General features: G+C 41.8%; 2 protein-coding genes across 2 annotated transcripts in view; both read right to left on the bottom strand.

Moving 5' to 3' along the window:
• Positions 1–3,086, bottom strand: part of MAL2 (mal, T cell differentiation protein 2) — a 14,082-nt gene extending 10,996 nt beyond the window's left edge. Inside the window, exon 1 of the mRNA XM_032777216.2 lies at positions 2,856–3,086. Within this exon, the coding sequence (XP_032633107.1) occupies positions 2,856–2,987 (132 nt within the window). The 5' untranslated portion in view covers positions 2,988–3,086. The remainder of the gene's footprint in view (positions 1–2,855) is intronic.
• A 23,620-nt stretch (positions 3,087–26,706) lies between these two features.
• On the bottom strand, positions 26,707–53,149 carry COLEC10 (collectin subfamily member 10). The gene is made up of 6 exons (XM_032777238.1): positions 52,921–53,149; positions 38,426–38,497; positions 35,899–35,970; positions 31,253–31,306; positions 30,041–30,136; positions 26,707–28,584 (listed from the first exon to the last, which is right to left on the bottom strand). Exons 1-6 carry the CDS (start codon positions 53,066–53,068, stop codon positions 28,196–28,198), a joined length of 831 nt encoding a protein of 276 aa, XP_032633129.1. The 5' UTR covers positions 53,069–53,149; the 3' UTR covers positions 26,707–28,195.
• Between the last annotated feature and the right edge of the window lie 18,940 nt (positions 53,150–72,089).

The raw sequence follows: 72,089 nt of genomic DNA, 5'->3' as shown, positions 1-72,089 counted from the left end.
CATTTATCCTAAAATAGAAATAAATAAATCTGTATCTGTTGCAACTGGTATGCCAAGGATGTAAATGAGATTGAAATCTAAATCTTATACCCATAGATATTAGCTCCCAGCAGATACAGATATGAGCTCCCAGCAGATACAGCTCCCAGCAGATACAGATATGAGATAATTATAAATGTATATACAGGACTTATTGTTTATACCCAAAAGCGTAAAAAAGCAACAAACAAAAGTAAAATATAAAAAACTAGCAGAACTATGGTAGTCTGCTGTGTCATGAAAGTCAGGTAAATGAAGCAATGAAGAGTCCTGTGGCACCTTATAGACTAACAGAAGTATTGGAGCACAAGCTTTTGTGGGTGAATAACCACTTCATCAGACGCATATGGTGGGAATTTCCAGAAGCAGGTATAAATATGCAGGCAAGAATCAGTCTAGAGATAATGAGGTTAGTTCAATCAGGGAGGATGAGGCCCTCTGCTAGCAGTTGAGGTGTGAACATCAAGGGAGGAGAAACTGCTTTTGTAGTTGACTAGCCATTCACAGTCTTTGTTTAATCCTGAGCTGATGGTGCCAAATTTGCAGATGAACTGAAGCTCAGCAGTTTCTCTTTGGAGTCTGGTCCTGAAGTTTTTTTGCTGCAGGATGGCTATTTTTAAATCTGCTATTGTGTGTCCAGGGAGGTTGAAGTGTTCTACAGGTTTTTGTATATTGCCATTCCTAAAAATTAATAACCTCCCTGAACATACAATAGCAGATGTAAAGGTAGCCATCCTGCAGCAAAAAAACTATAAGATCTATATAATTATGAGCAGAATTTAGTCCTACAAAGTTGCAGCACACTGATCTTCTCAATTCATGACTTCAATCAAACACAGATCTCTGTAAGAGTGATACTTGCTTCCTGAAATGTGTTCCTTTAATACAGAAAGCCTTAACTTGATTGAAATAGAACTGATCTGTTAACTGCACACTGCTCAAAATTTACATTGAGTTACCCTTTCCAATTCAACCCTCTCAGAGTATAAAATTGGAGATAAAATTTTCAGACTGCAAGAACTACAACTTCAAAATAATGCCTGCCCAGTTTCTTCTGAATTTAGGACCTCAGACTCAATTTTCAGAAGTTGCCTTAATTTGGAGGAAGTAGGTCTCCTTTGGTATAAAATGCAACTATCTGTGGATAAAATGAGGCTGATGATGTAACAAGTGCATTGGCAGCCTGCATTCAGCATTCCCATGGATTAGTATGATCAGCCTTCAAGTTATTGGTATTTTCAAGGGCTTTTCTTCAGGTTTTAGTTGTTGTGAAGAAGCAGACTTTCTCCAACTTTTATAGCACTGGAGGCTCAGAACATTATTCAGAGAACAGACATTTAATGGGTAGTAACAAGCACAATCTTTTCTGCAAAATCCCACCGCTGAGACTGATAGCGTGGTTACTAATTTAAACATCCACTGTGCTCCTAGGCAGGCCCAATATCAGAGAAAGACCTGAGAACATCAGCACCTGTTAACGTAAGCTGGCAAATCCATCAGGCAGTTAATTTTTGGTCATTGCTGATCTGGGCTCCAGTCCTGCAACTGGATCCTTGGATCAGTGTGGAGGCTATTTTGAAAAAAGTCAGGGCCTCGTGTGGAGGGGAAGGCATGTCTATAGGGATTCATTTGAAAGACTGGGGCCCAGGTAAGTATTCAAATCTGTGACTGTAAGAAGAAAGACATTCTGGGTGAAACCCTAGACTGATTGAAATCAATGGGAGTTTGCCATTAACTTCAATGAGGCCAGCATTTCACCTCTAACCTGTTAGTAATCATAATGCTGATCCTGCAAACTCTTACCCTTGTCCTAATGCTGAGGTCATGAGTAGTCCCAATGGGACTGGGCATGCCAGTAAGGTTAAGCATGCATGCATGCTAGAGTTTGAGGGATCCTAAAAACATATACACTGTATATTTTTACTTCCTTGGACTTCTGAATCTGATCTAAAGGTGTGGAGGATCAAGATTGTCTTGATTAAAATAAAGCAGTGTAAAATACATACACAGTGTTCTGTGGCTGCTGCCCGGTAATTAAAACGGAACAGGAGCCAAGATACAGCTATGAAAAAAACGGATCTGCGTGGGGATCAGGAGAACAAACACCTCTGGTGTTGTATGATGGACAGGATCCCCCTTCCCGGGGAAGCTTTGAGGTCGGAAAACGGGATTAGGCAAAATGGAGGCATCTTACACACATTCATTCCCCCAACTGACTGTCCTTCCCCCCACCCCACCCCACCCCTAACCCGCCCCTTGCATAATGTCCAATGCTCCAGTTCCCCCGGCGTCTCCTTTGGGGAATAGCTCCTGGCAGGAGAATGCAGAGTCTGCTCTTGCTCTCCGGTTTCCTGCTCCAGGAGCAGAACCTCACGATGCTGCCACCACCGTTCCCACCTACAAAATGGCAGGTTAGCAGCGTGGGGGGCCGGTGGCAGGGCTACGGTGCCGTCTGTTCGCAGCAGCCTGGGCTCCCGCACACGGGGAACGTGCAGGTGTGCACCCCCCTCCCCGCCGCCGGTTGTGGGTGCAGGACACTGGCCCTGCTGCTCTGGGAATGTCACAGCGAAGACCAGGCGCCCCGCGCTCGGCGCAACAAGTGCTGGGCGGCGGCGGCGGCAGAATTTGAGGATATGTTGGGAGAAGGGGATTTGCTGCTGCGGGAGGAGGAACTGGGATTCAAGGCAGGAGCGAGTGAAAGGAAAGGGAGCGGGGCTAGAGGGGGCGGTGCTGGGGGCAGGAGAAGAGGCGAGCGGGGAGCCCGTGTCCAGCAGCAGCGTTGCCCTCCCCGAGCAGCCCCCGGCCGGGTCACTCACGATCTCCAGGCAGATGAAGGCTCCCGAGTAGGTGCGCAGGATGTCCAAGCCTACGGGCAGCGTGATCCTGGGCGCGGGGAAGTAGGCAGTGGGGTTGGGGGGCGGCGGCATGGAGCCCCCCCTGGCCGACATGCTGCCGCGGAACGAGCCTGGCCCTGACGTGGCCGCAGGTTGTGGGGAGGCTGCGCCCAGAGCAGGTGCAGGAAGCGTGTGTGCAGCACCCAAGCGCTGGGCCAGCCCCTGCGCCGGGCGCCGCCCCGTCCCCAGCCCGGGGGCTGCTGCACGCGCCGCCCGCGCCTGGGAGCGGCAGGCCCGGTTCGCTCTCTGCTCCGTGGGCTTCAGACAGCGTCAGCCCCCTGCCCCAGGCGGTGAGCCCAGACTCGGCCCCGGGGTGTTCCCAACTCAGGGTCAGGGGTCTCTGCCTGCGCCTGACCCCCCAGGCCCTCCGGCCCTTTTCATCAGGCCCCTGTTCTGCGAGCCCTCCTGGTCCCCTCCTTCCACAATCTGAGCCGCTGCCTGCCTTGCAGCAGGTTTGCTTCCAAACCCTGCCAAGGGAACCACTATATCAGCTCGTGCACCACACGGTTCACTTCCTCGCACTAGTGTGCCCCTGTGACCTGTCCTGATACCAAGTGGCAGGACTATCTACCACCTGTGGAGGGGGAGGAACCCCCAGTGGGCCATCTTCTATTCCACCCTGGTCCCACAGATAGCAGTTGGTGGCTCCTCCATGGAGCCTTGAGCATGGGCATGTACTCTTGTAGCCCCTGGCCGCAGGGTGTTCCTGAGACTGCTGAATTGGAATTAATTTCCAAAATGGACACCATTAAATTAGGCTTGAATAAAGACTGGGAGTGGATGAGTCATTACAAAAAGTAAAACTATTTCCCCATGTTTATTCCCCCCTCCCCACTGTTTCTCACAACTTCTTGTCAACTGCTGCAAATGGATCATTTTGATTACCACTACTAAAAGTTTTTTTCTCTCCTGCTGGCAGGGCCGGCTCCAGGCCCCAGCGTGCCAAGCGCGTGCTTGAGGCGGCATGCCGCAGAGGGTCAGCTGGTCCCGCAGGATCGGCGAGCGGCAGAGTGCCCCCCGCGGCGTGCTGCCGTGCTTGGGGTGGCGAAATGGCTAGAGCTGGCCCTGCCTGCTGGTAATAGCTCACCTTAACTGATCACTCTGGTTAGAGTGTGTATGGTAACACCCATTGTTTCATGTTGTCTGTGTGTATATATATCTTCCTACTGTATTTTCCACTGCATGCATCCAATGAAGTGGGCTGTAGCCCACAAAAGCTTATGCTCAAATAAATTTGTTAGTCTTTAAGGTGCCACAAGTACTCCAGTCCCTAGACTGTTCCCAACCCAGGGCCAGACACCCCCACCCCCTGTAGCCCAGTTGGCCAGAGACACCCCCATAGCCCACTGGCCCCTGGGATGTTCCCAACCTGCACTTAGGGCTAGAGCCCCTCCTGCAGGCCCCCAGTTCCTGGAGTTTTTGCAATCTGAACCCAGGACCAGATTCCTCCTGCAGTCAGACCACCAAAATCATGAGATTGGTTTATAATCATGAGATTTTAAAAATAATTTGGGATTCTTTTTATTTGCCTTCTCATTACAGAGACTTTAGGGTTCATGGTTTCAAACTTTATCTGTGCAACCACAAAACTATACCTTTACATAATCAACCAGCCAAAACTGAGATTCTAATACAGTCACTTGACTCCAGGAGTTGGAGTTGTAAGAAAAACATCAAATATCACAAGGTTTATGAAGAAATTATGAGACTTCAACATTAAACGCAGGGACTTCCTTCAGATTTGTTTATAACATGCAGCGGGTTTCCCCTCCAAAGTACAGTAAGAAATTGCATATATACTTTAGTAACATCCAAGTTTAGAAAAGGGTAGCAGGACAAAAGACTATCACTTAAGTTCCAGTAGGGGAAAATGTTATTAATGAGAGACCAAACTTATAGTCCGAAATACATCTGGAAACGTGCATTCATCATACCGCTTATAATAAACTTTATCATGTCATTTAATTTAGTAAAAGATATCTTCACAGACAAAAGATAAAATAATCATAAAATATTTGTTTTTGTTTGCTGTCTCCATTCAGGATTTTGAGATTAGGATGGATACTCTGTAGAGATATCTGGGGCATTGCCCCCACTCAGAAAATAGATTGGAGTAAAATGAAATAAACTTCATCCCACATCTGTGCACCATTCTCAGCTTTTTTTTTTTAAACAATTACTTTTTCAGACGAAGGATTCATGCCAAGGTAGCTGCTCTGCTTCCTCAGACTACATGATTCACTAATTATACCTCAATTTTTGGGTGACTATGTTGAGGTACCTTGTATTTGATTTTCAGAAGTGCTAAGTATTACAACCTGCCTCGTTACCTTTCTGTGTGGACACAAGTCTGTTGTAAGAGGGCCCAGCCACTGGGTCCGACATGGTTCTAAACCAGTTGCTCTCAATCCTTCCAGACTAATGTACCCCTTTCAGGAGTCTGATTTGTCTTGTGTACCCTGAAGTCACATCTCACTTAAAAACTACTTGCTTACAAAATCAGACATAAAAATACAAAAGTCTCACAGTACCGTATTACTGAAAAATTGCTGACTTTCTCATTTTTACCATATAATTATAAAATAAATCAATTGGAATATAAATATTGTACTTTCATTTCGGTGTATAGTATATGGAGCAGTATATTGGTTATATGAAATTTCAGTTTGTACTGACTTTGCTAGTGGTTTTTGGAAGCTGTTATAAAACTAAGCAAATATCCGTGGAAGACCTCTTCATCGCCCTTGGATACGTGTGTCCCTGGTTGAGAACTATAGTTCTAAACCAGCTGGATCTGGCCTGAGGCTAGTCACTGTTTCTAATTCTGGGTCTACAGAGCACATTCCCAAGCTCAGATCACTTATCTGAGTCCTTCGCTGAGACATGAGGCTCCACAATTCGGCAGCCCTAGAGCACCAAACCAGTTCCTGAGACCTCTTGAGCCCTCAAGTTGCTTTCATACAGACCCTCAAGTATCTCACTTGTGGGTGCTCTGCCCTTCTAGTTTAACTCCTTCAGGGACTGTGTCGCAAGAAAGCACCTGTAGGTTTAGCAAAGGAATTTTATAACCACACTCCCTTAATTCTTAAAAGCACTCAAGAGTTATAGATCTTTGACAAATAAAAAAAGTCCTGAAATGCCCCCTTTCTTAGTTTGTTTTCACTAGGAGTTGGAGGGCTGTCAGCGTCTCAGGCTGGACAGATTCCCCCTGTCCTTTTCTCTCCTGCATGCCCTATTTCCATTCATAGGTGCCGACTCCGGGGCTGGAACACCCACGGGGAAAAATTAGTGGGTGCTCTGCACCCAGCAGCACCCAGCCTCCCGTTCCCCTGCCCCATCTCCTCCTGTCCCCACCAGGCATGCCACGTCCCGCGCCTCTGCCTATCTCCCAGCATTTCCCACTTCCTGCTCCCTCCCCCAGCCACCACCAGACATCTGTTCACATGCTCTGGAAGGAGGAGGAGGGGGAAGAGGCGGGACTGGGTGGAGATTTGGGGAAGGGGTTGGAATGAGGGCAGGGAAGGGGTGGGAAGAGGCAAGGCAGGGCCTTATGGAAGGGGTGGAGTGAGGACAAGGCTTGGGGCAGGGTGGCGGGTCGAGCACTCACAGAAAAGAGAGGAAGTCTGCACCTATACTTCCAATGGCGATGATCAGCCCCCTGCAGAGTTGCACCCCCTTTTAAATAATCTCTGTCTCTCTCTTTGCCATGTTCTCCCCTGGGATGTTCCAGACCCTTCCCCCACCTATGGGTTCCAGTGCAGAAAGTCAATTGTTCCATGGGATAGGGAGTAGAAAGAGAATTGGAGCCAATGGCCATCGATTGCTCTATTGATGGCTTCTCAGGCCATTTCTACACTACAAAATTATGTTGACCTACAGCCGCTGCAGTTATGAAATCACTTGTGTGTGTGTACACCTGGTTCCTTGTGTCGACGGTACGTGTTTTCACCAAGAGCATTTATATCAATTGTAGTGTCAGCGTGTGGCATTGTAGGACAGCTCCTGAAAGCCAGTAAAATCAATGTAGGCAATGCAGTGTCTACAGTGACTCTGCATCGATCTAATTACATCGACCGTGACTCTGCGCCACTCGGGGAGGTGGCGTTACTACATCATCCAGAACCAAATGTAAGTGAAGACACTTCCACAGCTTGGTTGATGCAAGGCAGCTTTCATCAACCTAACTGTGTAGTTTTAGACGAGATCATCCTTCTGTGTGGTATCAAGCAACTTTCCTGAGCAGGCACTGTCTGCAGTGTTACATGATAAAATGCCTTAGACAAGTTTAGATGTGTTCATTAAGCCACACAAAATTGAGTCCAAAGTCTGGTACAGAATATCCCACCCTTTCACAGAGAGACCCAGAATTTCCATTGAATGTAGGTACCTCATAATTGGGGCATATACAATTTGTGACACTTGTGAAACTACGGTTTTAAATGACTATTTTGTGTCAGGTTTTATTTTCTCTCCGTTACCATCATAATGGTCATTCTTTGGCTATAATTTTTCTTCGAAAGTTAAGTCCTGGTGAGTCATTGGTTTACGAGTATGCCATAGTCCAATAGATTATGTCACTTGAGCAATGCTATCCATGGGGAGAAGTATGTGTTGGTGAATTTCTTCCTGATCAGCGTATGCTGTGAACCATGTGATTTAATTATCATTATCTTATCCTGCATAAGTAGAAATGTTAGTGATTTGGTCATAAAATTATCCAGTTCTTTTATTACTGAGCCACAGAATTGGCCTTTGACCTCCAGCAGCAGCAAATTCTACAGGCTGATTGTGTGTTATGTGATGTCATTTTTCCTTTCACTTGTTCTAAATATAACGTTAATTTCAACCTGCACATTCCTTTAAGCCATGGTGTCATAAATAGATAGGTAAGGTAAGGGTTAATCTTCTTTTACTGTAAAGGGGTTACATAAGGAACCAAACACCTGACCAGAGGACCAATCAGGAAACAGGATTTTCAAAAGGAAGGGTGGGAACCTCTGCAGGTTTTTGGCTTTTTTCTGGGTCTTTTTGTTTTCCTCGGCTGTGAGAAAACAAGCTTTTCTTCTAACTCCCTCTTCTTTCAAATCTTCTCCTAAACATCTGTGAGTACAAAAAGGAAACAAAGTAATTCGGCTGTGATGAGCTTTGTGTTGTATTTACAGGTGTGTTGATTTGCTGGACTGGTTTAAACGGGGCTATCTTTTAAATCAGACTGTTTATTCATATTTTCTTATAAGCAAGAGCCTGTATTGAGTTTCTTAATGCAAGATTATTGTTTTGTATTTTCTTTCTTTTTATATAAAGTTCTTTTTTAAAACCTGGCTGAGGTTTTTGGGGTTTCTCTGGTGAGGCTACAGGAAGGGGGGTTGGAAAATCTCTTTATATTAGCTTTACTAGATTTGAATGCATCGCCTCAGGGGGAGGGTGATTTCCCTCTTTGTTTTGCCTTCAAGGAGTTAAGTACTGCATCGCCCAGGCTCATCCAGGGAAAAGGGAGGGGGAAGAGGGGGAGCAGATAACGAGGAGACAAGGGGGAAGAGCTTGTTTTCCCGTTGAGATAGGGAGACCCAGGGGTTCTGGGTCTTGGGGGTCCCCCAGGGAAAGGTTGGGGTGACTCGGGGTAACTAGGAACCCCAATAGTCCTAGTTGGTGGCAGCGAGATAGATCCAAGCTGGGTATAAGCTTGGGGAAGGTTCACAGTAAACACTCAGATGCTGAACTCTAAGTCCAGATTTGAGACAGACGTTTAGTACACATAGTCATAATTAGCAAAGCTCTTCTGAAATCACAGTTGTTTTCTGTACTAATGCCCAGATTTCGCCTTTGGATGCACATGCAGAAGATGTGATTGAGCCCAAATCAGAGTTAGGGGAGGATTTAGCTTAAATCCTAGCTGTTTAAATGGAAATTGGGAATTTATCTTGAAACATCCCAGTCTGGCCATGTAGTATTACATTATTGCTTGTGATAATTTACATACACACAGAGTTTGATGTGTCTTGATTCCTGCTTAAAAGTTTGTTAAATTCTTTAGTAGGTTAGTGCAATAAAATAGTTTAAAATTGAAAATTTAGTTTCAGTGACTTAGGCAGATGTTTATGTTGGACATCTTGGTTACTAGTGTTTTCAGGTCAACAACCACCTCTTGGCATCTTCTTAGGATGAACTGATGCTGCTATTTCATCTGGCTGGCTACAGAATCAGCAAGATGACAGGAGTGTATTGATAACTGTACTTAGCAAGGTCTATCTCTTCAACCATTGTTTTAAAAAAATTATGCAAACAAGCTCTAAACTGCTAGATAGCTATTGCCCTCACTATTCATGTATCTTATATTTCAGTATGGTAAAAAGCTCCAGATTGTCATTGAAGTTGGAAATTAGTTGCTGTAGTTTTTAAGGTGACAAAGTTATTCATAAGGAGTGTGAGTGTGAAGCACCAATTCATACCCATGATTTTCTCTACATCACAATGGCAATGGTTAGTGGTGTGATGGCATTGATAGAATGACACTTTGGTTTTTAAAAGTAGATTAATTGATTTAAAATTATCCCATATATTGTTGTCAAGAAAGAGGGAATCCTTTGAATTTTCCATTTTTCTGCTTATTTAAGTTCTTTTAGAACATACGTTAGGCGATGCTAAATAGATTATTTGGATGTAATAAGCATCAATGTTTGAATTAATTAATCATCAGTTATCTAGATTCCCAGTATAACTGTGTAGTATGTCCTTTTGTCTTTGACTAGTTATTTACTGATACGTGCACTGAATGTATGTAAAGAGTTGAAATATTTGAGCTTCTGTCTGCAGTAGTTTTCCCAAAATGTGATAGACCCATCATACCAACATGTGGTGCCTCATACCTGTGAACAAGTGTGTCACAATGCCATCTGGAAGCTGGCCACCGCTGAATGCAGCCGGTCAGCAGCAAACAAATTTGGCATGGGGAGATAAACTGTTGGGACCATTGTCTTGCAAGTGTATGATGCCATGGAAAGGCTACCATCGCACCAGTTTATAAGCTTGGTAATGCTCAGGAGGTTATTGATGGCTTCGTAAGCACAGGATTTTCCAAACTGTACTGGGGCAACTGAAGCAACCTATATGCGTATTATTCCCCCCTCCCCTCCCACGTCCCTGCCATCAGGACTCAGAATTCATAAACAGAAAAGGGTATTCCTATGGAGTTTCAAGGGCTTGGCGACCACCATGCCAAGTTTATGGATATAAATGTTGGGTGGTCTGGAAGGGTCTAGGATTCTAGAATATTTTGGAACTCAGAATATTTAAGTTAATGGACTGTTTGCCCCTGGGAATGCTATGGACATTAATAGTGTGAACATTGCTCTGGTGATCCTGGGAGACCCAGCTTATCCTCTGCTTCCCTGGCTAATGAAGCCATTCACAGACTGCTTGGCCAGAGATAAAGAACTGTGATCAACTCCTTATTAATTAAATTTTAAAAGTTTTTATTATTAAACAATTATGTAACAAACAGAAATGAACAATCAACTGAAACAAAAATGAAAACAGCCTTTAAGTATGAAACAATATATTAAAAAGCAATGATCTCTAGCTCTACAAAGAATGCTTTCATTTAACCAGCGGGGAAAATGTAGCCCCTCTCCAGAGGCCTGGCTCAAGCCTGCTCCCTGGTGCTTGCTAGTTGGAGTGGCTTCTGCCCTCTCCTTGGATGGGTCAGTCCTAGGATCTTTATTTTGGCACCTGGTGCCTCCACCCCAGGTGACTCCTCTGTGGTTGGCACACAAAGGAAAATAATGACTACTCTTTTCACAAGGAATAAACCCAGTATTCTAACAACAAAATACATTCCTACAAGCCCCAACAAATGAAATACTACACTCAGAAACTAAAATATAACATAGGAGACTTTATTGAGGATTGGGATTTTTATCTGTGCAGTTTATGCTACGTGGCTTTGCCTTTGTGCCTTGGAGGCTGGGGGTGGGAATTATGTTTCCAGTCTGGCTTTGGAGTTTTTCTATTCCTTGGAGGTACTTTTATGGTGTTGGAAGGGTTAGCAAAATGAATCTGGGGGTGAGATGGCTAGTAATCCCCTCTCCAACTGTTTTAGGCTGTCCTGACTCTGGATGACATCACACTGAACCGGGTGTCTAGGAGGCAGAGAATGGCCTACTCAAAAAAGGCAAGGGGCAGACCAGTGAGATATGCTGGGAAATTATTCACCAAGATGGTCTCGCTAGAAGTTCTGCAGGAGTGGAAAGGAGTTGTGAGTTATTCCAGGGATGGGGATGACCATGCAGCTATTCCTCACAATCTCAGAACAAATACGGAACAATTTCTCAGTCTTAGATTTTACTTTATCTCCCCTGTGGACATGCTGAAAATTCAGAGAAAAATAGTTGCCTGAAGCATTCTTATTACAGTCTGTAAGAATGCATGTTACAGGAGAGTTGTACTCTTCATAGCTTTGCAAGCTTTTACCTCCTCTAAAGTGAGAACACTAACCAAATTTCTTTCCCTGGAACCTATGTCTGAATAACCCTTTATATGCAGTGTTGTTCTAGCTGTGTTGGTCCCAGAATATTAGAGGGACAAGGAAAGTGAGATAATATCTTTTACTGGACCAACTTCTGCTGGTAAGCTTTCGAGCTTAATCAGAGCTCTTCTTCGTGTCAATAAACCTTTGCATTTCACATAAAAGAATGTTTTTCTAATTTGAATCTGTCTTGGGAGGGGGTAGGGTAGAGGGCACAGGTGCGCTATGCTGCCACTCCCTTTTTGGAGTGGTAAAAATTGGGTTTTTTGCAAGTGAGGGTGGCCTTTGCCAAGCAAGACAATTGAGAGAAGGAGAAAGGAAAATGTGTATATGGGTGTGTGCCTTTCATAGGCTGGGCTTGAAAACAGTAAGTATTCATGGCTTTAGCATGAGATGGAGGCTAATTCCAAAATGGTGACTATTCCAGCTGGGTAAAGGTGTGGAAGCTGAATGGACAGTACAGGCTGATGGGAGGAGGGGACCTCAGACTTGGAAAGGCTTCTACCCACATCTGGCCTACAACAGGTATGGCCAAGGGCACCCAGAACAGAAGCTAGCATGGCAGTGTAGCATAATATAATAATAATACATTAAGACTTAAACAATAATTACAAAAATTATAAAAAATTTACATGCTGAGGTTCCCTCCATAGGATCAGCCTCCTCAGTCCTGGTCTGGATAGCTGCCTGGGAGTTGAATTTGGTTGCTGCAGGGCAGGAATTGGGTTCATCTTCATCTTGGATGGCATCGGGGTCCTAAGCCCCGAATAAATCCTGGCTCTCTGGGGAGAGCTTTTCACCAGCCTCCTCGTGCTCATCCCCCAGTGAGACTTACTGGTAAATCTTGTGGGGAGGCTGTGGAGGGAGAGGCTGATCAGCACGATCCATGAGCTGCCAGGGGTGGGCAGTCATGCAGTTTATGTAAAGTCCTGTCCAGCTCTCCCCAAAAAGGATGTGGTGTGTCTGGATTTTTTCTTGTTGTCCCTCATTTTACCATCGTAAGCTGTTTGCTCTTTATCTGACACTGTTTAGCATCCCAGTCATGGGGCCCTCACAGACAACTGCCTAACAATTTCAGTGTCTGGCCAAAACACCTAAGCTATGGCATGTCCTAACCTAAAAGTCATAAAGCTCTGACTCCAGTGAGGTGCTTGCCAAAAAATATTGCAGCTCTAACTGCAAACCATAGCAATACTTAATGATCGGGTCGAAAATAGTGAGTGTTATCTTATTGGTGAATGTGACAGTCATGAGATAAGACAGCACATCTTATATGTTTAGTGAATCTGCACTGTATTTCCTGATAGTTGGATATACTATGATAATGCTGAAATTGCAGCTGAAGATTTAAAAAAAAAATATAACACGAATCACAGGCAGTAATAATAGGAACTTTTATATATCACACTTCATGTTCCAAACACTTTACATATGTTCTCTAAACCTCCCAGCACCCCCAAAATGTACATATAGCTATTGTAATCTCTTATGCCTCACGTTGCAATGCCTAGAAAGTAAAGCCATCATGGATTGGACAGGTAAATAATTAAAAAAAAGAACCCACACACTAAAGCAGAAGTAGGCATCTACGTGGCCACAGCTATGGGTCAGACACTGGCCATATCTGCCCACAGTTAGACCTGTATGCACACAGCTTGATTAAAACAAACAGATCATAGTTCAGTGAGTCATTCTACCACTCTAGGATCCACCTCCCTTTCCTGGTTACTTTAATTTTCTGCAGAAAGATCACAAAAAAGCCCTTCACATTTTTAGCTTTCCTGAATTTTTCATTGTCTGTCTTAATCCAATTATTATTTTTGTCATCATAAATATACAAGACCACAGCAAACTCAAACTGTTCTTTTTAAACTTCAATTTATTTAGCATGTGTCTGATAACTGTGGGCATGATCCTGATGTCACACCAGTATAAAATCAGGAGTAGCTCCACTGAAGTCAGGGAAGTTAAATCATTGTAAACTGGTGTGAAATCAAAAGCAAGCTCTGTGTCTTTTGCATAGCCAGAAGAAAGCTTTCTAATTGACACTCGTCTTTATTTTCTATTCGATATTTAAGAGAACCCTTTACAGAGGTACACTATGGGCCATATTTTCTTCTCCAAATAAAATGAGTCAGGAAGGTTTTCTAGCAGTCTCTTTAGCCTACCATAAAACTGAATTGTTTCATAGTGGAAAAGAGACATAGGTAGAAAGCCAGTGTACCGTGTAAACACAACAAATCCTGTTTCAGATTTTTAAATTATTCCCTCAATTACTATTGTTGTCACTCAACTGAACATGAAGATCCAGTTCCCCAGCTGATATACCTTGGCACAGCTTCGTTGACTACAATGGAACTATGCCAGTTAACACAAACTGAGATCTGACCTGAAACATGCATTTAAACTGTGAATGATCTAAAAGGCATAAAAGATATTAAAGATCCTGTTTCTTAACTATTGCATGGGTTGTAAATTAAATGCCAACCTGATGATGACAGTACACCGATATCATGTTTAGATTAGCAGACATCATGGATTACAGTGTGCAAATACCAGGTTATTGAGATTTTTCTATGGGGCAATGATGCTAGCTTTATTTTAATAGACATGTGGCCGGGCACTTGGTTTCATTTTAACCTCCTTGCACTGTCTGAATAAAACAGAGTACTTCTGTTGAAGTTTATGGGCCTGACCCAGCTGAACTGTGCTTGGCACAGGACCTATAAAGAGGGTGGAGTAAAATCCATACACCACCTTTTGTGTTCCACTGGTTCTGGGCTGGCTGGGGGCCAGTTCAGTTCCTAGAACAACTGAAAGTGGTCACAGGGCTGCTATAAACCAGCCAGGGATGACTGGAGAACAGCTACAATCTGGCCATGTCCCTTTCCCTCTGGAAATGGTCTGAAATGGATAGGATGACATTCAATAAGGACAAATGCACAAATACAAAATGGGAATCCTAGGAAGGAATACCGCCGAAAAGGATCTGGGGGTTATAGTGGGTCACAAACTAAATGTCAGTCAACAATGTAATACAGTTGCAAAAAAGGTGAACATCATTCTGGGATGTATTAGCAGGAGTGTTGTAAGAAAGACAGGAGAGGTAATTCTTCCACTCTACTCTGCACTGATAAAGCCTCAACTGGAGGAGCATTGTGTCCAGTTTTGGGCTCCACACTTTGGGAAAGATGTGGGCAAATTGGAGAAAGTCCAGAGAAGAGCAACAAAAATGATTAAAGACCTAGAAAACATGACCTATGAGGGAAGATTTAAAAAATTGGCTTTGTTTAGTTTCGAGAAAAGATGGTTTAGGGGAGACGTGATAACAGTCTTCAAATACATAAAAGATTGTTACAAGGAGGATGCCGCATAGTTCTTATTAACCATTGTGCAGAGGACAAGAAGTAATGGGCTCAAATTGCAGCAGAGCAGATTTAGGTTAGACATTAGTAAAAGCTTCCTAACTGTCCGGATAGTTAAGTACTGGAACAAATTACTTAGGGAAGTTGTGAAATCCCTTTCATTGGGGGTTTTTAAGAACAGGTTAGACAAACACTTGTCAGGGGTGGACTCTAGATAACACTGCCTCAGTGCAGGGGACTGGATTAGATGAGTTACCAACATCCCTTTCAGTCTTTGATTTCTATGATTATTTTGCCACCAGTCACATACTGATTAGTCTAATCAAAATATATTTACTTCTGGATTTTACCAGTAGACAGGAACATGTATCTAGTGTTCTGATGAACAGTCTATTAATATGAAGTCATTATATATTTATTGTAGTTTGTTTACTTTTTTTAGACCATTTGTTTAATTCAGCAGGGACCTAGCTAAAAATCCAATAGAAGACAAAGCAGCATAATGAGATTGCTCAATTTAATGTGATGAATGAGTCCAGGAAGGAAAAAGGAAGGAGGGGAAAGTTACAGGTATGCCAATCCACAGATGATCTTCAAGGTTTTAAAATAGCCATTAAGTAGTTTTGTGTAAAGGAATGAGTCTATATATAAAAATTGCTAAGTTAAAGGGATAACAAGTATGTATAATCAAGCATTATCTGATTATCTATCTTTTTGTAGGATGGTAAATAACAATTATAGTTACAAACATAATTAAATGAAACATCATGTTACATGCACACGTGTGTATGTGTGTGTGGTTACTTTCAGTTTACCATGAACATCGGAGCCCAACCCTAATGATTTCAGTTACTACTCATTGTCATTGGAGTTTGTGGGATCAGGCCAACAGTCTGCATTCAAAAACAAAATGCTATGAGAAGATTCACCAGTACATTTCAGCTGTTTTGTGCTGCTCTGGTGGCACAAAGCAGTCATAAAGCCAGCTTAACTGGATGGTTAAACTTGGATTATAGCTGCCTTGTGCCACAAAACAGCTGGAGTCTCCCAGTATATCTAGCCTAATGCGTTCTTTGGGTTTTATTCACCACTGCATCATTCTAGTTTTACGCCAGTGCAATTCCTCTCATGTGAGTGTTGCTGAACTGTGTAAAATAGACTAACACAGTGGTGAACCCAGATTCACCGGTATACTTCAGCTCTCTTGTGTCTCTGGAGACACATCATCTTTCCTTATTGTGTAGTATTCAATTCATTAAAAAGAAAACATGATGTTGATGTTAATGCAACATTATTTCTAAGAATTTACTCATTTGTATTTCCAGGAGTTACTGTAAATCGTCCACCTTCATGCATCTGTAGTATTTTGTGTTACTGAAATTATACCACAATGTATATGGCAATGCGACAATGAGTTACTGAATCTAGCCCAGGACTGGTAACTCAGTCTCATTGCACGCATACATCTATGGTATAATTTCAGTAACACAAAATACATCCTGCTACATCCTAGCTGCTTTGCAAAATCACTGCACTGTATGAACCATAATTTTGAATTTCTTGATTTTTTGTGTGTCTGCAACAGTAACACTGTCATGTTGCATTTAACGTAACTTTTGCTCTGAATGCATTGTTTTTATAAAATGAAAAGATTAAAAAGAAAATAAATTGGATTTATTTCAGTGTGAAAGTCATAAGATGCCCACCCAGAGGGATCCTTTGAACATTCTTGTATGGATGCAATCACACAGTGGAATTAACACATGGAACTGATTCCATTAGGCTGGCGACTTAGGTCCTGGGGCAACTGCAGTGATCTCAGCAGTCACATAGAATGTAAAACAGCATAAAATTGGGTTCATTGTGTGAGACTCCAGATAGACTCACGCACGAGTACTGCAACTTGGAAGATAGCTGTAAATTTAGGATCTGATCCTGCAAGTTGTAGCCATGTCTTTTGAATTGATGAGCTCCCTCTGTGTGCTCACACCGATTGCAGGAATGGGCCATGAGTGGAAAGTCACATACAGTACATGAAATTTTATCTCTAATGCAAACCTTTTCAGACATCTAATTAAAGAGTAATACAGGGTTGCAACTTACTTCTGGCCACAAGGGAGTGCTCAGTCCGTCTGCAGCACTCTCCCTCTGTTCTCCATCTTCAGGGCTCCTTCTGAGTTCTATGCAGTCTCTCATGTGTAGAACTATCCTTCACTTCACTCACTCACTCATGCCCATCACCCCAATCGGGGGGGTATGGGCTGCCAACAACAGATCTCCATAGTCCTCTATCCTGGGCCATTCGCTCTAGCTGGTTCCAGGTATAGCCCATTTTTTTGCTATCAGCCTGAAGGTCGCGTCGCCAGGTATTTCTTGGACGGCCTCTTTTCCGCTTGCCTTGGGGGTTCCACCGCAGTGCCTGTCTGGTGATGTTAGTTGGCTCCTTCACCTGGGGCTGGTTTAATGACTGCAAACAGTCCCACATCGTCCTTAATGGCTCAGACATAAAGTTCTGCATTGCAACCCAACAGTTCACACTTATCCCTGGCTCATCTGCCACCCACACAGAGCTCTTCTTCTGCCAGCATCTGTTCTTTACAGTGTCACCACTCCTAGCTATTTCTATCTGGCACTCAGCCTTCTGGCTCTAACATCCTTCTCCTACCAGCATCATCTCTGTTCTTCTGAGGGAGAAGCCTGGCCTCTATACTGCCCTTCTAGAGAGCTCTTCTTGATTGGCTGGAAGAGAGGGAGGCTCTGTCCCACCCGAACCTAGGGCTTCTAGTCCCAGGCCTTTAAAGTTGCAGTGCTCTAGGTTTTTCTCCAATCCAACTGCTTATTCCCCAGGACTGTTCCATCTCCTGGGCCTTTGTTCATTCCAACTTCCTGGAGCGAGGTGTTCTGGCCTCTTCTACTCTTAAAGGTCCAGTATACCCCATTGCCTGAATATACCACATTTGTTTAGTCTGGAGAAGAGAAGACTGAGGAGGGAAACGATAACTAGGGTTGCCAGGTGTCTGGTTTTCAACTGGAAAGTTCAGTCTAAAAAAGACATGTACAGTGTCCAGTCAGAAGTACTGACCGGACACAAAAATTACTGCCCACAGGGGTGCCAGAATCGGGGGGGAGGGCAGGCACGGCCCACCGCACCACCACAGCATGTGTGACCACAGCGCAGCACTTACAGAGAGCTGGGGGCAGCAAGGCTGTGAGCCAGGTGGTGCCAATCCACACCGCAGGACTATGTTTGGATAGTGTCCTGTTTTCCACCCTCAACTCTGCTCCCCAGCTCTTTCCCACCCCCTGCTGCAGAAACACTCATCTTTGTGGGAAGCCACTCCAGGGGCTCCAAGTCACGGACCAGAGCCACAACCCGAGACAGGGATCCCATGTGGATCAGACCCTTCTCCCCAGAGCAGATGTGACTTTGCAGCACCAGCTCCCACTTCGCCTCCCTCCCTGTACCACTCAGATGAGTTTGTCTCGGCCCAGGAAGGTGGGGACCAGCACCCTTAAATTTCAGGGCATTGTAGAGCCTAGCCTCCAGCTTGCATACACAGCATGGGTAAGGAAGGGCATTTTCCCCATCCCAGCCTGGCTTGCCCAGATAGACTGACAATACCCCCGATGTTCCCTCCCATGATCGCTGCCTGCAAATACCACCACCAGCCTGGCCCAGGGCTTGAGGACCGGGGGCACCAGCTCATCAACCCACACCAGGATGTAGAGTCCAGTTTTAAGAAATTGGGAAGTTGGCAATCCTAACGATAACAGTTTTCAAGCACTTAAAAAGTTACAAGGAGGAGGGCAAAAAATTGTTCTTGTTAAACTCTGAGGATAGGATAAGAAGCAATGGGCTTAAATTGCAGCAAAGGAGGTTTAGGTTGGATATTAGGAAAAACTTCCTGATGGGTATTTAATCACTGAAGGAAATTGCCTAGGGAGATTATGGAATTTCTGTCACTGGATATTTTTAAGAACAGGTTTGACAAACTTCCTGCTTTGAGAGGGGGGCTCTCTCACACGATGATCTCGAAGTTCCTTCCAGTGTACACTTCTGTGATTAGAGCCTGATTTTTAGAGGGTATATCAGGTGTTCAGAGGCTCTGAGAAAACAGGCCTTACGTACATGGCAAGCTTCAGATGGTAACAAAATGCTATTTTTGACTTTTCCAAATGCAGAAAGACTCTGAAAGTTATATAAAGTATGAAAAACACTGTTATTTCACTATTAGATAACTAAAAAATTGCAAAATGATGACCATATGTTGTGGCAAACCTCCATTAGTCCACCCTGTATAAAGGATTCAACTTGGGAGAAAATGCCCCAGAAGCTTCAGTTCAGAATTCAGTTTACTGAAATATTTATAAACAACTGAAAACAGGAATTTGCTATGAAAATGCTTCCTCAAACCTATCTAAAGCATCACTGCTAGGAGGTTATAAAACTCAAAGCCAATCCCGGCTCCTTACACAATGTTTTTTTTTTTTTCTCTCTCTCTGCTGATTTCCTCAGTCACTGAGAAGTTGATAAGTGGAGGCATTCGATCAGGTACATGTTAATTCAAAAGAAAGCAAACAGGTTTGATTTTTTTTTTGGTTCCTTTCGCAAAACGTAAACCAGTTAGTCTGCATTCTTGTTAGTCTGTCTCCTGGTACAGGGAAGTAAAAACCCACATATAGTATGTAAGGAATTGCTGGAGAGGAAAAGGCTGTGGCTTCTCTAACCTTTTTTTAATAATGGATCTCATCTTAACAGAGAGATTGTCTTAACACTTCCCCACATGCATTCAACATTTCATGGACCATTTCCCCTTCCAGCTACAATCCATAACAAACCAACAGCAACCACATCATTTGCTTACATGGAAAAAATTAGGAAAATATTGAATATATTTTAAGTGTCTGGAATGCAATAAGTGTTAAGTTCCTTTTTGGAAAGCCTTATTCACTCTGTTACTATTCCTTTAGTCTCCTCTTTCATCTCTTCTGTTCTTTTCCCTCTCCTTGCCCATGCTTTCATTGTCAGGTGCTGATAATGATGCTTCCATGCATGTGTAGCCTAAGCAACAGGGTGGCTGTCCTTAGAATTTTTTGTAAAGAGTTCTGAAGATAGGAAACAATTGATGTTTTCCATCTTTTTCCATAGACTAATATGAAATTTTCACTCTTCCCTACAGGTGTGATCCAGAGCAAAATTCCACACTTCACTGGAGTCCTTCCTGAGGAAGGGGATCAGGACTGGACCTTAAAGAAATACGTATGAACAGGGTAGCCTGAACTTATATGTAAATTTATACGGCAACATTTTTATACAATGGCCTCCATTGTGTTCCTGCAAATAATTATGGTTGTCATTTAGATGTCTAATAATCCCTGTGCTCACCTACTAAGGCATTTAGATGGCTCTAGTTTCACCCACAAATTATTTACAAAATCGATAGGGGGGGCAGACTAATGCGCTGAAAGTTTGGCCCATAAACTGTACTTAATAGCAAAAAAGTCATCCTATATTTCTGTTATTTAATAGGTTTGTTTGCTTGCTGTGAAATCGTTTATATTGTGTAAATTGCTAACGGTAACTAGTTGAGAGCTCTCATACTCTTCTCCACATAGTCACATCGTCCACCTGAAAATAATTGAATATGGTTATTTATATAACCTAGCATAAAGCCATTTGGCCCAGCCAATTCATGAGTGGCAAAAGAAACCTAAATTCTAACCCTGGGCTAAATTTACTGCCTGACCTTAGGCAAGAGAACTCATTGTGACTCAGATAACCCAGTCTGGAAAACTATGTAAAAAGTGGGAATGCACTGAACATTGGATATTACATCTCAGCCAAATTGAGCTATGGAGGTCAACAAAAAAAACAAGAATAAACTGAACTCATTAAAGCACGAATGAAAGACCCTCCTCCACCTACCTTATTTCTTTATCTCCAAGCTAAAAGAAGCCTCACCATTGCTCTCATCTCTACTATCCTGAAATGTGAAATGGGGCAGGATCAAGATTGAATTATGTTCATGGCAGTGCATACTGCTATTTCTTTGGCCACAGAACCAGACGTTCCAGGTCAGTCTTAAGATGATCTAATCAGGGGCATAGCAATGCATCTGGCTCAGAAAAATAGAGGATACCATTTTAAAAATTATTTTGTTCCCTGGTACACTAATATTTGTACTGTTACTTTCAGGCCCTCTCAGAGGTCCAGAGAGGCCTGGGCCACTTCCAGTTTTTGAGTCCCCTAGTCGTAATAAAAATTAAAAATGATGACATATGAAAACAAAATAAGGCACCAAAAAGAGTGAGACATAATTTGAATATATTTTGATTTAACAAATGCTATCTAGCCTTTTTCTGTGCAAATGCACTAATTATTGAGGAAAAATCTAGCTTCCGTGCAATGTCACAGTTGATATTGTGCATGGTAAGCCCCTTCAAACACTCTTGTCCCATAATTGAATGGTGATAGTTCTTTACCTGCTTCAACATGCTGAAGGTGCATTCACCTGAAGCCACTGATGCAGGCAAACTGACAAAAATATGCAATGCATTTGTGATATTAAGAAACACCCCAGAGAGTCCAAGTTCAAACATTTCTTGAAGCAATTCCTTTGGCTTGCAATCCAATTTAAAGTTCATGGAATATATTCATCTGAGGAAGATAACCTCATCACTGAGATCTTTTGAGATTTCTTTGTTATACAGTTGCTGAAATTGTTCAGCTGCAGAAAGTAGATCATCATTACTCAGTTTGCTGAACTGCCAAAGAAACACCAAAAGAGTACAAATTAGTCGTAGTGACTCAAATCAATGTGTTAAACCTGATTGAATAGTGTCAATGATGACAATAAAGACATTGACCCTATAATGCTGCTCGGCAACAGATTCAGTAGGTAAGTTGCGATTGGTGGAGAACTCAGATGAAGTGCCAATATTCTGTGCTACTAATTTGGACTCAGTCAGGATCACATCCCATTGTTCATGAATCTGTTGAATGTCAGTCATAAGACTTTCAATGTTATCCCTCTCAACATCATGTGTAGCATTGTAGGCTTCAATTACCAGATTAGTTTGGTGGATCATTGTAAGTAGCTTCATCCACAAAGATGACATCAGAATGCATTCAAATTGGACATGTGCTTCTGAATAGACTGAAGTTCAGTTCGAGCCTGTGCAGTGAGATTGAGAGATTCAAGCTCATTTAAAGCCTGGTTTAACACCATCTGGTTTAACACCATCAATTTGTGCAGACCATCTAATTTTAGGCATCCCATGCAGTGAAACAGGAAGATATTGCTTCAGAATTTCCCATCTTTGTGGACTGCTACTGAAGAGATTGTACATTTGCTGAACAGTTCCAAAGTAAGTAATTGCCTCCTTATATGATTCAGTACAGTCAACACCTACAAGGTTTAGTGAGTGGTTTCCACAGTTGGAGAAAATACAGTTTGAATTATGCTCAAGCAGGACTGCTTGTACATCTTTGTACTTCCCAGCCATATTAGATCCATTGTCATAGGCTTGACCAATGCAGACTTGAAAATCTAACTTAAAACCTTCTAGAATTGCTAGTACTCGAACAACAATTTTTCCCCAGTTTTTCCTCATGAAATAATCAAACAAAATAAACCTTTCTTCAATTGAAAATTTTGAGCTATCTGTAGTCTGTTTCTTGTGAGAACAATCTGGAGTGGCATCAACAATGATTGAAAAGCACTTGGCATTTCAAATCTCATCAAGAATTGTTGTTTGTACGAATGACCCACATAGCTCAGTAAACTGGGGGTTTTGTATGCGTGTGGAAAGATAATGGACTTGCATGCGCTTTTGACTACCTTGTGATTCTCCAACACGTTTAACATGTTCTGATAAAAGTGGGTCTTATTTGTTGATCCTTGGATGTGTGAATGGGGGGTAATGAGTAGGAGTTCTAGTGTCAACATTTTAACAAGAATGTTGAAAATTGGTGAAGGTGCAGAGAAGAGACACAAAAATGATTCAAAGTCTGGAGAAAATGCCTTACACTGAGCTCAGTGGACCACACCCTGAAAAAAATCTTTACCAGATCCCCTCTTCTGGCCTTCAGACAACCCCCAACCTCTCCAAGCTCATCATCAGAAGCAAGCTCCCCACAGACCAGAACCCACCAACTCAAAGCAACACCAGACCCTGCCACAACAACAGATGCAAAACTTGCAGACATAGCCCCATTGCTACAATGATAAATACCCACACAATGCTCCTTTCAAGATCTCTCGGTCCTACACATATCCATCACAACATGTGGTGTACCGCATCCTGTGCACTAAATGCCCCACTAATAACTATGTGAGTGAAAAAATACAATCGTTACACTCTTGAATGAATGCTCACAGGAAAATGATAAAAGACAAAAAAAAATCATATGTGGGCGGACACTTTTCATGAAACGATCGCTCTGTATCTGATCTCTTAGTACTCATCCTCAAAGGAAACTTGCACAACAACTTCAAAAGATGAGCCTGGGAACTGAAATTCATAACTTTGCTAGACACTAAAAATCATGGTCTTAATAAAGGCACTGGATTTATGGCTTATTACAATTTGTAATCCACTAACTCCCTTTTTGTCGTAAGACTGCGGTGATGTTAAAGGGCCATTTCACCTTGAATGGTCCCTAAGAATATGTGTTAACTACTTCTCCTAAATAATTTGTTCCACCTTGTATGTTGCTTTAATGCTCTGAGTACCTTTCTGCAGACCTGAAGAGCTCTGTTTATTTGTTACTTTCCTGACTGCATTCCTCATCAGCACTCCAGCTCATCCCTTCTGGTATTGCTGATGTCCAGTGATCTGTTCTATGTAGATGTCCCTTGACCACCTGATGGCGTCTGACCCCCATGAGTTGCCGCATCAGCTGACCGATTCTGCATTCTCTCAGCATTCGCTCATTCCTGGGGTCCCATGCACTTAAGGCTCTGACGATCAGTGCACGTGTCTGGACTTGGTAAACCTTAGCTCTCAAGGTTTCTGCCAGAGGGGCATATTTCTCTACCTTTCGAGCTCGGGCATCATGAAAGGCTGGGATCCTGTTCTCAAATGGCACTGTGACATCCACCATGATGATCTTCTTCCGGTCCTCGTTGGTGATGACGATGTCCGGTCGCAGTTGGCTGTCAGTTCCAGGGATGGCGGAGTTTACAACAACCTCCCCCATGGGTGGTGGGATGGCTCTGGTCAGGTGATCTTGGATGGCATTGTGTTGCAGCTGCCAAACTCTTGAATGAGGCTTGCAGCTACACAGTAACGCATACTTTCCTCATGGATTGTACTTTATAAATGGACAACTGACCTAATTGTCCCTCAGTAATTGAGAATCTCTGCTCATTGATATATTTTGCTTTCCACGACCAAATCTCTGTACAACTTTTCATAAGTCATGTACCTGAGTATTTGGATTCTAACATCTAAACTGTACGGTTAAATCTATTCACCTAAATTTGGGTTATTGCTGATTATGTACTCTCTGTATCATATGACTTTTAAAAACAAACTTTGTATTTGTGGATAATCTAAGCACTATACCCAGATGTACAGACACTCTTTTTCCAACCTATGTATTATATAATTTTTGTAACATTAATAAACATTTTAAATCTGAAAGCTTGTCTCTTCTATCCACAGAAGTTGGCCCAATAAAAGATATTACCTCACAAACCTTGTCTCACTAAAAAGCTCAATCTATTTAGCGTATCAAAAAGAAGATTGAGAGGTAACTTGATTAAAGTGTACAAGTACCTTTAATGGAGAAATACTAGGTACTGAAGGTCTCTTTTAATTTAGTGGGGAAAAGCAGAACAAGTAGGAATGGCTGAAATCTGAAGCCAGACAAACTTAAATCAGGCACAAGTTTTGTAACAGTGAGGGTGATTAGCCACTGAACCAAACTACCAAGGAAAGTAGTGGATTCTCCATCTTTTGATGTCTTCAGATCAAAATTGGATGCCTTTCTGGAAGATATACTTTAGCCAAACACAAATTATGCATAAATGAAACAAATTATTGGGCTCTGCTTAGTTTCCCTTCCTTAATTCCCTTCCCCCACCACTCTTAACTCCAGGCTTTCTTCACATTTCCATATTCTATTCTATTCTACATAGATTCTTATACCACCCACAGTGCCTAATATTTGATTGCCTTTGATTGATGCATTAAATGATATGACTAACAACTGTTATGTTTCTCTCTCTCTTTCTCTCTCTCTCTCTCATATCTCTCCAGGAGGATAATTGTGTTCAGTGAAGTGTTTCATTTAGGTGGGGTATTGTTTTTATTTTTTGTTTATTAAATGTTCATACTGCTTTGTTGATATTGAAGATGTCAAAAAACTGCACTTTGCACTTGTAGTAAAAGATGGTGATGTCTGTGATGGTCTTTCATTTCTCTGGGAGCTAAATTCACAGTCCTGGACTGGTCCCTAGGAAAGTGATCTCCTGCACAGATGAGCTTTACCCTTTGTTCCATTGTACCAGAGGAGCTGAGTTGTCAACCATGATGTTAAGCACAGAGTTTGGGCCATCTCCTTTTTTATGCTGGGTCAAGGTTATTGAGTGATTTCAGGATAAGGAGCGAGACCTTGAAGTTGACTCGATAGAAGAGGGAAATTGTTCCATGTATGACTATGTGCTGAGCTTCCTCCAACTCCACAATCAAATTCCTCCTTAAGACTCACAGTTTTTTGCTTAATCCTCCATTGTTGATCAACCATGACTCAGTCTGCTCTCTGCCTCACCCTTTATCCTTTCAGTTGTTTGGTTTATATTTATCCGATCTGGATGGTAAGTAGCTTGGGGAAGTGCAGTGCCCCCATATCATTTGCATGTGTTTTAAAGCTCTAGTGTGCAGTCCTCTGGTGCTACGTAAGTAACTACAATTAATAACACTGCTCTAAAGCTTTCATGCAGCTGCGAAATAGGTGAGGTGAATTGTAGATAAGATAAAATAGGTTTCAATTGTGTGGTGAAAGGAAATAGTCGCAACAGGATTCATGACTTCTGAAACCGTAAAGGATACATTTATTTAATTGTGGTCTACTTTGAATAGAATTTAATCATTCTACACTTTAAATAATAAGACCAAAAGAATAAATAACACTGGACTGTTTTAAGCACATGCTTAAATCCATCTGTTCAGCAAAACACTTACACACATGACTTCAATGGGACTTTAACACACACCTACAATTGGGCATTATACAAGTGCTTTGCTGAATCAGAGCCTAAGAATATGCACGCTCCCCTCACCCCACCAAATCCTCTTGTGGTTTCTCTTTAGTTTGCTTTACTGTTCTCCTGCCTTGCCACTGTTGTCTGTAAGACAGGACCATACACGTTATCAGCCCCACCCTTCTAATAAAAATTAGAGTGAAATGTTGTCTCAGTATGTTGAAATATCAGCATGGAGAAACTCAGAGGGTGGGGTGGGGTGGGATGACTGCAGAGTCAGGCACACAGTACGTAGTGATTAAACAGGAAGAGTTCAAAAATACCTTTACAAGATGTTGTTCTCAATTCCCGTGCAAACAGAAAGCAACAAACATTATGCCTCTCATTTGATCCTGCTCATTCTTTCACAACATTCTTGTTCACACTAAAAATGAATTAAATGCAAAATATAAGCACATAAAAGCCAGAAAACCCAGACCAGTTCTTTCCAAAGCAAATGTAACTTGTCCATTTCCCTCAGTGCCTAGGTGCTATTCTTATTACTACTGTTGTTAGTTGTCTGAGTACATGTCACGTGATTGTTATAAGGGCTGGGTTTTCTGACCTGTATACCTTTAAGATCTTATTTGAAATTAAACAAATACAGATACCTGTTTAGAAGTCTTTTGACTGTAACTAAACTACTCTGAGTCTCAACTCCATTGTTTTCCCCTACTTTTTGTCTTGTCAACCTTTCTTTTAATACATTAATAAAATAATTGTATTGCCTTAAATTTTGGTTACCTTTAATAAAAAGTTAGTAACCAAATCTTAACCATAATGTTAACCATAATGTTGTATGAATGCACAGGTAGGATATTTTTACATTTAACTCTTTTTTTTTTCTATAAAGGAAAAAATTACACAAATGTTACTGCCAAATGTTACTTGACCTAAGGTACATTGACTCCAGCTACATTATTCACGTAGCTGGAGTTGCGTAGCCTAGGTCGACTTACCACAGTAGTATTGACATAGCCTTAGTCTCCTAAGCACCTAAATCACTTTCTAAAATGTTATATCCTACACTTCTTTAAAATCTTGGTTAAAATCAAGCCCGATATCCAAATGATCTTGGAGTATTTCCTACAGAGGGTCTTGGAGCAGCCCCAATGATTTCGCCAGGAGTACTCAGGAAGGAAGCACCAGCAAGGGTATCAAAATATGGCCTCTTAGGTAAATGACAAAGTAGAATAATAAATAGCTGGGATCTGATAGCAAAGCCTTTGCTTTCATTGCTGACCACTTGCCCATGCAAGCAGGAGCAGCCCTAGCCAGTAAGCTGACCAGGGCAGAAAACATTTTTGGTGCTCACCTCTCATCCCCCAAGCGACTGAGGAAAAAAACCCAATCCAAAAACCAAACCAACAAAACCACAGCCAGCCAATTACTGGAGAAAGCAAAAGGCTGAACAGTGCAGTGGTCCAGCACCCCCTGGAGTCCCAGACCCAGCAACCCCTACCTCAGAGCAACTGGGCAGGGAGAGGTGGGGAGTAGGTGGAGTGATGCTCCATACCAGCCAGCATATCCATCCAGCTACCATGGGAACAGTACAGGAGATTTTTCACAGCTCTTAAAAGGACATTGCATACTACTCCTCCACTCCCTAACAGAACTAGGGAGGTGCAGAAAATATTGTGCCTCCCTGGTGCAGTCTACCATCTGGTGCTGCCTGTGGAGCAGTGTGGTTGTGCGCCACCCCCAGTGCAGTGCTGGTGTGGCTAAAAGCCACACTTTCTCCCTCGGTGGAGTTTGTGCAACGTTTCAATAAGCTGTTCCACCAGTTACTTTCCCCATTATTCACATACTGTCACTCCAACAATGGAGTCAGACTCATTCATGCTGGTTCTAAATTTAGCCCAAGAACTTTAAACCCCAAATAAAAATCACTGAAATTCCCCATGAGTTGGGAAGCTAGGAGCCCTCTGCAGGCCTGATTCTGACTCCACGTGCACCAGTATAACTCCACTGACTTAAACAGAGTTACTCCTGCTTTACACCAGTGTATGTGAGTGCAGCATCAGGCCCTATCCCTCCTAGCCCTGCCCAAAGCATCACCTCTAATGGATAAATCAGGAGAAATTATAGCAGGTCCAGAAGCTGCCCTGCAAGCACTTTGGCATTTTATTTTCTCTTCTTGAATTCACAGACAAAGTAGATAGCCAGATGGCACTCTGAATCATTCCATTCTCCCGTGCTGAGCATTTCCACGCAGTCCTCATGCACAGACGTGCTCTTTGGTTCCCCTTCCTTCCAATTGCTGTAATTCTGCAGTGGAGTGTTGTCTGCATACATGAACTGCCCTTCCTTTTCCATATCGTTCACCCCAATGAACACGCGGAAGAGGCCGCTCTTGGAGATGTAATCAGCAATCAGTGCGTTGGCTGCCTCATCTTTTGGCATTGCCAGCATCCCTCCTCTGATCCTGCAGTGGGTCACGGCCTCTTTGTAGCTCTTTTCTTCTTGGACTATGTAATAGAATTTCTCATCTGTTTCCCTGATTCCTGCTATTACTTTAGAAAGAAAAACAAACATCCTATTAACGGTCTCTCAAAATGTACATGAGTCTCTCCTTAAACAGAACAACAGTTGAAATAGCCCATAAATCTGGGAAATGGGTTTCCCACAACTGCGTTTCTGGTGATAATGATGAAGGCTTGAACAGGGAATGATATTAATGAGGGTGCCATGCTTCTTATACAAGTGAGGGCAAGGCATAGTGCTCCTCAGTCCTGACTACTCAGCATCTCCCTTGGCATTTCAGTTCTGGGCCGTGGTTCTCAGATCATGTCCTGCCAGATGGACAAACAAGCCTGGGCAACTAGATGAGATCACCACATTCACTTCACTTGTGACTTAATATGGATGCCAGCACAGCACTCCAGAAAGCAAAAGCGAGAACGCTAACAGTATTAGGGTCCTCTCAGTGTAAGTGGAGGCCAGTGTTTTTGCATGGCTAAAGCTAGGCCTTTGAATTTGGACTGGCTTTTATAGCTGCTGAGTCTCTACAATATCCATTGACTACAAAGGGTGCAGTGGGTGCTCAGCATCTCTGATAACCAGGCCTCTCAGGGTTCAGTCATGCCAGATAAGCACTAGCCTGCACTGTGCATAGTGTAGAGTCCTACCCAGAGCTCCCAGGTGTGCTGGGGTCAAGGGGCCACAATTCTGTCTCTTCAGGGTGTACAGCACATTCCCCAACTGCCCGCTTGGGCAACTCTGACTACAAGCGTGCTTCCTTGGTATCCAGGCTTATCCCCTTTTGGGTATCTGACTCCTCAGGGGCATGAGGAAAGCGTGAACACTGGGACTCCAATTACACCCAGCTGCTGTGCAGAGCTGGAAGGGACAGGCAGTTTCTTGTGTCCTCCTTTTCCCTTGCACACCATGGAGCAGACTGGCACACGCTTGTTGCTTGTATAGTCAGGGCAGTCAAAGTGGCTAGGAAGTGCTACCATTCTGATTGCTGCCCATGTGGAAGTGACTAGCCCAGGTGGCAGGCGATGGAGAATCAGAGCTGAAGGCCTTTAATGATATTTTTTAACATTTTCCAACAAGAAAAATTTGTGCTTTCTCCCCGCCACCCCTCGAGCTTGGGCGCAGCTCCTAGTAAATATCTACAGTCACCTCACTGTCCTCCTTCAAATCCCTCCTTAGCTCTTCTCTGCTGCGATGCCTACTACAAACGTGACAATGGGCAGTGGGTGTGCTGTGGCCCAGTGCCACTCATACTAGTACCTATCATCTCCTTGGTCCCTGGTGCATCCTTTACTCTTTGTTTGTATCACCTTGTTGTCTATAATCTTACACTTAGATAGGAAGCTCTTTGAGGCTGGGACTGTCTCTTTATATATATGTCCACAGTGCCTAGCACAAGGGGGCCCTGGCCTCTAGGCACTATCTTAATATAACAATAATAATCATTAATAAAAAGGTAGGAACTGTAAAATAAATGATGCTGAAGCTTACCATTTTTGACAAATTTCATGGCTGTCTTGAGTCGAGCAACATTAATATCCAGTTGTCCAACAACTTTGCGATATCTCCCACATTCACAGACTGTGCCTAATACAACACAGAAAACACCTGATTCACCAGCTAGGAATGGAGGGTGGGTGCATGGTACTGCCTGACCTGCCAATCTGCTCTCAGACCTTCTAGAAGACTTACTGCTGACGTGTGGTAGCATCTCTTTATCCCCAGTGCTGCACACACTGATGATAACACTCTGATTGATCTAACTGGGAACTGAACTGTGCCTCCTTAACATGGGACTGTAACTTTTCGTTGATGTTTCGGTTTAGACTTTTCTCACCCACTTAGATATCTCTGATCTTGAAAAAGAACAATTCTTTCCTGGGGTAGGGAAGGTCCATCCCAGATGTAGGAGATTTCACCCCCTTAATCACCATATCCTCTGCCCCTCATATCTATTCTGTGATCCACCAGCCGGAACTTCACCTATCACAGCTGTCCCTATAACTTTATCTCCTATGGTAGAGAAGTAAAAGCAAGGTAAGTTAACACAGACACTTGTGGGTTGGGGTTATCCAGAGAACACCAGCTGGCATCCCAGCCCACTCTACTCTTGCTCCAGAGAGTTGGGCTGGGGAACTTCTATTAGGTCAGAGAAAGGGATGAACATACTACAGATGTGGAACATTCTCCCTTTTCAGGCATAGACTCTTCTCTACCAGGGACATATAAGAGAGCACTGAGCCCTTAAATTGGAAACTTTTTGGAGGAGGGACTGGATCAATAAACTCTCTTGTGCACTTATGGTGCAGTAGAAATAACTAACAACCATGACAACTTGAAACCATTGAAGTCTGGGTTCTGTTTGGGCCTGATAAAATATGACCTCTGGGGTGCTGTATATTTTATTTCATTCTGATGCTGCTCCCAGGAAGAGGAGGGATGCAGTTAATTTCTCACAAGAATCTTTATGGTTTGCACAGCCTAAGCTGCCATTTAGTTAAAAATCTATATTTTGTTTTTAAAAAAAGTCTCAATAAAGAAACAGGGTTTAAATTAAGGGTGGAAAACATTTCATGGATCTCAGTTTTTCTGTGAAACCCCAAACTTACAAAATGTCACCAAACCCTAGCACCCCAGCAGGTTCAACCATCTGCAGTAGAAAGACACAGCTCAGGAAATGTAGTGGTAACTAAAATACTATACCTGCTTTTCCCTTCCCTCCAGACACCCCAGTTAAACCTTTGATTCCTCTGTCACCTGAATGAAGAAAAAAAAATATGTTCCCATATCTCAGGAGAGCATATTTGAAAAACATGTTGGAAATTTATTTAGTAATGTATTAGCTGTGTGCATTTGGCAGAAGGACACTGATGTGCTGTTCTAGCAGATGTGCCAAATCAAACAATCCATGATTAATTCTGGTGAATGAAACGAAGGAGAAAACTTTAATAGCTGACCCATTGATAGCTCAGGCCTCTTGTGGGTGGCTGGTGCCTGGTACCCATGCAATTTTAGGGGGAGCTGCACAATGCCTTTTATATAGCTGGATCATGAGATGCTGAAAGCCCTCAGCAAGTTAGTGGGAATTCTCTCAGCATCTTGCAGGATTCAGTCCATATGGCACTGGATTATATCATGTAAAATTAAGATACAGGATAAGGCTGGTTTGACAAAACCCAGTGAATTTCCATGGATGCATTAAGCAATGCACACCACTGGCAAACAGCTCTCTAGCTGAGGTAGGTAGGAGACCTCATTTCATTACAGAATAAATCCATAGAAATGTGATATTTTTTATTTTTATTGTGTTTCTCATATTTTGAAAATCATTCAAATGATCCGTATCTAACTGGCTGTACTAATACAAAAAGATGAGTGAGCAGCTTTATTTCAAAGCCACTCACAATTGTTTGAAACAGAAAAGTGCCTGACTTTATTTAAAATTCATTTCAGCTCTCTCTGATAGATTAAATAGCACCTTTAGTTCAGAGATCAAACTCTTCTTTTATTAATTCTATCTTGTAGTTTCACACCATGTATTTTTACATTATTTCTTTTCCTTAATATAGTTATATTTTTTTTGAAGCTTATGATCATTTTAATTAAAAATAACTGACGCCCTTTTGTACAGACAGATGGAAATTCTGGAAAATTTCATTAAAGCACCTAATATTCTATAGCATTAAACCATGAATGGGTTTGGGTCTTCTGTTCATATACTGAAGAATATTAATATATCTAAATTCTATGGGTCTTAGGCAAGCCAGGGTGTGAATTGGCAGTGCATCAGCTTGCTGTACATCAACATCCCTGTGTGGACATGACTGCACTGTAGTGAAAGTCTTGAGTGTGACTGATTATTACTACTTGAAAGCATAGTACACTGAGCCACATTCAAAGACTTCCAGTGTTCTGTAGATTCTCACAGTAATGTGCCATGAAGAAGCCCAAAATTACACCAGTGTAAATACATAATAACACTACTGACTTCTTATCTCATGAAAATCAATAACAGACATTGGCCAGCATTTTCAAAAAGTGACTAGTGATTTTGGGCACCACAATTCTCAGGTGTCTTAATGATGCACCTTAAAGGGGCTTAATTTGCAAAAGGCGGATGTTCATTAAAATCAGGCCCCTTTAAAGTGTCTCAGATTAGTCACTAAAAAACTGAAGCATGCAAAAACACCAGTCACTGTTTCAAAGATCTTGGCTGTTGTTTGTAATGGCATAAGGAGCTGTATTAAAGAATCACTTGCTGTGGGCAAATTCTTTACAAATGTTGGTAATAAAGAATGGGATTCTTTGGCATCAGAGACAGTTCCCCCATTTTCAGAATGACCTTTTCTATTTTTAACCTGGGATGCCAAAAATTCTTTCTCACTGTCCTCCCTCATCACAAACATATAGTAAGTTAGCATGATAAAATACATTCATTTCTTGGTTTGGGTATAACCTCAATTTTGTGACAGGAAACCCCTGGAACACCTAAAGCAATAAACTGAACCCTAATACCAGCAGCAATTTCTTCCATCTAGCTGGAACGACCTTTGCTTCTGGAAACAGAAACACATTTTTAATTGTTTGTTTCCTCATTTTCTTCCAAACAGACTTTATAATTCTTTCTTGACCTTCAGAGGTGGTGTAAATATAACAGTTACTATGTTAGACAAAGAGCTGGCTTGAGTTAAAAGTTGGGGTCAGATTTTAAAAGGTATGTAGATATTTAAGGATGCAAATAGGCACCTAGTGGGATTTTCAAAAGCACCTTGGCAAGTTATTGAAATCAATGGGAGTTAGGCACCTTACATGTTTAGGTGCTTTTGAAAATCTGACTAGATGCCAACCTGCATCATTAGGTGCCTAAATATCATTGAAAATCTGTCCCTTGGTGTCACATTCTGCAAATGCTGTATAAATCTGGAGTAATTCCACTGAAGTCAATGGAATGGAGGAGATCTAAGCTACTTTTCTGCTCCTTTGATCTTGTTTGGGAGCCTAAGGGCCAGCTATTCTCAATTACATGGGCTAAAGCAGTCAGCTAGAGACCACTCCATCTTCTACCCATCTCCAGCCTGCTCCTACCCTTGGGAGCATACACTAGCTTTACTCCAGCTGAGTCAGGGGAATCCCCAGCAGACGTCTAAAGCAGCTCTCCATTTTCCTTGTGTCACTGTCTTTATTCAGCCATGTCTCCCACTGAAGCCAATGGGAACTGATGTTAGAAAAGACTGTAGGTTGAGACTCAGTAATGCAAAGCCAAAAGTTAGACTTGCCTTTTTTTCTTATTTGCTTGCAAAGTCCATATAATTCTTTCAGATTATTTAAACAAATGTTTTGGTGTTTTTGTGATGTTATTGACATAACCTGTGACCACATAGATCATTGTTGCAACCACTGTTATATATTTGCAGCAAATATTGTGCAAAGGTTGTCGTGTAAGGTGTCAATGGAAAGGTTGTGATTCGCTGGTTATGATTATGCTATCTGTATGTGTGTATCGTTTTTGTAGTTGAAGTTATGAATGTTGGCTATGTACTTGTATATCAATGTGGTTTGATTCTAAGTAACATTTGGTCAGCTTCTTGAGAAGGGACTATTTTCAGTAAGTGCCCAATTAAGAAACATTTAACCGACAATGAACTTTGGGAGACACCGAACCACATCTGAGCTTTCCTGGGAACGTTCAAACTAACATGGAAACAATGGCATCGGCCTGCAAACTGAGTCATGCATGGACATGTGACTTGCCCATGTGACTCCAAGCTCCATCTTGCTGCTATAATTTTCCATGGTAAGAACAAAAAGGTGTCCTTCCACCTGGAAGAGACTATAAAAGGCAGCTGCCTCATCTCCATTTTGTCTTCACTCCTGCTTCTTACTTCTGGAGGAACCTTGCTACAAACTGAAGCTCTGAATAAAAGACTGAATGACCCATCCCAGTTGTGGATGTACTCCAGAGATTTGATTTGAACCTGCAATTTATTCCATCACTGCTACAAGCCTGAACCAAAACTTTGCCATTTCTGTATGTAATTGATTCCATGTAACCAATTTTAGCTCTCATCTATATTTCTTTCTTTTTATGAATAAACTTTTAGATTTTAGATTCTAAAGGTTTGGCAACAGTGTGATTTGTGGGTAAGATCTGATTTGTATATTGACCTGGGCCTTGGGCTTGGTCCTTTGGGATCGGGAGAACCTCTTTTTTCTTTTACTGGGGCATTGATTTTTCATAACTATTCTTCCCATAACGAATGGCGCTGGTGGTAATACTGGGAAACTGGAGTGTCTAAGGGAATTGCTTATATTACTTATGGCTAGCCGGTGGGGTAAAACCAAAGTCCTCTCTGTCTGGCTGCTTTGGTGTGCCTCAAAGGCAGAGAAACCCCAACCTTGGGCTGTAACTGCCCTGCTCTAAGCAATTTGTCCTGAATTGGTACGTTCAGTTGGGTCCCTCCAGAGGCAGCATCATTACAGTTTTGTCTTAAAAACAAACACAAACAATGCTAGTGCCCGGGAACCACACACTAATAAAGCTGAGTACACAAGTGTTGCACTTTATGATTGGTTGTTACAAGTCATAGTAAAAATTAAACCTCAGAGCAAATCAGACAGTCATATAGCTGTATCAAATTTCCATTCCACTGTGACCAGGGGTAGTAAAAGTTTTGTTCCTTTCCTTCCTGCCTAAGTGGAAATTAAACCAAACAATATGAATAAAGAGGGCACATGTATGTTTATTTGATGTATTTATGCAGTAACTTATAATTGTATCTGTAAGTTTGAAAACTGAGGGCCTCTTCTGACAAGTCAGACACGTGTAGTTATTTTCTACCTTGATATACAAGGGACAGGTTCTCAGACTAAGTAATTGGTGTCAGAACACGAGTCCTAAAATCACTGCTAAATCTAGGTCTTCTGCAAGGAGCTTGCCCATTGCACACCAAGGTGGTTAGCCAGGTCCAGGCATTAGGCATGAATAATAAGCAGCAGAATATTGACTCATGATCCTCTGCTTTAGAAAGTAAGCGGGTAAAATCCTGGCCTCATTGCAGTCGACGGGAGTTTTGCCATATTGGAGTCAGGATTTCACCCTATGCTTTTTATTCTGTAATCTAAAAGAGATCAGCTTTCTTAGCCTAGCTAGAACATACACACACCAAACTGTATCATGATCCCCAATTAGCTTGTGTAAATATATTTGGGGGACATAAATCAGACATTATTTCAATCTGAATTATTTGTACTTAATATTTGTAATTCTTAAAAACATACAAATCATGTCATAATTGAATATGTACCTTTGCCCTCCCCCCCAAAATATTAACATGAAACACATAAATTACCTTTTCCACCGATTGGGCCAATTTTCCCAATCATTCCCTGATCCCCACTATCCCCCACTGCTCCTTTGTTTCCTGAAAAGGAAAGCAATGAAAAGAAGGTGAATGGTTTTATCCATTCGCAGGACACCGTTTAATTCTTTAGATGATTTGTTACTTTTTTAAGAAAGTGCAATGAAGCTATGTGTGTTACTGGTCCTCTTCTGGGCAGATCCACAGGGGATATGAGTCTGTGACATCCCCTCTTAGAGAGTTTCATCTCTTTAGCTTCATAGCAGCTCATGCTGTTAGCTCTGGAGGTCCCCAATGTGTTGGTCAAAAATTGGGCTCTCTATCTTTCTTGCCAATCTCTGTAACTGACAAGTTCTTAGCAGGCATCAGAAATGTAACTTTCATGCTGGAAAAAAAGATTTAAAGATTCCCACTGATTTTATGCAGAGGATTGCCTATCTTTTCCCCTCCTGCTCAGTCTCCCTGGCCCAGAATTTTAAATGTACTTAGGGATTTGTCTGCTCAGCATTGCAAGGGCTATGTGTCTGGAGGTATTAGGATGATACTAATGGATGGTTCTGAACTCCTGTATTATGGAATAAACAGCATGACATTTCAGAACTTCTTGTTCTATTAAAACTCTCAACTGACATGCCTGGTACCATCATCCTTTATACTGAAAATACAGATTTAAACCCATTTTAGTTATTCATATATTAATTATGCTACGCAACAAATCCATAGCCAATAGCTCAGTGGTTCTCAAACTATGGGTTGAGACCCCAAAGAGAGTCATGACCCCATTTTAATGGAGTCACCAGGGCTGGCGTTAGACTTGCTGGGACCTGGGGCCAAAGCTGAAGCTTGAGTCCCAGTGCCTGGGGCTGAAGCCCATGGCTGGGCTCAGGCTACTGGCCCCCTTCCTGAGGCTGAAGTCCTCGGGCTTCAGCCTCCCCTGCCTGTGGTGATGGGCCTCAGGCGGATTCAGACTTCAGTTCCCCCTCCTGGGGTCATGTCAGAAGGTGGTCAAAGTGCAATGAAGTTTGAGAACCCCTGTCAAGTATTTCTTTGATTTCTTTTACCGGACCAAATTCTGAAGTCCTTACTTGCAGTAAAAGTTAGGATTGCCAAATGTGGCCCAGTGTTTTTGCTGCATGTCACTACAGGATTTTTCTGGTGCACAGAGTCCAATGGTAATACACACCTTTATACTTGCCATTGTTTTATGTTGCAAATTGGCTGGCTAAATTATGAGCTCCTAGTTTTGTGGGCTCTCTATCTACACATACGACTTTAATGCCACAAAAACATTTAATAAACACATGTTAACTAATCCCTTTCCCTCTGATCTGCTCCAGTCACTATTTTATGATTTGAAGCAATGTCACACATGTTCTTATGTAGCCCATGTATATACAGAATTAGAGGATGGATTAATTATAACAGCTAGTAAATAGAATTTTAAAAAATATTCTAGCTATAAAATGTAAAACAATGCTACGGATTAGTGTCCTGATGTACTTAGCCCATTGCCAAATGGGAGAATGAACATGTGTATGCATCAGTATTGCAAAAACAGCTGATTAAACTATGAGATGGGACACTCACATAAGCTTTACTCTGAACTCTGTAATTAGCAGCACTTTTCTCTGCCTCAGAATGCTGTGGTACTGTTCATTATCCAAGGAGGGGGTGTGTCTAGAGCAGAGTGCTGAGAGGCCTTGACTCCAGTCCCAGTTTAGATAGTGACTTGCTGTTTGGCCAGTTCTTACAGATATTGAGGCTCCTACCCTCCATTGATTTCAGTGTATGGGAGCAGCCTAACTACTGTTGAGATCTGGGCCCCTATGCATCAGTTTGCTCATCTGTAAATTTGAAAATTCCACAGATATTGGCTTCTGTTGAGATAAACGTCAAGATTTATTGACCTAGAGGTAACTCTTAGCCTAGGTTTCACCTAAGGAGATATTTGACTCAAGGGACAATAAAACCTTGATGTATGTTGAAATATGAAGTCAGGCTATGTCTTGTTACACATGGCTTTGAATGTTCCTAATCAGAGCTAAATGGAAATTCCTCCATTGTAGCCATATAATTTCAGACACGTTGCAGTTTTTCCTCTCATTCACATTCTGAAGAGGAGATGAAATTAGGGCCCAGGTTATTTTTGATGGACTAGCCATGAGACCAGGAGGTGCATATGTGATCTGATCGGCTAACAATCTTCCACATGCCACAGTCACGATGAACTGCAGCAATAGGAGGAAGCCAGCAATAGAAACTTATTGGCCTGTCACACAACTTGGCAGTCAGTCATAAGTTGTGACTTTCTTATGGTATATAAGAGTAATAGTAATACCCATATTAAAAGTAATTCTGGCATGTTGTTAGCCTTAATCAATTCATGTTTAGAAAATATTTTGAGATCTCTTGGTACAGCATTAGTCCAAGGTATTATCATGACTAGCAACTGACATATTGTTCTGTTTTATTTGTATTAATATCCCTATATCAATACTATCAAAACTACCACACATACCTTTTGGTCCTTTGGGGCCTACTTTTCCATGTTTTCCAACCTCCCCTTGATCTCCTTTTTCACCGTCATCTCCTTAAAAAACATAAAATAAAACATCATGCTCCAACTCATACAGTCCAATAAATATTATCATGTGTTTCTCCAAAAGTAAAATTGACGGGCTGACACTACTGCCTTCTTTACTTGTCATTCTGAAGGTACAGTGGATATATATGGAACAAACCGGCTTCAGGAAATGCTGCAACATGTTTTGCTTTGACAAAACCTTCACATCATAACAATGACATTGACATTCCTTTTTGCCTCTAAACTCTCACCACACAAAAAACAAAATAAAGGCCTATCCTAAGCAGAGCTGTGACTCCAAAAAGGGAGAAATACCATAGAGTGCACTAGGGCTTTTGCTGTTTCTAGTGATTTTATGTGGAAGGCATTCAGATACTGTGGTGATGGACAGCAGTATAAAACCTTAAGGTAGACAGATCAATAGCTGTAGAAATTGGAATGGAGCAAACCATAGATCCCAGCAAGTCAACCTATCAACCCTTGGCACGTGCTGTATGTGTGTCTGAATATAAAATTTGGGTTTTGCAAATGCTCCCACACATGACTCTGAAGTTTGTCTGCAGGGAAAGTCCACGGCAGTAAGTTCCTTGAACTTTACTTCCACATCATATCAATACCCCAAGTAAGACAAAGGCCCCATTGCACACAGGGTGCTGTACATACAATAGTAAGAGACAGCCTTACAGGAAAGTGTTAACACTCTAAGTGGACAAGACAGACAAATGGTGGCACAAATAATCTCATTTCACCGATAGAAACTGGAGGCTCCGGATAATTGAGTTGCTCAAGGTCACACAGAGTCTGAAGCAGAAGTAGGCCTTGAACCCAGATCTCCTGAGGCTCAGTCTGGAGTAGCAAAAACCAACCAACCAAACAAAACCCCAAAACTAAAACAACAAGCAAAAACTTCTCCTCTGATGTACACAGCTACATATTGTAGCAAATAGAAAAAAATGGAGACTGCCTTGTTATTGATTGAGAGGTCAATAATACAAACAGCAAATGAGCCAAATGAAAATGTGGGAAAGAAGCTGAGAAGTTGGGCCCCGCTCTGATTTCACATCATTTGTTTCTGAACTACGCCTGATGGTGCCAAAAGAGAAATGAAGTTTGTATATACTTTATATGAGGCAGGCTTTTTGATTTGGTTCTGTGAATAAACTGGTGATATGCAGTTGAGACCAGCTTTGACAGAATGGAGGTCAAGCTTGGGGACTTTGATGACTTATGCTGGCAGCCAGACCGGAGCTCATTAGCTCAAAATGAGGAAAATAAAAGGTTGAGTGTCAAGCTGAGATTAAAGCAAGAACATCTGCTAGGAGTGACAGGAACTCCTGGGGATAAACAGCCTGGGAGAAAATATAGCTGAGGAATGTGCTAAACTGTCAGTGAGTGCAGTCAGTAAGTACAGTCCGGGCCCATGGATTTGTTTAAATTATTTAATTGCTTAGGTAGCAGAATAAAGACAAACCCCAACTCACCCCTAAGGGTGGCTGTGCACAAAAGCCTGCCATGCATATGCTGGATGGGGAGCTGGATGGGGATTATGCTCATTTACATAAACATTGTTTTGGATATTTAAAACCAGTTGTCACAAAACAAATACAGAAACGCCATGGCCTTCAATTAGCAAATACGGGAACAATGAAAAACCTTTATCCTGAAGATCTCTGCAGTGATTCTGCAAAGGTGCTTCATAAAGCAGATACATGTCTGGAAGCTAGGCCCTTTAAAAATCCAGATCAGGCTTTGGGTCCAGTCCTGGAATTAGTGGGAATGTTGGCATTATATGTATTGTGGCAGTGTCTAGAGGCCATCAATCAAGCATCAGGGCCCCACTCCATTAGCCACTGTGCACGCATAATAAAAGATGGTTGCTGCTCCATAGAATGCTTGTCATTGTCAGGTACTTTTCCCTAGTCCTCCCAAAGAGTGTACATTGGCCAAACTGGACAGTCTCTACGCAGAAGAATAAGTGGACACAAATTAGACATCAAGAATTATAACATTCAAAAACTAGTCGGAAAACACTTCAACTTCCCCGGTCACTCAGTTACAGACCTCAAAGTCACAATACTCCAACAAAAAACCTTCAAAAACAGACTCCAACGAGAAACTTCAGAATTTGAATTTATTTTGCAAACTGGACACCATTAAATTAGGCTTGAATAAAGACTGGGAGTGGATAGTCATTACACAAAGTAAAACCTATTTCCCCATGCAAATTTTCCCCCCTACTTTTACTAACACCGTCTGATCAACTGTGGGCCATCCTGATTATCACTATGAAAGTTTTTTTCTCCTGCTGATTATAGCCCACCTTAACTGATTACTCTCGTTAGAGTGTGTATGGCAACATCCATTTTTTCATGTCCTCTGTGTATATTTATCTTCCTCCTGTGTTTTCCACTGCATGTATCCAATGAAGTGGGTTTTAGCCCACGAAAGCTTATGCTCAAATACATTTGTTAGTCTCTAAGGTGCCACAAGTACTCCTTGTTCTTAAAAGCTGCAATGGTTCCTTCTGTATCAGAGTACCTAATGAGCAGTATGCATTCAGAGTTTTGGGTTGTCAATGGTTTAACTGTGATCTGGTGTATGAAGCACTTGACTGAGAGTCAGTTCACTAAACTGTGCCTCAGTTTTCCACTTTAGAATATGGGGAAATGATATTTGCCTGCCTTTGTAAAGAGCTTTGAGATTATAACGGTTGACTGTTAATTCTGATTACATTCCATGCCATTCCCCCTGTTAATTATCTTGTAGATGGGCTGTTGTGAAGCAAGGAAGGCCTGGACTAGGAAGTAAGGACAAGTAGAGTGAGGGAACATCTTTTATTGGACCAGCTTCTGTTGGAGAGAGAGATGAGTTTTTGAGCCACACAGAGCTGTTCTTCAGGTCTGGGAAAGGAACTCCCAGCAAAATGCAAGGTCGAACAGATTGTTTAGCTTAATAAGTAGTGGCACATATTGAAAGGGACCATTCAATGTAGAGCAGCTCTGCAGTCATAGGACAAAACAAGGAACTTAGTGGGATATGGATTGTTGTACTAAGCCATAAATCCAGTGTCTATGTTCAGGCCATGGTTTTTACTATCTAGCAGAGTTATGAATTTAAGTCCCCTGCTTTCCCCCGCTCCTCTTTTGAAAGTATTGTAGAGGTTTCCTTTTGAAATGTGAAGTCTTAAGTGATGCTGCCCTCTTGTGGTTTGCCATTGTGTTGGAAGGACTAGGATGGATGCATTTCTTTAAATGAGCAAGTCCCTCATCATCTCTTGTGATTTAATATGTACAAGCCACCTGCACCTGTTTATCCACTTACATTATTTCAGCCTGTACATTGCAAATGGTATTTATGTTCACATCAGAGAGGGGCTTGAATTACAACTCTGGATTGGGATCAGAACATCCTACTGCTTTTCTTTGTACAGCACCATCAGTGTACATGTTGCTTTACAGAAAAAGAAGACTGAGTCCTTGCCTTGAGGAGCTTACAGTCTAAGGCCTGGCCTACATTCTGATCTGCTCTTGGTAGTACTCAGGGATGGAGGCAAAGGTGGTTGTGTGGTAGGTTCAATTCTGTCTCAATTAACAGATTGTTTCCTTTAAACTATGGTTGCCCAGAGGTCAGGGACGGCTCCAGGCACCAGCACGCCAAGCGTGTGCCTGGGGCGGCAAGCCACGGAGGGCGCTCCGCCGGTTGCCGAGAGGGCGTCAGGCAGGTTGCCTTTGGCGGCATGCCTGCGGAGGGTCCACTGGTCCCGCGGCTTTGGCAGACCCCCAGCAGGCATGCAGCCAAATCCACGGAACCGGGGACCTCCCGCAGGCAAGTCGCCGAAGGTAGCCTGCCTGCTGTGGCTGGGGCAGCAAAATACCTAGAGCCGCCCCTGCCAGAGGTGACTTACTTCTACCCTTATGTGTTGGCACGTGAGTGCATCAAGCTGAAGCATGGTTGTCTTCTGTTCCCTTTTAGTATTCCATCAAATTGCCATGTGTCACTAATTTAAAATACCAAGCTATTAAAATGAACATACTGAACAAGAAGTTGCTCAGCCTTCTTGCATTTGTGTGAGCCAGGAGAGCAAAAGCCACAAGCACTTAGACCTTTAACAGCCACCAGATCACTTCTACTTGTAATTGACAAGGGATGAGGTAAAAAAATAAATAAAAACAGTTCCAAGAAAGTGGCTTGAGAACTACCAATCAGTAGAACTTTTGTGAAATTTAAAGGGGCACTGCCAATAAAGAAATAACAGTTAAAAAAAATATCATTTTATTGTTCTCCTCTCTCTCCTATCCCATTCCCAATTAGTAGCTAGAAGCCCAATAATATCCATTCAAAGTTTAAAGAACTCAGTATATACCCACTGACTTCAGTAGAGTTACTGCTGATTAGGACTGGCTGGAAAACAATCATCCTAGTTTGCAAAGAATTTCAAAGTTTCTGAAAGTTTTGTTTGTTTGTTCCACATCAGGATGAAACACAGCAGGAAATGTGTCTGAGGAGGTGAGAACACACTTCCCCCGCCCCCCAACCCTCATTGCACAAAAAAGAGAGAAACACCCCCTCCATTTCTAGAATAGACAACAAGTCTCTGCTTTCTTTCCAGGCAAGTCAGCCCACCAGGTTATACCATCTATGTGTCTCAGGTTGGAGCTGTTCATTCTGAATACATGATTACATCCCATGGAGCTGTAGAGACTGAAACCTGGATTTCTCACAGCTCTCTTCACCCCCTCCCCCAAATATTTAATTATCTATACAAATGGCACAGCTCCAACAGGAGAGATTGACTCAATAGCCCTGTGGATGGGGCACTTACCTGCAATGTGGGAGACCCAGGCTGAAGCTCTGGCTTCAAATCAGGCGCTAGGTCTCCCACATGCCAAGTGAGGATCCTAACTGGGCTATTCCCATCTCTGGTTCTTTAGTTCCACCTGGATAAACCTGTTTCAACAAATTGGTATTTTCCAATGAAAAATTCCTGACCAGCTGTACTCCTGATTTCCATGAGGATTGATAGGTCAGATCCTTGGCTAGTGTTGACTTTAATAGAGCTATGCTGAGAACCTGGGCCTCTGGGTGGGATTTTCTGGTAAATACTAGAAAAAACATTTAGACATTGGGCCCAATTCTCCTGCTATCTACATGTGTTTTACAAAGGTGTAACTCTTGGCCTAATTCTCCTGTCACTGCCCTCATGATGTTACTCCATGGACTCATGATTTACATTGATCTGAATGGGGATTCAAACTAATGTTGTTACACTAATGTAAAACCAGCATAAGTGATAAGAAAATCCGGCTCTTCATGTTCTGAGTTTATCTATATCACCTCACTCAGGTAGATATTCTGTAAAAAGACTGCACATATACAACACGTGGAGTGACGGCAGAGAGAAAGAGAGCTCTTAACATTCCAAATACGTAAGAAATTGGATGAAAGTAACTTTTGAAATTATAGGATTTTTTTAGCTCAAACATATGAGGTGCTGACAGGGAACACTGTTTATGGGTTAGGACAGTGGTAAGGTTATTTATATATTCAGCAAGAACAGTGGACAGTGGCAGGTCGGTTTCTGACAGAGTTTGAGATTTTCCAGAAAGAGAAATATGTAAGCTCAGTTAGTAAGGCTGAGAAATGGACAGCAGTACTGGAGACCACAGTTACTTTGAAGCACTGACCCATGCCAGAGAGTTTAGAAGCAACATTTGTCAGAATAATTAAAGGAAAATTAAAAAACAAAACAAAACATTGCTACAGGGAAACTTCCTGTATCCTTCTTCAGATTTCATTTCAGTCCAGATTCTAATCCTGGGTCCAATCCAACTCCCTTTGAAGTTCCAGGAAAGAATATCATGGACTTTATGGGACTTGGATTGAGACCTTAGGGAGCTGGCATGGTCTAGGGTCAGGTCTGTAGAAATTCTGAGCACCTCCACCTCCAAAAGAAGTCAATAGCAGCAGTGCACTTTTGAAAAATCAGCCCCCCTCCCATGCTTATAGAGTGAGACTAGGGAAACTGCACACTAACTCCAGACTCTGACTCAGGTTTGGGCCCAACCCCCTCTTCTGTCCACAAACAAATAGTCTGAGTCAGGTCAGCAAGCACTCAGGATCTGGGTCCTAGGACCCTGCTAGGGGACTGGGTCAGAGCTCACATCCCTCTGTGACTCAGGACCAAGCCCCGTCATTTTGCAGTGTGGACACAGCTCAAGCCAGAGACCCGAGTCCAAAGGTCTGCTTAGTGCAATATGGATGCATAAGCACAGCTGTAAAACCAAGGTCCAGTAACTGTAAACCCATGTTTACAATGCACAGTGGACACTCAAGCATAGGCTTGGAAACACTAAGTCCACAAACCCAGGTCTCAGAGACCCAGCAGTGTAGACATACACTTTTAGTCAAAAGATCTAGGTTATATTTCTGATTTTACCCTGAATCACTATTTGATCTTGGTCAACTCTTCTGGCCAGATTCTGGTCTCTTTGCAGTGGGGTAGTGTCAAGGTATTTTTCCCCCAGTTTGAACTTTAGCATCCAAATGTGGGGACCTGCATGGACACTTCTAAACTTAATTCCTAGCTTAAATCTGATAGCACTGCCACCAGCCAAAATATAGTGTTTGGCACACTTTCTGATCCCCCAAAACCTTCCCTGGGGAACTCAAGACCCAAACCCCTTGGGTCTTAAAACCAGGAGAAATAAACCATCCTCCCTCCTTTCCACCTCCCAGACTTTCCCCTTCCTGGGTTACCCTGAGAGGCTACACTGATCCATACTCCTTGGATCTTAAACCAGAGAGGAATTAACCTCCCCCCCCCACTTGTTTTCCCCCACCAATCCCTGGTGAGTTCAGACCCAACCCCCTTGAGTCTTAAACAAGGGGGGGAAATCAATCAGGTCCTTAAAAAAGAAAGCTTTTAATTCAAGAAAGAAAAAGTAAAAATTCTCTCTCTAAAATCAGGGTGGAAAATGTTTACAGGGTATTCAGCTCATATAGACTAGAGGGACTCCCCACTCCCCCCTCGGCTCCTTCAGACTGAGAGTTCAAGTTATCACAACGAGAGGTAAAAAAAATTCCTTTCAGGACAAACATACTCATTCACAAGTTTTAAGATAACAAAACATAAGACGTAATCGGGCCTTTTCGGTAGCCTGAGTATATATACTATTTTGAACATGAGCGACTGAGGTCCAAAAGATTGTTGAAAACCTAGGCTGACATCTGGTCCCTCTGAGCCAAGAGCGAACAACCAACCAACAACAAACCAGCACAAACGAAAGAGCTGTACCCTCCACAAGATTGAAAGTGGATCGTCCCCCAATTGGTCCTCTGGTCAGGTGTCAGCCAGGTTCACTGAGCTTCTTAACCCTTTACAGGTAAAAGAGACATTAACCCTTAACCATCTGTTTATGACAGGTAGTCATCCAGGTCTGAATTTGGCCCTTACTGCCCCAACTACCCTGGGCATACAATGCTGATAACCTTTAACTTTGTAAAGAGTTTAGAGGTCCTCTAATGAAAAGCTGTAGAGAAATGTGATGTATTATTTAAAATGATTTGCTACATTAAAACTCTGACATTAACATGTTAATTTTTGCCCAGATACCAGGTGACAAGGTGCTTCAGAAATAAGATACCTAGGCAGGTCTATATCATTATGTGTTTCTGTACAGTAAGAGCAGCCAACAGTGTGGTTTTTGGTGGTCTCTAGTACTGCTGCCCATTTCATCCTAAGTAATTGTGTTTATACAATTCTGCTTCTGGAAAGTCTCAGTCTCTGTCAGAAACCAGGCCTCCCGCTGTCCTACTAAGGTGATAAGAGACAAAGTTGGGTAAGTAGTAGAAGTAGGGAAAGGGAGAAATAAAAGGGGGTTCAAAGAGGAGTTGATGTAATCAGATTGGCACAAAATATGATTTTAGTGGCCTAATTTTATATGGATTAGAGGAGGGCACTGTGGGGGTCAGAAGATACGGAGAAAAGCTTATAACCATCAAGATAGAAGAGTATAAGGGCCTGGGTGAGAGTTCTAACAGTCTGGACAGAAAGAAAAGGTCAGGTGTTTGAGGAAGAAGTAACAGGATTTGGATGCGAGAGTCATGAGAAAGGAGGGAGACCAAAGTTACCCCTAGTATCATGATGTGTTTAACAGTGACAGAGAATGAGGGGAATGGAGAGGAGGGTTTCAAAGAAAGGCCAGGAGTTCAGTTTTGGCCAGGTTAGGTTTAAGTTGATGGTGTGACATCCAGACTGAGATATGGAACTAGATAGAGTGAGACATCCCAGAAATGGGAAGCAAGATTTATGGGGCCTCAGTTCATAGATGGTAGCTAAAGCTGTATGAAGGGATGGTATCACTCTGAGAGGGGGTGCAGGAAGAAGACGAAAAGGCCAAGGATGGAAATTGTGAGACTGCCTAGAGAGGGGAGGGAACATTGAAGGAACCATCGGACACAAGAGAACCAAGAGAGGTCAGCATTGTGAAAACTGTGGAGGCTCAAAGTTCCCTACCCATTCCTTGGTGATGGTGTGCAGTGTGAGACAACAGGCTATTGTGAAAGAAAGAAGAAGCAGAAGCCATCCCAGAAGGTTTCTGTGGAAATTTTTTGGCTCAATGTGTCTTAGTAGTTTAGACTTGATTAATACAGATGCTATCTGGGAAATGTCAGTTACTTTATCTCATCAGATAGAGATGCCAGGAGGGTAAAAAGTGACCTGGTGCACACCGGCTGTAACATGTGCTTTAAGGAACCTCTCTGTACAATGTACTCATGCAAAACTTTTTTCTGTGTAATTTTTACTGATGATGCATAAACAGCCACATCAATCTGGAAACCACATTCCACTAATAACAGTATTGATCACAATGTCCAGTTCTAAGTGGATGAAACTTGGGTTGTTCAATTCAGTGGTTTGTGCAAATTTTATTCTGGCTTCTTTTTGTATGGGTTTGTATCCATTGGGCTTTGCTTTGGGCTGACGTCGTCAGTGAAACCAAGTGAGAGTCAGCAGGGTTTGCATGGCTTCTATCTGAGACAATACACGAGGTCCAGTTTTTCCTCTAAAGGACTTTTTCACTTAATTTGCCTACTGTGTGTATAGTTAGGGTAGTCTTCCCCCTTCAGGGGATCAATTGAATCCAGGAATTGGTCCTTGTCTTATAATTTTTAATCCTGAATAATAGCCTAAATTTTCAAAACTGGCTAGCGATGTTGGATATGGGAATTTTGGGGGGGTACAATTGGTGGCACTTTAACCTGATTTTCAGAGTATTTGCTCAACCCTTCTAAAAATCAGCTCTCTTTAATGTCTCCCAAATTGGGCATCCAAAATCACTAATCACTTTGTTAATCTAAGTTTTCAAATTCTTACAGAAATTTTTGCCCCAAATACAGAATTCTGTAGTAAGGTTATAATATGCTGTTAAATTTTATTGGTGAGTTTACAGATTCTATAGAGAGGCCATCAATCTTGATGACATTCTATAGGCTTATTCTGAAGAAATTTTATAGAACCTTGTTAGAATTTATCAGGGATGAAACCTTCTCAGAAAGGTGGGACCAGACTGCAGTAGCATTAGGCCAAAGTTCATCAAAAGAATTAGTAGCCTTCTTTGCAAACCCTGAGCTGTTTTAGATTGGCGAGGAAACTGGAAACCAGTTTAAGTTTGCCTGCTTTTGTGTGTGTGTGTGTGTGTGTGTGTGTGTGTGTGTGTTAGCATGCATGCAAAGGTTGGTCATCTGCTCATATAGTGCTTTTAAAAATAGTAACTGATCTGTCTGCACCAACAGTAGAAAAAAGGGTGTGCGAACAGAAACATGGAGAAACAAATAGGAATACTAAATTAGTCAGTCCCTAAAACATGCATTGTAGATATCATTCATGACCACTAGAGGTCAGACTTTAATGTCTATTAAGTTATTAATAACAAACAGTTCTGATAGATACTAACTTCTAGGGCTTTATCCTAGAAATTAAAGATGGTAAAGACTTATTAGGCCCCCTAGTCCATCTCTACTGCCCAGGGCAGAATCATTCCCTCAGTACATTGTCTAGCGCTTTGTCCAGTCAACTTTTCATGGCTCCGTTTTGTGTCACTTTCCTGTGAGCCTAATGGCTCTGTGTCGTGAAGGCTTTTTTCTGATATTCAGCCTAACTTTCCCCTCACTTATTTTTATCCCATTACTCATATCCCTTTGTGCTACCTAAGTAATTAATTTGACATCTCTTGTTCTAAGTGTAAAAAAAGTGACCAATGTTTTGAGCAAATAATTTTTGGGTGAAAACTGGCCCTTTTTGAACAAAGATGGTTTCCACACAGAGCACATGAAAAAATGTAAGTTCTTGCTGCTATTTCCTGTAGGAAATGTGGACTTTAAAAGTAATGCAAGTGCACAGTACAACTTCAATTTAATGTGAAGCCATAGGATCTGAGGCACTCAGCGCACCTACAGGCCTCTTACAGTAAAGGTAGATTATGTCACAGGAGAAGCACAAAGCCTGTGAGTGGCACAGCTACAAAGTGATTGCCCATCATATTGTGTGATCTTTCAGCAGAATAAATTATGCTATGATGCCTACCACTAGAAGGTAGAAAGGAGATGGTAGAGGGATTAAAAGTGGGCAAATTGGCTAAGAAGCTGGAGAGTTGCCTATTTTCTGAAGACTGGAAAACAGGCTGCACCACAGATACAGCATTTTTAAAAGAAAGATAATGATGATGCTAAAAGCAAGAGAAGCCTTCATTTGAGATACTACAGTTAGAAATACAGTAGGAAAGTTTTGTTGGTGGATTTAGTGCTGTAACAGCTAGAACAACTGGTGTCTGGAGTCCTCTAGTCACAGGACAGGTACAGTGTGGACAGCAGTACTGCAAACTTTCTCATGCCCTCTTTGGCCAATGTGCCTCATCACTGACCTTGAGAGGATTTTCTACAGGAAAGGGAGTAGTTCATACATTGTTCCATTCAGTCTTTAGATTCTCATTTGGACTGCAGATGAGGCTATCAAGTCAGTAAAAGCCAGCTGTGTGACTTATAACATGGGCTCTTGTCCACTAGGAACTGGAGTGAGGCCTCTCCCATAGAGAGTAGACTGCTGTCAGATGGTCACTGATCACCTGTTTGACAGGAGATTTGAAGCAGTGACTTAAGGTGATGAGCTCCATGTTCAATTACTAGTCTTGAGCCATTCAGCCCTTTGAAAATACTAATATTCTAGTTATGAGGAGCATTAAGCATCCCCTCAATATACTCCTTTTATTCTTCCCCTCCCCTGGTATCATCATGCCAACCCATTATTCAGGCCAAGAAGCAACAGAGACTGAACATCACAATTGCTGGATTCGCTCATTACCAGGCTTGGGTTACACTGAGTGCTCCTAGTCCCTGCTGGATGAGACCAAAGGAACAAGTCTGAGACCTGGACTTATATCCTAGCTCTATTCATGATGTGGTGTCACTAAGCCATGTCTACACTACCACTTAAGTCGGCAAAACTTAAAAAAACCGTGCCTCCGGGCAAGATATTGTCATAAGTGGTAGTGTGCACAGCACTATGTTGGCAGGAGAGCTTGTCCTGCCAACACAGATACCGCCCCTCGTTGGAGGTGGTTTAATTATGTTGTAGACCAGCTACCTGAGCAATCTTACAGTGGCACAGCTGCATCAGTACAGCTGTGCTGCTGTAAGGTCTCTAGTGTAGACATAGCCCACTCAGGCATGTTTTAATTGCAAAGTTTATTGTCAGCCAAACTCTCTCTTCCAAGCATGTGCGCTTCCATTATTCAGATAGTAACTAAACAAACTTGTACCACTCCTTCTGGTTTCATTGTGTCTTCCTGTGTTTATACTGCCTCAGCAAAGGTTAAATGTCAGATCTGAATCTTAAAGAAATGAATGTGATGATTAAAAATGGTACTTCAAGCAACATTCATTTGAATAATCCATTATAAAAACAAATGAATCTGCGGCAATGTTTTTATGTTGCTAAAGTCTCTTTTCTGTTTAAACTATAAATCACTTGCATTTGTTCACCTATTTCTGTGGCCTACAGAAAAACATAACAAATTACTAATAAGGAAGCAGTAGTCTGAGCTTCAATAGCCATTGCCTGGAATAAATCTTTTAGAACTGCCACTGAAAGATATAGATCTTTGTTATGGGCTAAGTTCTTGGCTGATTTACACCCCAGGCAATTCCACTGACTTCAGTTAGGTTACATGGGTTCAGTTGCGTAAGCTGGTGCATGGAATTTGGCCTCAGATATTTGTAAAGTGTCTTGAAGGTGAAAGAATGATATGCTAAAGAGTTGATCGAGATCCCGCAGAAGTCAATGGTGAGGCTCCTATTGACATCAACAGGAGCTCCTAGATCAAGTCTGATATGTGCTGCAGTGCTCACTATCTATAAGTAGGCATTTATAAACAGTGAGAATTATGATGGTATTCTCCCCTTAAGTGTAGAAACAAGTAGCACAACCATCAGCTGTCACTTGGTTAATGCTTGCTTTTAAGGGAAGTTACAGTGTTACTATTTTGTATATCAACTGCCTGGGAACACATACATTGAACAGGAGCAATCTAATTTAGCTGAAACAATTTGGACAAGATATTAAGTTTATATTAGTGGTGTTCAAATAATGTTGTTTACCAAGTACCCCCTTCTAAGATAGGTAGAGGTGTTGTGTGGGATTGGCACACGGGATCATGTTCCCCCTGCAGATTTCTGCCTCCCATTTAGCAACAGCTTCTAGAGGTTTTCAAACTGTGGGGCATGCCCCCTAGGGGGCATGGAGGAACATTCACGGGGCAAGCAGTGACTTGAGTTTGAACTTTTTGAGCTGAGCACCCGTGTGTGATACAATTTTTGGTTGTGCGACCATCCTGAGCCCCCCAAACCATCCTTAGGATTTATGAGGCCCTATGCTGTATTATTAAACTGGTGCCCCTATGCTCCACTGAAGGTGGTCCCCAGCCAGTGCTGCTGACCCCAGTGTGTCGATGGGACATAGCCACCACCCCCACCTGCAGACCCCCAGAACCTCCACCCTCCCCACTGGTGACACACTGAGTTTGTACGCAGCTGCTCAAGGCAGTCTTCGCGCTGTCACATGGGGGCTGCATCTTGCCAGAGCCCGCGGCCCTCCTGCGGCCCCTAGCCACTCCGGGCTCACCATGAGCATTTTGACAGGAAGTACCAAGCAGTAATAACAACAACAATTATACAAGTGTGTGCATGTGTGTGTGAGAGAGAGCCAGTGCATCTGAGAGAGACAGAGAGGGAGCCAGTGTGTGTGTGACTGTGTGTTGGGGAACTGTGTGACAGCGTGTGTGTTGGGGAGTGTGAGACTATGTGTGTGCCTGACAATCTGTATTGTGGGACTGTGACTCATGAGAGGCAGAGTGTATGTGGATGTGAGAGTGTGTGCGTGTGTGTTAGGGAAGTATGAGAGACAGTGAGCACTCTGTCAGTTTAGGCCCTCGGACCCCCGCTGACTCATGTGGAAGTTTCACTCCTCCTGTCTTGGCCCCGGGTCCGGCCCTTGCTGGAGACCAAGTGGCACAGGCAGGCAGGGTCCAGGGAGGGACTCCGCTCCAGATGGTGCCACCAGTGACTGGCCACAGCACTCTGGACTCCCCAGGGCAGCAGAAACGGAGTCTGGAGTCCTCCACCGGCCAGCTGAGGAGTGAGTGAGGGAGCAGGAGGGGTTAGGGGCAGGGAGAAGCCCACCAGCCCAGCACAGGGAAGGGGCTGGAGAAGAGACAATTCCAGCCCCAGCCAGTAAGGGAATGGTGCCCCAAATTTTTGGATACCCTACACAGCCACGTGTGCTGCGTAGGCCTAAGGATGGCCCTGGTCCCCCCCACCCAACCAAGACAGGCTGGGTGGTCTGCAGAGATGAGTCAGGACATGGTGGTGGTGCCCCTTCTCTGAGCTCTGCCTTGCAGGACTGGCTCAAGCGCCCCCAAACATTCCTCAGTGCCCTGTAGGGGGGCATGCCTTACAGTTTAAAATACCTCTGATTCTGAGTTGCATAGCAGCTGCAATTTTAATTGAAAGGAGATTAAATGTTGATTAGATTGCCAAGTCTTACTAAATAAAAGGTGTTGTCCGCCATTCCAGAATTTTTCCAACGTACCTCAGATGAGAGCTCGTGTACCCCGAGGGGTATGCATACCCCAATTTGAAAACACTTTATATGAAAGTGCAGTAACCTTTTTAAAAAATTCCACAATTCTCAAGTCTCCTCACTGCAGCCCTTCTCTTCACTTCCCCTCCATCTTCCTCTACACATTTCATTTGGCTAGATCTGCAATTCTTCAGATCCTTCATCTCCAGCCCACTGGTGATGCACATCCCACACCACAAATCCCTTCCTGGCTCACAATTTCAACTCTGATCAGCTTTGGTATTAACTAGCTCACCTTTTGGTCCAGGTAAAATGGTGTGTGTCGAGCAGACATCTGTTGCAGGTTGATTGTCAACATTGAAACCAAAAATCTGAACTTGAAAAATAAGGAGCACTACTAAAGTTCCACATGTCCTCCACTGTTGTCCTTTCATGCTGCTCATCCTTGCAGTTCCTCAGGAAATGCCTTTCGTTGTTTCAGTCTTGAAAAATACAAGTTGATTCTAAAATAAATGTTTCACTAAATGAGGCAGAGCAAAGACTTGGAAGCTTACACTTGAAAAAAAGCTAAATAAAGTGGGGAAAAGGTCACTGATGTGTTCGAGTTTTTGTGTCCTGCACAGATGCTACATTGTCCAGAATATTTATTTAACAGTGACAGCTGTTTATTCTAATTTATCTTTTAGTTGTGAAATATTTAGCTGCATTGGCCAGAGGAAATGTCTTGGATATATGAGGCTATCTCTGTTTTTATTAGCCTTTTCTTTTTACACTTATAATGGGGAAACCCAATACTCCATTCTTTCAGAAGAGAAAGACTTTGATTTTCTATCCAAATGAATGTCAATTAATTATAAGATGCTTGTTCTGTGTTATGTAAGGAAATTAATGTATGCTCCTTATAACAGGTAAGGGACATATGCCAAGAAAAGCCCACCAAATCCCCTCAAAGCAACAGATTGGTTGTAGCTCTGCTTCAAGGAGAAGTCATAGAATGGGACTTCACACCTCCTGAATGCCATACTGCAGATTCTCTGGTGGCTCCCTGCAGCATGGTGGAAGGGTGAGAGATGGGTGTGAGCAGGGAGTCTGTGAACCAAGATGATCTGCCAGCCAGAATCCACAGGCCATGGCTGCTATTAGCACCTGGAGACTGTTGTAGTGGTTGTTCTGTGGCCTTCCTGGCTTTGTTGATGGACAAGATCCAGAAGGACAACCTTGAGGACTGAAGCCACAGAAGAGGCTTAAAGTTTAAGCAATAGCAGTGCAAAATTCTCCACACCGCCTTCAGCCCATGCATCTCATTGCCAGACAGGAGAGATGACAATGGAGTAGTTCAGGCTCCAGACCCATCCAGTCTTTGTTTTCTCAGCTGTACTGCGAAAGAGGTTTTCAGTTAGTGCTGGTTTTGATTTATGTGACACGGTTCTCCGAGTATTGCTCTGAGTTTGTGGGTTTGAAGCTCAAAGACAGAGACAAAGGGATGTAAAACACCCTGTGTAGAGGAACTAGTGTGTGATTCCCTGGAGGAATTTTGGCAATCACAAGAATTCTCCCTGGGGCCTCTGTTTACTGTGTGGTCCCACTGCACCTTTTCCCAGAGCAACCCTACTGAAAAAGGCAGGCTCTAGCTCTTAATTAGATAAAAAAACATAGTAACAATGTCAATGAATCATGGCAGGTAGGGAGCAAAGGCAGATGTATGCTCATATTAATCTCTGGTGGGACTCTACTAACTTTTGTCCCATTACATCCCGGATGAATTTAGCTCAATAAGGGGAGACCTGCTCTTGAAGGGGGGCTAAATTGTTGGAGCTGAGTAATTTAGTGCTGGTTACACACACGTTTGTTTGTGCCCATCCTCAGCGAAAACATATTAAAGAGGAGAAATAACTTTTCAGATGCTTTCCTCATTATTTAAAGAGAAATTAATTTTATATCCCTACAGGCTTTGACAGACAGACAACATAGCAGCAAGTGTACCCATACAGAAGTGTGCAGTTACATAAGGTATTTACTTTTTTTTGATGGCTGGAGGCCTTTGATCTCAAGCACATTGGGGGGAGGGGAGGAAATCTTGGCCACATTGGAAAATTCCCACTGATTCAGCAGAGTGAAGATTTCACTTCTGATAGCCAGGCTTGTCATGGGTTGCCATGCTGTTTCAAAACACTCTCCCTCTCTTCATGATTGTGGTGTGCACTGTGCTTTTCAGAAATATAAGACAGATCCTTGTCCCAAAGAGCATGCAATCTAAATAAGATGGAAGGCATGAAAACAAATACATCACAGCTAGAGGGGCATGCAGGAAAAATAAGAACTGGGATTGTGGGTAGATGGAGTTCCCCGAGGAATAAACTTGACTGTGATTTGCATTGTGAATTTGCCTATCACTTTGCAAGTTGTACATTCATGTTATTTATCCTTTTCTTTTTTCTAATACATCACTTGCATTTTCTGAGCATAAAGTCCATTTAAGCACAAGGTGCCCATGGTGTAGGAGCAGAAAGGTAGTGTAGTTGGTTCTAAGGATGGCTTTAAAGAGGCATGTTGGCAAACCAATGTGAATGGCAGAATCTGCTCAGCGGTACTGAGAAATCTTTGAGCAATTGTTTGATATTCCCCACCAGTAAACAGTGACAGAGGAAGTGGTGCAGGCAAACATTTGCTCAGAGAATTCAGTGGTGACTGAGATGTAATGAGGTACATCAGCCGTTGTGCATTTTAATTCTCATTGACTCAGGCAAAGAGAGATGTCTGTAGGCAAGAAAAAAATGAACAAACCAGTGTTTGTGTTTCCTGCAGCAAGAACGTTTTACCAGAAACTGCTGAGAATAGTCAAAAGAAAATCATGAAGTGGTCTGTAGATTTGTCATCAGCTGTACACAAATCACCATTATGTCGCATGTTACCTTGTTAGAATCTAAGCCTTTCCCTCAGGAGCTGAGTGTTACCTTTACCTCAATATCCCTCCAATATTAACCATTAAAAGTCAATATGCTACATACAGTACAAACAACAACCTGCTCAGGTAGCTATAAAGTTTACCAATAGGTGGCCAGATGCTAGTGCCAACTTGACTGATTAGCACAGTCCCACATACTGTGACTGGACTCAACTGTTTACACATCCTGCCTATATCATAGGTAAGACTCAGATTAGAGTGCTCAGGGTCCACCTGCAGCAGCTCTAGCCCAAGACTTCAATAGCTCAGGGAGCTTCCCTATACCTGTACTGATCAACTAGTGGGGTCTGCAGATGTTCAAAGGCAAAATGTCTGCCGATGGTACTTATATGGGCCCTGCTACCACAGTATCTGAGGTCAAGACTGTCCCTCCTGCCATGTCGGATACTGAGTTAATTCCAATACTGTCAAAGCTTGGAACTGATTAAAGGAAAGAACAGAGGGAAATAGAATAGTATGATATGGCACACAAGGGACAGAGAAGGGGGAAGGTATTTTAAAGCTCTTAGGCCCAGATTGGGATTTAGGTGCCTAATTCTCATTGATTTCTCATTCAAAATCTGACCCTGTGTGTTCTGACACCATGTCATATTTTGAAACGTTTGCTTTATGTGGCTGTAGTCTGTAAACAGCAGCTGTACACTATGTTATTCGTCAGAGACTCAGGCAGCAACCAACGCTTTATGAGTGTTGGCAAACAGCTTCCAAAAAGTACTGCACTTTACAGCTAATGACAAGAATTCCTCCAAAGTCTTGTTGCCTGTACAGTCAATTAAATAGAGATTTTAAGATAGTCTGCAATAGTCTTACATAACTTCCAACTTGATATTCAAGAGGCTACACATGACCCAGCGGTCTTGGCGACAATGGCCTGACATCCATTCTGGCCTCGTGGGTTGTTTGGGGGGTCCACTTATGTTGCATTGTTCAAGCATATCCAAGCTACCTGTAGCCTCTGCTCATGCTTGCACTGGGACGCCACAGCCTCATGTCCCTAGTTATGCAGCATGCAAGAATGTGCAAGATCAAAGCCTACATTTATTATCTCTTCAAACATGTGGCCTGAAGATAACACATGGTCTGTTCTTACTTAAAGCCCACTTCAGTGGGGTATGTAAAGTATGCAGCACCAGGCCCTTTTTATGCTTATTCACATTTCCCAAGAATCACACCACACTAACAGGGATGTTTCTAGATTAATTTCATCCCTACTGTCAGTTTGAGCAATTGGCCACAGAGCACTTCAAGTTTTTCGTGTTACGGAAAATGACTATTGGCTACAATAATACTCTCATGAGACTCCATGAAAGGTCTGATGTTAACTAATGTCACCATTATGGTTTTCCATGGAAACACATATAGATACTGCCAAACACTGGGGTTGTTTAAAAAAAAAGGAATTCCAAGTTCTGTTAGATATGACTCTCTCTCTCACTCTCTAAAATATACAGTGAAAAGCTGCAATTGTTTCATAATTTGTGTTAGTCAGAGTGCAGCCTGTTCCTGTGTCAGAACAGAACCCAGCAAACAAGCCGGCAGTGACTGAGTTCCAGTGAATGACTTACAAAATAGCCTCCAGCTCTTGCTGACCTGATAAAGCACTGAATAAGTTCCTACCCTGGGAAAATATTTCCTGCTTCATTTTCATAAATATTTATGTAATTCCTTCTGGGAACCATGCCTCCTTTAGAAAACTAAGCCCACTGCTTCATGACACAAATTTAACTCTGTTTACATTTGAGAGAGAAGCCCTATCTCAGATGTCTTTTTTTCCCCCATCACATATCTTTCTCCCTTCAAAAATCTAATAATGGGCCTGAGTCACAGGATTAGGATCCAGATATGCAATTTGAACACTCAAAAGGTGGCTTGGAGTTCTACTATTTCATGTTGTTAACACAGGGGCCAGATGCAGAATCCAGACCTGAATCTGAGCTTCCCCACGAGTTCAGATCCACGGGTCTGGTTTGAGACCCATCTCTAAACACTATGAACAAGGAACAAAACAATTGCAAGGTAAAACTCTCAAAATTTTTATAGCAGGAAACAGCCCTCCATTTACAGCAGGAAATGCATTGCTTCCAACCTAAATGGAATTAACCTGGTATCTTTAAGTATCCCTCTCAGTGCTTGATGATACCACCCTTGCATTGGCAGGGGAAGGAAGGGAATCATGTACAAAAGATTGGAACTGAGAATTCCCCTGAGAAAGTGAGCATTTTCCTCTATTCCACAAAAGCTCAGTGTAGGGTAACAACATCTATTTTAATATATTAAAGCACAGACAGGCCAAAGATCTTGAGGGGAAAGGGGGAAATGCCAAGAAGTCAGTATGGTATACACCCTAGCTCACTGTTGTCCCCTCCTCCAGGGGCAGCTCTATGTATTTTGCTGCCCCAAGCACGGCAGGCAGGCAGGTTTTCGTGGCATACCTGCAGAAGGTCCGCCGGTCCCATGCCTTTGGCATCCCCACTGCCGAATTACCACTGAAGTCACGGGACCACCAGACCTCCCGCAGGCATGCCACCGAAAGCAGCCTGACTGCCACCCTCATGGCGACCTGCACGCTGCCCCTCCGGGGCTTGCCGCCCCAGGCATGTGCTTGGCACATTGGTGCTAGGAGCTGCCCCTGCCCTCCACTGGGGGATAGGCGCTGTTTGGGACTTTGGAGAAGGTTGGTTCATTGCTGGGAGAGAAATTATTGACGGGGGTGAAATTCAGCCTTATGCAGAAAGCCAGAACAAGGCATAGACCTTATGCTGGTTCTCTGCTCAGGGCTGAATTTCATCCTAACCTCTAAGTTTTGTGCTGCCTCTCTGCATAGGGCCAAATTTCACTCATCATATACACAAGTCCTGTTTACCTCGAACAATAATGGCAAAATCAACATCAAAGCTCCTCAGCAAAAGCTCCACTTCCAGAACTACGATAGTACACCTCTACCCTGTTATAACGCCACCCGATATAACGCAAATTTGGATATAACGCGGTAAAGCAGTGCTCCGGAGGGGGCGGAACTGCGCACTCCGGTGGATCAAAACAAGTTCGATATAACATGGTTTCACCTATAATGTGGTAATATTTTTTGGCTCCTGAGGACAGCGTTATATCGAGGTAGAGGTGTACTGAGCACCATTAGCCCATCAGATTCTCAAGCCAAGTCTGTTCCTGTCTCCTTGCTCCAGCATTCTGGCTGCTGTGTCCTGCCTTGTCCCCCTTTGTTTTAAATGTTGCAACCAAACACATAGTAATGTATTACAAACTCTGTTAAAATTGTAAACTACCACTTTAAATGCTATGGGGTTATTTCTGGTCCTGCTTGCAGACTAGAGGGCTTTGTAAGGAAGCAAGGTATGTGGGCCTAGCAGAGTCCATGATCAGAGAGCCAGGCTAGAGTCAGGTGGAGTGGGTTGTGCTTTGTGTTTTGGGTTCTTTTGTGTTATTGTTCCGAATTCTAAGAAATAAATCAGGGCAGGGGGTGGAGTGCAGGAGGGGGCTCAGGGCAAGGGGTTGGGGACTCAGGGCAGGGAGTTGGGGTGCAGGAGGGGTTTGGAGTGCGGGCTCTGGCCCAGCACCACTTACCTGGAGCAGCTCCAGGGTGGTAGCAGCTCCTGGAAGCACAGTTTGGCAAAATATGGCCTATGGCTGGTAAAATATTTGTTTAAATAGACTTCTAGCTAACACAGTTCCAACTCCACCATAGTCCAGGTCTAGCACAGTCTGTGTCCTAGCTGAAGGCTTCTTCGCTTCTTGGGTCCCAGCACTGTGCAGCATGGGGGTACTATGTAATAGATTGGCTCTGTCACACAAACACCCTTACAGCTCTGGCATGTTTTATGAGTGTCTTATACAGCCATCTAGTGGCTGGCACCCAGAGGCTAAGGGACTTACTATTAGCAGTAGATACAATTCTCCTTTGTTTTAAGTGATAGAGGCCTGTGATTTTGGATCTGAAAGACCAGGTTCTAGTCCCAGGTTCACGTCCCAGGTTCTAGTCCCAGTGTCTGATTTATACAATCGTTGTTTGTGCTACATGGCTTTGTTATAATGTCACCTTGCATAACACACTTGTGTACAATTCAGTACTAGTATGTAGTGATTTTCTGCTTCTGGAGAAGTTCATACCTCTCTAGACATTGTCCAGCCATCTGTGACAGAAATAAATTTTATCTCCGGGTCTCATTAAAGTACTTCTGATTAGTAATTTTGCTATTGGAATCTACCAGTGTGAAGCAAATAGCAGGTTTTTCAGAATATGTTCTTGGGATAGGATAACCAAAACTACAAACTTTTCCCCCTCATGTTTCAAATGATATACATTTAGGTGCTTTGCTCTACAATTGATCCACTGCCTGCACTTATGGATTTAGTCCTAGGTATAAAAGAAATTTCATAAATCACAGAAGTATTTCAACCATCTCCAGGTTTTGCCCTTTGGCGTTGTTTAATTATTCAAATTCTATGCTGATGGGTAATGGAATTTGGATTTAGAAATAACATTAAATCAGTTCCGGAGAGAGAGAGCGTAAGTAAAATCTTATCCAACATCTTAATTTCTTCAAATGTTTCTTATCTAGATCCAGATGGAACAATGTTTTATTAATATGAACCACACTCTTTTTCAATTCAAGGTCCAGCACATGACACACTCCTAGGACTTTACATTAGGAATTATACATTTTTTACCAATATTGCCTAATCCAAAGCACTGCATGCTAATGTGTTTTTATCCTAGCTTAGATATATTTTAATTCCTTGTTTCCAGTGAAGAGACCTGAAGCCCAGGGTAGTAACTAGAACTTGGCATAAGCTGCATAGTTCAGAGCTAGATTAGGATCTGAATTCTTCCAAGGGTCTGGGTTCTCCATGATAGACCATTTCTAATATTAACCAGGTCCCATCCACGGCGCATAGCAGGTATGTGCCATAAAAAGCACACACAATGCTGTATCACATACCTGGTATGTTCCCTTGTAAATGCCTATTTCCCACACAAAGAATTATGGTGATTCACAGAGGCTGAAAGTGACAAAATGAGTAAAGAAATACCATGAAATCTCTGATTGTTGTTCTCCATCTCCTGCTCTGTCATTGTGCAACAAACATTCTGGTCCCTGAGATGCAAAAAACTCACTTTGCACAGTGGTAGAGGCAGTTTGGCTGATCTCTCAAGTGAATCTATCTCTGTGTTGTTGACATGGCTCATTAACTACTGAATTTGTCCACATGAGCAAGACATACAGCTGTGTCCACATTCCTGGACTTGGAATCCTGCCTTTGTTACCCACAGTCAGTGAATGCACATGATTGCTTGGCTACCCATTCTAATACCCATGTGGTAGGATGGCGTAGTGCCTAGTCACATAAGTGGTAAGCCAATTTCAGTAGAGCACAGATGGACACCGAAGATGGACTTAGATTAACATCCTGCTTAATGCTGCTCGTGCCAGCTCCTCTGCTGCAATCAGTCTTTTCTCTATGATTTCTAAACTAAGGAATGAGTGAAACCAAAAGGGATTCACAGGAAGCATATGTTTCACTTTATGGAGGATGTGGAATGAGTCATTTATCTCTGAGAGACTTTCCCTGAATATGGGTATCAATGTGCCCTCAGTACCACCCTGGGCTGGCTCCCTCTGAGGTCATTAGAATGGACCTCTTTTGTACACAGGTATGAGGATGGCGTGTCTTGACGTTCTACACCTCACCAGCACCAGAGAAAGTCATGGAATCCTGAGCTTTAAGGGGTGACAGGTTAGAGATGTGATTGACTGAATAGAGTCCTAAACTGAGATTGCAAACACATGTTGACCTCCTATATGTCTTACAGCACCAACCACTCTCTATATAATGATGAACAAAAACAAGCAATTAATAACAAAGAGGGGAAACAAAGAAACCAACTGATCTAAAAGAAAAGAAAGATAAATGAGAAGACACAATCCATCTATTAGTCAATTGCAAAGGATTAAAACAGAGACTAGAAACATATGTTATGCTGAGTTTACTGCTGGCCTGATTCTACAACTCTTACTCCTAAGAATAATACCTACCTAAGTGGTAATTCAAGGTAGCAGATTCTGGCCTCAAGAAATTCTTTAAATCCTATTCACTATTTAGAATGTGAATTTGTTCTGATTAAAGATTTGGTTTTCTGATTTTCTTTGAATTAGCTGAGCTAAAGGGAATCTGTAAAGAAGTGTGTCATTGTTTTTTTAAAAAGTGATTCAATGGGTCACATCAATGATGCAGACAGCCATTAATGATCTAAATCATAAATGTTTGTCAAACACCATTTTACAATAACCATATATTATTATATATGGAACATATTACAGTTTCCATTATTAAGCATGCATTCTTATAATACCTCATCACAGACAAAGTGCAGCCACAAAAATTATGCATATGGACAAAATATAAAATTAAATTATGGGTTTCTGTATTGAAATGGAACTACTGAGATGCGTATGCCAGACATGAATGACACACGTAGTAGAATTGTTAGTATACATGGGGTAAACTATAAATACACATAAGACCAGACATCACACATTTTTTCAAGTGACAAACTTTGTATTAACAGAAACAAAAAAACATCACAAATCTAGACAGACAGTGCTGCTAAGTTATAAGGCTGCATGATTCATTCCCTAAGAAATCAATGTCAAGATGACATTTTCCCTATTCTGGCAGTGGCTTATAATTTGGGTAAACTTTCTCTACCCTGTAAAAAAACAAACCATCAAACCAAAAGGTAACCACTGAAATAGCTACCACTTAACCAAAAAATAGTATTTAAATGGAGCACGATATAAACCTGCATGAGTCAGTCTACCGTAAATTTTCAGCAAATAGTATGTGTCACAGGGAACAACTTCTGTGTTTCCAAAGAATACAGACCTATATGGCACGCTTTTTAGAAACAAACTTTGTTCCAGATAGTAATTCCCTGCTTTCAACAAACAATTATTGTCTGCAACTAGTTCTTTCTAGTGACACACACAACCAAAAAGAAGCATTGTAAAAAAAATGCCAGGGGGTTGCCTAGATTCATTACTGGAGTTACAGAAAATATTCATAGATTTTTTTTTTAAAGAAAGACGGGATCATTATGATCATCTAGCCTGACCTGCTGTGTAATGTAGACCACAGAATTTCACCAGGTCATTCCTGCATGAAACCCATAACTTCTGGTTGAGCTGTAAGGTATTTTAACATCCCATCCTGATTTAAGATGTCAAGTGATGGAGAACATGCCACATCCCTAGATAAATTGTTCCAGTGATTATTTACCCTCATTGTATGCATAAATAAATAAATAAATAAATAAATGTGACTTATTTCTAATTTGAATTTATCTAGCTTCAGCTCTCAGTCATTGGATCCTGTCTCTCTCTCTCTCTCTCTCTCTTTCTGTCTGTATATATGTATACACATATATATATGTGTGTGTGTGTGTGTGTGTGCATGAATACATAAATGAAACAACGGCATTCTTAATGGTAATCAGCTTTTTATCAATAATTTTAGGGCCAATTGCAAAATGCCATTAGTCCATACAAAACAATATCTCAATTACAACATATACATCACTTTTCATCCTCAAGGATCCCAAAGCACTACTCACCAGCCAGCTCTGGGGTAGAAAGCACCTTGTTTACCAGTTCACATCAACAATACACAACAATATAGGATAAGAGGTGAAGATGATAATCATATAATCCCAAATCCAGGCAGGTGCAGAAGTCTACTTGTGTGGATCATTCTGCAGGATTATGGTCTTAAACTGAACTTAGATTGTGAGCTTCTCAGGGCCAGCATATTGTCTTCATGTTTGTCTGCAAAGTAGCTAGAATATGCTGGTGCTACATAAATCAATGTAATAAGTAAGTAGAGGGGCTTTAGGGAGGCAGAGGGCAATTTAACCATAGAGTATTAGAAGCCGGTCACACCACATACTCACAGAAAGATGGCACAGGTTGTTCGTCAATAAGAATGAAATATTTTTTGCCCTTTAAACTTAAAAATTCAATTCTTACACAGACACATTTCCTCAAAGAAAGGATATTTTTATACTGCTAGCTAAATCAAAATGTGTTGTGATGGGGAATGTCTTGCCCTAACATATTGTGACCAGTCTCTGCTTACTGCTTCTCTTGGCATAATAGTCCAGAGGTCCAAAGATTTTGTTCACTACAGTAGATAGTGCACTTCACAACTCCACAACTGTCTGTATTGGTGTCTTTGGTATTACCTTTAACGTGAAGAGATTGTCAAGATGGGGTCTGGCTGTCTTCATTGACATTGGTTGTTCTTATTTGATTCACCTTTGCTTTTTAGTCAAGGAGCCTCAGTTAAAAGTTTTTGACTTGCTATCATTTTTTGATGAGATTACAAGTTTGACAGATAAAGGCAATAACACTGATGTAATATAGTTACACTCCTAGAAGGCATTTGGATTGGTACTGTACAATATTTTGATAAGAAACTAGTGTAATACATGGCACACATTTAAATAGATTAAAAACCAGCTAACTGATCATTATCAGAATGTAATTGTATATGGAGAATCATCATCAAATGGGATGTGTTTCTAGGTAAGTCCTGCAGGGACTTCTTCTTGCCCATATTCTATTTAACATTTTTATTAATGACCTGGAAGAGAACATAAAATCATCACTGATAACGTTTGCAATGACAAAGACTAGGGGAGTGGTATGAGGACAGGTCAGTGTTACAGAGCAATCTGTATTGCTTGATAACTAGGTGCAAGCAAACAATGTGTTTTAGTATGTCTAAATATAAGGTAATACATTTAGGAACAAAGAATACTAGCCGTACTTAAGGGATGGTCTTCTCTATAATGAGAGGCAGTGACTCTGAAAAGGACTTGGGGGTATGGTGGATAACTGGCTGAACATGAGCTCCCAGAGCAATGCTGGGGTTAAAAGGAGTAATGAACTGTTTGGATGAATAAACATGGGAATACTGCATAGGAGTAGGGAGATTATTTAACTTCTGTTTTTGGCACTGGTGCAACTGCTACTTGAATACTGTGTCCAGTTTGTGTGGAAGAGGGTTCAGAGAAGAGCCAAGAGAATGAGTAAAGGAGTAATAAGCAACATAAGGAGCTCAGTCTATTTAATTTATCAAAGAGAAGGTTCAGAGGTGATGTGATCATACTTTATAAATACCTACATGGGGAACAGAAATTTGATTAATAGAGCTCTTTAATCTAGGAGATAGAGGTATAACAAAAACTAGTTACTAGAAGCTGAAGCTACACAAATACAGATTAGAATACAGACTTGCACATTTTTAACAGTAAAGGTAATTAACAATTGGACCATTTTACCAAGGTTGTGGTGGATTCTCCATTGCTGGAAATTTTTAAATCAAGGTTGGATCCTTTTCTAAAACATATGCTCTAGTTCAAACAGGAATTAATTCAGGGAAGTTCTATGGCCTATTTTATACAGGAGGTCAGACTAGATGATAACAATAGTCCCACCTGGCCTTAATATCTATGAATCTGCACCTGAATTTGTACTTTTTCAAAGTTTCAGGGTCCTTGGATCTGGGTTTGCTTTACATTGCTTTATGTAACCTTGAGCAACTCAGTGTTTGAGTTTCCCCTAATGGAAAAATTTGTATAGCATTTAATAGAAAAGGTTAACTTTTCCAAGAGTGATTTGGGCAATCCCATAAAACATAATAGAAAATTATAGCCCTGCTACAGATTTCTATAGGATAGTGCAAAAATATTGTTAAAAGACAGTAGTTCTTGGCTACATTCGATATGTTTTTAGACTAAGAGCTGTAGAACTCACTTCAATTTCTATAGATTCCAGTTGGTTTAATATCTATGGAACATTCCTATTGAGTTTAATATGGGTCAATTTTCCCATATGTTTAACAGAAATAATAAATATGTATGAAGTTGACCAAGATATCATTAGCTTAATTAATATTTGTACAACACTTTGTGAATGTTAAGCCCTAGATATGATTTTTCTTTTTTTTTTGGAAATAAACTGAATACAAATAATGTAATAAAAATCCTCAGAATCATCTGGAATTGTTTCTCATGCAGACTGTTCTACACTTTTTTTGCCAGGCAACAGGATTTTTTGTCCTTCAGGGCTTTCCTTCTGACATGGCTCATCAATCTGAGTTTAGTCTAATTCAGAAGCTCTTGAGGCCCATGTGAAACATAGAAGTGAAGCTAGTTTCTTAGGGAGAAATCACAAAGAGAAGCTGTTGTGTTTAATATTAAAACTCACATTATATGTTAGCAACATCCCAAATAAGGGAGCGGATACAGTTGGTTCAATCATTGTCTTAGTAGGAATACAGCCCTGCACATCTGATTATGTGGTGAAACCTTCTGGAGACCAGCAAAAATTGGTCAGTGAGAGTGATATTTATGGATTTGGTTATACTTTAAAGTGGTCAGTTAAAGCAAGGATTCTAATAAATCTATCACAGAAAGGAAAATGTCAGTGCTGACTATACAGATGTTCTTGGACGGTTGAAGAGCATCAGTCTGTTTTGTTTTTTTTAATCTTACAAGAAAAAATAGTTATGTACATGTGTTTCCTTAAAAGGATTTTAAACTTCTGAGCCAATTCCACAAGGCAAATTCCCTATAACCTGTATCAGATGTTCTGTGCTGGATTTGATGAATTTTGCCAGTAATTGAAAGATAATTATTTGAACACAAACTTTCCAATATATCTCTATAAATGGGAATGTTACAGACGTTTTTCTCCTAAATTCAAAATGCACCTCTTCTTGGCTTCATAAGAAAATCTGTTGTCATCTGCATCTATGTGTTCTTTTTAGTCATTTGGGAACTATTAACATAATCTCTTGTTTTCTCTGCTATTATTTTTGCAGTACTGACTGACTGAAAAAGGAAGAAACGTGTAACTGTAAGCTGCCATTTGGAAAATCCAAATCTTTTGCAGAAGAGTCATGCGGAAGGTCCCTTCTCTGAACTTTTTGGTAGTCTGTTGAGTCAAGAAAGACCTTGCTCTGGCAATCCCCACAGATGAACCAAGTAAGAAAAATAATTTATTCTGAAAGGATGTTTCCTCATCAAAGCTCATTGAGAGAGAATGTGTGGCAATTGTTGAGGATAAGGATCTCTTTTCTGGGAATATTCATGGCAGACATTCAGCCTTTCCCACTGTATATCTAATATTCTGATTCATACAGGGAGGCCAGATATCCAAGACGATCAGGACTCCCAAACGTTTTCACATTGAAGTCAACAGTAAAACTCTTATTGACTTCAACTGGACTAGAAATGACCTCCCCATTTCACCTTTATGCTAATATGGTAGCATTAACAGGAAGAACATAAGAATTGCCAAAGTCCACTACCCCAGTATCCTGTCTTCCAACAGTATGCAATGCCGGGTGCCCTAGAGGGATTGAACAGAACAGGTAATCATTAAGTGTTCCATCCTGTCACCCATTCCCAGCTTCTGGCAAACAGAAGCTAGGGACACTTCAGAGCATGGTTTTGAATCCTTGCCCATCCTGACTAATAGCCATTGATGAACCTATCCTCCATGAACTTATCTAGTTCTTTTTTTTAACCCTGTTATAGTCTTGGCCTTCACAACATCCTTTGAAAAAGAGTTCCATAGGTTGACTGTGCATTGTATGAAGAAATACTTCCTTTTGTTTGTTTTAAACCTGCTGTCTATTAATTTCATTTTGCGATCCCTTGTTCTTGTGTTATGAGAAGGAGTAAATAACACTTCCTTATTTACTTTCTCCACATCAGTCATGATTTTATAGACCTCTGTCATATCCCCACCTTAGTCATCTCTTTTCCAAGCTGAAAAGTCCCAGTTTTATTAATCTCTCCTCATATGAAAGATGTTCCAGACCCCTAAGCATTTTTGTTGCCCTTTTCTGAACCTTTTCCAATTCCAATATATCTCTTTTGAGATGCATTGACAAGATCTGCACACAGTATTCAAAATGTGGGCATACTATGGATCTATATAGAGGCAATATTATCTATCCCTTTTCTAGTGATTCTCAACATTCTGTTAGCGTTTTTTACTGCCGCTGAACATCGAATGGATGTTTTCAGAGAACTATCCATGATGACTCCAAAATCTTTTTCTTGACAGGTAACAGCTAATTTAGACCCCATGATTTTGTGTATAGTTGAGATTATGTTTTCCAATGTACATTACTTTGCATTTATCAACATTGAATTTCATCCACCATTTTGTTGTCCAGTCACCCAGTTTTGTGAGATCCCTTTGTACCTCTTCACAGTCTGCTTTAGACTTAACTATCTTGAGTAATTTTGTATCATCTCCAGATTTTGCCACCTCACTGTTTACCCCTTTTCCAGATCCTTTATGAATATGTTGAACAGTACTGGTCCCAGTACAGACCCCTGGAGGACATCACTATTTACCTCTCTCCATTTTGAAAACTGACCATTTATTCCTACCCTTTGTTTGCTATCTTTTAGCCAGTTACTTATCCATAACAGAGGCCTTACCTTCGTATTCGCATGAAAATTTATTGCTAAAAAAGCCTCAGTGAGGGACTTTGTCAGCGAAGCCATTTCTGAAATCTAAGTATAGCTATATTCCACTGAATCTCCTTGTCCACGCTTGACCCCCTCAAAAGAAGGAAATTCAGCCTATTCTTTCTAATCAAGACACTATAAAAGGCTGTAAATTTGCATTCATTAATTATAAGGGAGCAGGTAGCTACCCTGTTTATTTAGATTGCCTGACACCTTCCATTAATAAAAATCTTGTGAATCTTTTGATATATCTTTAATACCTCTGTTGCTGTTAGTAGGCTTGAGTTAGAGAAGTGCCTTTTTCTTGTTTTGCTAAGGTTTTGCTGATATATACAACACCGAACATCACAATTTCCCATCTCACTCACGCTGCTCAGGAAAATGTTGGCAGCCTGCCAAATAGCAACTGCACACAAATGTCCAAGGTTGGCCATGCTACACAAAACATGGCTGATAGCTGCTGGAAGAGCAGCAGTGGGAAAGGAGTTTGGGGGAGGTCAGACTCCTTACACCACCTTCTTGGGCCCAGACACACATGGAATGTATTGGAGAATTTTTTTTTTATTTAAGAAGGCAGAGAAAGCAACTAGGGAGAGACTGGACTAGATTTAATTTTGACAAATAGGGAGGAACTGGTTGAAATTTGAAAGTGGAAGGCCAGCTTGGGTGAAAGTGATCATGAAAATGATAGACTTCATGATTCTAAGGAATGATAGGAGGGAAAACACCCACATAAAGAAAATAGATTTCAGAAAGCAGACTTTAGCAAACTCAGAGTGTTGGTAATTAAGATCCATGGAAGCAAGTCTAAAGGAGAAAACAGTTCAAGGGAGTTTGCATTTTCAAAAGACTTATATTAAGGCAAAAAGCAAACTAGGCCATTTGTAGTTTACATAGGAAGTATGGGAAGAGGTCACATGGCTAGCCAGACAGTCTTCAGGGATCTGAAATTCAAAAAGAATCCTGAAAAAAGTGGAAACTAGGTCGAATTACAAAAGGATGATATAAAACAAACAACATAAGTATATAGGGGAAAATTAGAGAAGGCCAAGGCACACAACAAGATTAAACTAACTAGAGACATAAAGGATAACAAGAATAACATTCTACAAATACATTAGAAAGGAAGAGAAAGACCAAGGACAGGTAGACCGTACTACATGGAGAGGGAGGGACAATAACAGAAAAGTGGAAATGGCAGAAGTGTTAAATGACACTTTTGTTTCTTTTTTCAACAATACATTTTAGTAAGCAACTTCCTAAATGAATGTTATGACAGAATGAGATAAGATCAGAGGCTAAAATAGGAAAGAACAAGTTTAAAAATACTACTTGGATTCAAGTGACAAGTTAGAAGTTTAAAGTCACAAGCCTGATGAATACATTCAGAATATCAGAGCTGACTGAGGAGATATCGGAACATAAGCGATTAATCTTCGAAAAAGTCATGGAAGATGGGTGAGATCAGAGATAATTAGACAAGATAATAAGGTGAAACTAACAGAAACAATGGATTTATCAAAGAAAATATGCCATATCATCCTAAAACCTTTCTTTGACAATGGTGCAAGCCTTTGTGGAAGAAGAAGGGCAGATTGGTTAAATCTTGAACTTTTGTAAGCTTTTGATTACTGTCTCAAGCTCCTCAAGCAATACTAGAAGAAATACAACGAGAAGGGAGCTTTATAAGGTGGGTGCATAGCGTTAAAACAATTCCGGAGAATAGTTCAGTGGATTCACCAGTCAAGCTGGAAGGCAGTAGATGAGTGGAGTCGACAGAGATCAGGTCCTCAGCTGGTTTGTCTCAAACATCTTCATCAATGATTAAATCATGCATAATAGAGATAGCTCTTAAAACTTTGTGGACATGCTAGAGCTGACAGAGCAGCAATGCTTTCGAGAATAGATTAAAAAATTCAAATGATCTGGACAAACTGGAAAGATGGGTCCAAAGTAATAGGATGAAATAATAAGGACAAATGCAAAGTATCTACTCTAGGAAGGGAACAATTATTGCACACAACAAATGGAAATGACTGCCTAGGAAGAGTAGTATGCACAGAAAGAGATCTTGGGGGTCATAGCTGGATCACAAGCCAAATGTGAGTCAACAATAAACACTGTTGGAAAAAACGCAATACGCAAATTCTGAGGCTGTGAATTAGTCAGGAGTGTTTGTGAGCAAGAACATGAAAAGTAATCTTCGCTCTTCTCAGTGCTGATTAGACCTCAACTGGAGTATTGTCTCCAGTTCTGGGTGCCCCATTTCAGGAAAGATGTTGCCAAATTGGAGAAAGTCCAGTGAAGAGCAACAAAAATGATTAAAGGTCTAAAAAACATGACCTACGAGGGAAGATTGAAAACATTGGTTTGTTTAGTCTGGAAAAGAGAAGACTGAGCTAACAGTTTTCAAGTACCTAAAAGGCTGTTACAAGGAAGAAGGAGAAAAATTGTTCTCCTAAACCTCTGAGGCTAGGAAAAGATGCAATGGGCTTAAATTGCAGCAGGGGAAGTTTAGGTTGGACATTAGGGGAAAGCTTCCTAACTGTCAGGGTGGTTAAGCACTGGAATAAATTGACTAGAGGGCTTGTGAAATCTCCATCATTGGAGATTTTTAAGAGCTGGTTAGGTCAAGGGTGGTCTAGATAATACTTAATCCTGCCATGAGTACAGGAGACTGGACTAGATGACCTCTCGAGGTCCCTTTCAGTGCTATGATTCTATGATTACTACAGCATGAGTAGAGGTTAAAAGACCCAGTAAAATTGTTGAGAAAAGGCCCTGCCTGAACAGCTCTTGATCAGTGTACAAACACTGAGTAAATACATCTCTACCCTGTTATAATGCCACCCAATATAACGTGAATTCAGATATAACGTGGTAAAGCAGAGCTCCGTGGGGGCGGGGCTGAGCATTCCGTCGGATCAAATCAAATTTGATATAATGTGGTTTCACCTATAATGTGATAAGATTTTTTGGCTCCTGAGGACAGCGTTATATTGAGGTAGAGGTGTATAAAATTTTTTTGCTTTCACTAGATCTGAGTATATTCACACTTTCTTAGTAAAAGCTTTTTGACACAATGCTCAAAGGCATATGGCAGCCTCACATTCACAACTATACGTGTTTAAAACTGACTTTGAGACCTGACAAGATATTGTTGTAAAATGTATCCCTCTTGTCAGCCTCATGTTGCCTGAGAAAATATTCATACTTAGATAATATGGTGACAGGTGCTTTGGAAACTTAATCTACTAATGATAATAATAATAAAAAAGTGGGGGCAAAATTAGTTAGGGATTATTAAAAGCAGCAAAGGGTCCTGTGGCACCTTATAGACTAACAGATGTTTTGGAGCATGAGCTTTTGTGGGTGAATACCCACTTCGTCGGATGCATGCATCCGCAAAAGCTCATGCTCCAAAACATTTGTTAGTCTATAAGGTGCCACAGGACTCTCTGCTGCTTTTACAGATCCAGACTAACACGGCTACCCCTCTGATACTTCGGGATTATTATGTTCGCTCAAGTGCCTTTGTCTGACCGATCCTTGGTGAGCTTGTGGGATCTTTCTTCTAGTGGGTCACCCCAAGAGGATACATTTCCAGGGTGGTGTATGGTTCTGAAACAAACCCTACACTCTTGAGTGGGTGTGGAAGGCATGAAACCACTGTGATTCTGCTTTCTAAGGGAAATAGATAATAGAGGGGCCAGACAGTGGGACTTTATTTTCACTGCTTCATGGTGGCTTTCTTAGATCCAACAAGGAGAAAGCTTGTGAAAAGGATGAGGACAGATACTGTCCCTACCTGGAGGAGTTTACAGTCTTAGGGAGAGACTATGCAAATTGCTGATAGCCCATAATAAAAGGAGCCTCAGGATTTACATAAAAAAGGATTTACATAATAAAAGGAGGCCCAGGGTTTACATTT

Source organism: Chelonoidis abingdonii, chromosome 2 (assembly GCF_003597395.2).
Source record: "Chelonoidis abingdonii isolate Lonesome George chromosome 2, CheloAbing_2.0, whole genome shotgun sequence".
Classification (NCBI taxonomy): domain Eukaryota; kingdom Metazoa; phylum Chordata; order Testudines; family Testudinidae; genus Chelonoidis; species Chelonoidis abingdonii.
This window is presented reverse-complemented; position numbering and strand designations above follow the sequence as displayed.

Bases quoted from the DNA above. Each gene is read 5' to 3' on its own strand.
- COLEC10 (XM_032777238.1), bottom strand. From the start codon at position 53,068: ATGAGCAGCATGAAAGGACAACAGTGGAGGACATGTGGAACTTTAGTA. The intron at 38,498-52,920 runs GTGAGCTAGTTA...ATGTTTTTTAAG, and splicing joins CATTTTACCTGGACCAAAAG to GAGATGACGGTGAAAAAGGA. The intron at 35,971-38,425 runs GTATGTGTGGTA...TTTCCTTTTCAG, and splicing joins AGGCCCCAAAGGACCAAAAG to GAAACAAAGGAGCAGTGGGG.